The sequence below is a fragment of the Lissotriton helveticus genome, chromosome 6, assembly GCF_964261635.1.
Source record: "Lissotriton helveticus chromosome 6, aLisHel1.1, whole genome shotgun sequence".
Lineage (NCBI taxonomy): Eukaryota > Metazoa > Chordata > Amphibia > Caudata > Salamandridae > Lissotriton > Lissotriton helveticus.
Window position 1 is genome coordinate 1308069286 of NC_136067.1, and position 72089 is coordinate 1308141374.

Here is a 72089-nt window from a genome sequence, read left to right on the forward strand (position 1 = left end):
TGCCTCGCAGTGCCCGGCCCGGCCTGGCTCTGCCTTCCAGTCTGACAAGAGTATGTTATGATTCTAGTTATCAGTCCAGCTCTCCTTCTCTGCATTCCTAAGCTACTGAATCGCATCAATAGTTTCCGTCATGGTCTAGCCTTTATGTCTCCATGTAAGAGAAATACTGTATTAATATTCATAGAATATTCCCTGCACCCGCACTACATGTAGAAATATGTATGCACCAGTCTTAGTGTCTGTTAGCCTTTGCCCTGATAACTTTTGGATTCTATCAACATGTTCTCTAAACACTAGATACTAGATAGGCTTTAGGTACATGTCGCCCTGACACTCCAGACTTTTCGTCTCCTCTTCTAGCGCAGAAGTCATAGCCCCCAGTCCTCCTGGTAACACGTCATTGCCAGTTTGCGCGCACCACTAGGTTAGAGGTCCCAGCTGCTCAGGTAGCCCCCTCCATGTTTCCGCCCCTTTTATGACATATTCTGTTACGTTTGCATCACATGTCTATGTATCCGCCTTGTACACACCTCTTGTTACACCCACTTTATGCCTTATCTTTCGCGACTGCTACAAACTCCGCCTACTGCTACGCCTATTGTATTGAATGCCATGAAATGTTTTAACTATATATACTTGTGCACTGTTATTAAAAGTTACCATTCCTTTGTCCCTGCCCCAGGCAGCTGCCATCCCATCCCCGTACAGGCTGTCCTGTTCCAGTCCTTTATGCTTAATTAAAGCCTGTCAACTCTAGCTACCTCGTATCTTGACTCTTATTTATTGAGCTATCTATTTGTATGAGTATCCTGAAAAATAGTACCGGTAATTAATTATTTATTTACCACAATCACTCAAAATGATTATTTTACACTAATATTTTCCACTATTTTTCACCAAAGTACGCTCCCCGGTACGCTCCCCGGTGCGCGTAGCTGGCGCTCCCCCCGCGAAAATCAAAAAAAAATTAATTATTTTTTTTGACCCGCGGGACCCTTCTATGGCCCCCACATCAAACCTAGGGGGTCAGGGGGAGTCTACCCTGCCCCCTTTTGGTTATTTCCCCCTTTGTCTTTACCACCTCTTGAGTCTCGATCCTACCGAGACACAAGATGGCGGCCGCTCTGGACAGTTTCGAATGTTTACAGACACCCGAAAGCCAATCAGCTTTCCGTGCGCAAGTCGCGTGGCGCGCCCGGAGCGCTCCCCGGTGCGCGTACCGGGGCGCTGCCATAGATATATACATTTTTTTTAACCTAAATTACTCAAAATCCTCTGGAGCACATATCTTGAGACATAGCAAAGGCACATCGGGCTACCAGTCCCTACAATTTTGCCAAGTTTGGTGAAAATCCATTCAGCCGTTCAAGCTAAAAGTGCGACAGACCGCCCTATGGAAATTAACATGGAGAAAACATATATATATATAAATGTAAATGTATATATATATATATCACCTACTGGCGGTCGCCAGTAGGTATATATAGTTAGGATCGATTTCCATAGGGAAATTGCAACATTCTATTTAGAATAACTTTGGCGCCGGTTGAGCAATCAGGCTGAATTTTTCAGCAACTTTGCCTCTCGGCTCTCCACTCCTTCCCTGAAAGTTTGGGGGGGATTCGTCAAGCGGGGGCTGAGATAAAAGGGGGTCCCAAAACGTGTTTTCCCCATGTTAATTTCCATAGGGCGGAATGTCGCAGTTTTAGCTTGAACGACTGAATGGATTTTCACCAAACTTAGCAAAATTGTAGGGACTGGTAGCCCAATGTGCCTTTGCTATGTCTCAAGATATGTGCTCCAAAGGATTTTGAGTAATTTAGGTTTAAAAAAATGTATATATCTGTAAGCGCTTCCCGGTACGCGTACCGGGGAGCGCTCCAGGCGTGCAACGCGACTTTCGCATGGCAAGCTGATTGGTTCTCGGGTGTCTGTAAACATTCGAAACAGTCAGCAGCGGCCGCCATCTTGTGTCTCGGTAGGATCGAGACACAAGAGGTGGCAAAAACACAAAGGGGTAAATGACCAAAAGGGGGCAGGGTACACCCCCCCTGACCCCCTAGGTTTGATGTGGGGGCCATAAAAGGTCCCGTGGGACAATTTTTTTTTTTTTTTCGATTTTCGCGGGGGGCGCACCCGGTACGCGCACCGGGGAGCGTACCAGAGAGCGTAATTAGGTGAAAAATAGTGAAAATAATAGTGTAAAATAATCATTTTGAGTGATTTAGGTAGGGTAGCTCTGAAAAGATCTTTTGGGTTCTGTGGCTGTTTTAGGTACCTACAAGTGTGTCCCACACACACCCACACGCACACAACGCCACACCCACACACCCACACACTCCCCACACACACTTCACACACGCACACCTCCACCCACACTCAAACACACACCTCACCCCTCTTTCACCATACACACACACATATGCACACACACACAGATATCTCACAGACACACCCCACACATCTCACACACACATATCTCCCCCCCCACACACACAGAGACAACTTACAGGCACATCCACACATCCCACACATACATACACATCCTACACACATACCTTCCACACCCACACACACCAACACATTCTCCAAGTAACTCTTGTTTATTATTCTTCTACACTCTTTTTTCCTTCATTTCCTTTTCTGTTTTCTTTTTCTCAATTTTTTCCTCTTATAACTTTTCTTTGTATAATTATCTATTATACAGTATCTCTGTGTTACTCCCTCTAGCTGTCTTTCTTTTAACATTATTCTCTCTGTCACCTTCCCTTATTTTCATTTTTTTTTGGTTCGCTTCCGGTTCGCGTACCGGCGCGCGAACCAGGAAGCGAATAAAAAAATAAAGAAATTGCAAGAGTGCTAAACATTTTAACAATTTTTTATAAATGGGAGGTAGTTCTGAAAAGAACTTTTTTTTATTGTTTTTGTTGTTTTATATTTTTTTTATTATTTTTCCGAACATTTTATTTTTTTTTGAATTTTTTGAACAATTTTAATTTTTTTTTGTTTTTTTTGAGGGGGAACAACGAAAAACAGGCATTAGAAACGGCTCAACAGGAGCAAAAAAAAATCACTTTTTGGGGCGTTTTGAGCACTTGCGATTTTCATATGGTCAGTTCATTAAAATCAAACTCATCTCCCCGTAGCAAAGTAGTCCCCCACAATATCTACACACTAGCTTGATGTGTTGAAAATTGCTCTGGATATTGGGGACCGTCTCCCTCGCCTCTGGTCCCGAAAGACTTTCCTGTGTTGAGGTGGTGGCTACAGGAGTTCGTGGGTTTTCACGGAGGTCACGCAGCTCAGCCACACTGTAATTTATTGGATGCCACCTTTCCATGTGGCGATGCATAGTGTAGTTCCCATAACTATATTTTTTATCTGTGCCTCGGGACAGAACTCTTTTGCAGATCAGGCATGTCACATGACGGGCATTTACTTTTTTTGGCCTTCAGGGAATGTAAAAAATTGCCAAATGAAATTGTCCTTGTGGTGGGATTTCCGGGGCTGTTCAGGCAAGAATACTCTCTCATGTACCTCCTCTTCCTCTTATTCCTCCTCTTCCTCAGGGTTGGGAAGGAACTGGGTAGGTGGTCCTTCCTTCCATGGAGGTGGTGGTGGTGGTGGAGGTGCACCAGCTGCAGCTACTATTGAAGCCATCTCCTAATAATGAAAATAGGTCTTCCTCTCACAAAGTTGAAAGTCAGAGTGAGAAAAAAGGTGGGGGCTTTCATCATTTGGGAAAAAAAAATGTTCTAAACCAATGAAAAGTGTTACTTTTAGGTCACATGACCTAGCCTTACATCATTAGGAAACCAAAAGTGAAATGAACCAATAAAAAGTTTTATTAACAAGTCACATGACTTGTTATGCTTACGTTACGCGTCCCGATACGCACCCGGAGCGCTTTCGGAGTGCTGCGCTTCACGGCTCGGTTCGCGCTCCGGAGCACTTCCGGGTGCGCTAACGCGGCGCGTCACAAGACGCATTACCCGGCAACGCGATACGTCGCGCTTACGCGACGCGTCACGATGTTGTTTTCTAACGCGGCAGTTGCGCTAACGGAACGTTTACCGGTTCGCAGACCAGGTCGCGGCACCAAATTGAGCTAACGGGAAGCTACCCGGTGCGCGGACCGGTAGCAAAACAGAAAAAATAATAAAAAAAAAAAAATATACATAAAAAAACTTATACTAAAAACATATAAAATATATTTTTCCTTTAAAAGAAGAATACATTTTACAGCTTTTGATATTTGCTATTAAAAAACCATTGAAATTCACTGAAAAACCCATAGGTTATAGACCATATATAGTTAGGAATTAGCATTTACAAAACCTTGAAAATTCACTGAAAAAACCATAGGTTATAGACCATATATAGTTAGGAATTAGCATTTATAAAACCTTATTTTACTCACACAAAACCATTGAAATTCGCATATATAGTTAGTTGCACTAACTATATATTTCGCGCACCCGCAATCCACTGCTGATGATGTCACATATTACATCATTCATGACATGGTCAGTGACATCACTGATGACATCACTGATGACATCTCAAATGACATCACTGATGACATCATCCAGTGACTGTGTGTTTCTGTAAAGTTTAAATATGTTTTACATATTGAAGAATGAGTAGATGTATAAGTGTCTGGATGAAGGATTTAGTAAGTGCGTGACTGACTGTATGAGTGAGTGAGTGATTAAATGTGTCTTACTGAATGCATGGGTTAGTGAATAAACTGTCTGAATGTGTGCATCAGTATGTCTGCTGTTGTGTAAGATGCTGTATGTGTTGATCAGTAGCTATATGAGTGACTATATGGGTCATTGATTGGTTGCCCAAGTATTTGTATATGAGACTGTGTCTGTGTGTGGGTGACTGGGAGGTGTGGAAACAGCTGTATGGGCGGTTTACTGTGTGCATTGGTGTGTTGGTGAGTGAATGTATATCTCAGTGCTACATGTCCAAGTAAGTACATATGTAAAACACAGTGCATGTGAGAGTTGGTAAATATAAATGCCTATACATGAGAGCCAGTGATTATGCAAGTCGCTGTATGGATCAATGTATACTTGTATCAGTGATTGTTTAAGAGAGTAAGTATGTGTTAGTATATGTTTGAATAAGTAAGGTGCTGTGTGTATAACTGTATAGATGAGGAAATGGGAGTGTGATTGATTCTTTGCATGACTGACTAGGTGTGTGAGAAACAGTGAAAGTGTGTGAGTGTCTCTATAGGTGTATAAGTGCATATGATAGGATTGTATTGATGAGTGACTGTATGTATGAGTGATTGTATGGGTGAATGAGTGGATGTGTGTGTAGACCTAGGTTATATTAAGGTTATATTAGTGTGAGGAGGTGCATCGTATTATCACATCAATGATATCATCAGTGATATGATCAGTGATGTCAAATGAGATGTCATCAGTGATGTCATTTGAGATGTCATCAGTGATGTCATCAGTGATGTCACTGACCATGTCATGAATGATGTAATATGTGACATCATCAGCAGTGGATTGCGGGTGCGCGAAATATATAGTTAGTGCAACTAACTATATATGCGAATTTCAATGGTTTTGTGTGAGTAAAAACAGGTTTTATAAATGCTAATTCCTAACTATATATGGTCTATAACCTATGGTTTTTTCAGTGAATATATATATATATATATGTATATTACCTACTGGCGGTCGCCAGTAGGTATATATAGTTAGGATTTTTTCTCTATGGGATTTTTGAAAATTCTATGTCTAATAACTTTGGCGTTTGTGGACGGAATTGGCTGAAATTTTCAGGAAAATGGAACATTTTGTTTCTGAGCAGCCCCTGAAAATTTGGGGGGGGTCGTCAAGGGGGGGCCGAGAAAAAAGGGGGGTCCCAAAACGTGTTTTTAACATTGAGTTTTCCATAGGGCGGTTGGCCTCACTTTTAGCCCGAACGGCTGAATGGATTTGCACGAAACTTGGCAAAATTGTAGGGACTGGTAGCCCGATGTGCCTTTTGTAGGTCTCAATATATGTGCTCCAGTGGATTTTGAGAAATTAACGTTAAAAAAAGATATATATCTGTAACAGCGGACCGGGCAGCGCTCCAGTTCGCGTACTTTTCGCGTTACGGAGCTTTGTGAAGCGAAGCTGTTTGGTTCTCCGGCGTCTGTCAACATTCTAAACAGTCCGTAGCGGCCGCCATCTTGTCTCTCGGTAGGATCGAGAGACAAGAGGAGGCCAAAGTGAAGGGGCAAATGACCATAAGGGGGCATAGTAGATCCTCCCTGACCCCCTAGGTTTGATGTGGAGGTTTTAAAAGGGCCCCGCGGGGCAAAAAAAATAAAAATAATAATAATCGAACGGCTGAATGGATTTGCACGAAACTTGGGAAAATTGTAGGTACTGGTAGCCCGATGTGCCTTTGCTAGGTCTCAATATATGTGCTCCAGTGGATTTTGAGAAATTAACGTTCAAAAAAAGATATATATCTGTAACAGTGCTCCGCTTCGCGTACTTTTTGCGTTACGGAGCTTTGCGAAGCTGATTGGTTCTTCGGCGTCTGTAAACATTCCAAACAGTCCGTAGCGGCCGCCATCTTGTCTCTCGGTAGGATCGAGAGAGAAGAGGAGGCCAAAGCGAAGGGGCAAATGACCATAAGGGGGCATAGTAGATCCTCCCTGACCCCCTAGGTTTGATGTGGAGGCTTTAAAAGGGCCTCGCAGGGCAAAAAAAAATAAATCATTTTTTTAGTTCTTTTGCGTGGAGTGCGCCCGGTTCGCAAACCGGGAAGCGTTCTGGGGAGCGTACTTTCTTGAAAATTAGTGAAAAAAGTTAGAGTAAAATAATAATTGTGAGTGATCAGATGTAGGGTAGCTCTGAGAAGAGCTTTTGGGTTTATGGTACATTTAGGTACTTATAAGTAGGTACCAATGCACAGTCTTAAATTCAGAATGAAAATTCTGTTGCCCTCATCTGAGAAGTGAACTCCATCTCGTCTGTAGATATCTTGCATGTAGTAACGCAAGTTATTGTTGTACAGGGAGCCCATTCCATGGTCTCTCATGTAAGCTGAAACAGATTTGTTTACATGCTTCCTCGACTTCTCAATTTGTGGACAAAATTGGTTCGACCACCTCCATTTCTGTCTTTGGCATATATTTGAATATACCAAGGCAGTCTGAGGAAAAAGTGCCATCAATTGCTCAAAGGTGTCCTTTAAAAGCATTTCCAGACCTACCCCAGTCAAAGTGCCCAAGTCATTACCTCCACAGTGCACAATTAACAGGTCAGGTTTTGGCAAATGCATAAAGGTTTTCACCAATGGTATCAATTGGTGACATTTTAATCCTCTGTGGCCAAACCACTTAATTTCCACATCTTGTAAATTGAGGTTAGGTAAATTCCTGTTTTCAGCATACCTCTGAGCCCAATAGATGTAACTATGTCCAACAATCCAGACAGAAAACATGGTGAGAGAAGGTTCTCCTGCAGTCAGATGAAGTGTGGCAATGAAATGGCAGTTGAAAAAATAAGAGTTTAAAATGAAAAAAACTGTGGAGTTTCTGTGTTAATGAAGCAGTAACAGTGATTGGTGGATTTTGATTGCTGAAAACAGAAAGTTAGGGTGCATGGATGAGTTCGTTGAAAGATGTATTTTGAGTGGCGAAGAAAAAATCATTAAACGGAAGAATGCACTGGATATGCAGGTGCACTGAGAGTTCAGAGTTCAATTGCAACATTGTTGTGTGAACTTGCAAACACCAGAGGTCTTGCAAGAGGTGGTTGCTATGCAAAAAAGCAGAGAGGGCAGAGGGGGGAAGGGTTTTGATTTGAAAAAAAGTGAGGGAAGAGTTTTGATTGGGTGACATGAGAGATATGTGTGAAGAATTACAGCATTTCTGTGCTTTTGATAGCTGCAGACTCTGGAGTGCATACCTTTTGCTCTGCTGAAGACAAATTGGTGTGTTTCTGAGACTGTTTTGAAACTCAAAGTATTTGCTAAGGTGAGAAAAGATTTCTTTAATTTAGATAGAAAATAGTGTGCTTTAAGGAGAAAATTATGAAGAAAGTTGTGTTTTTCAAATGTTGCTTTGTCTCAAGTGTTTTACAAATAGATTTTGTTTCTTTGAGAAATTGTAATTGGAGAAAATGTGAAGTATTAGTACTGACAGGGTTTTTATGTGCATAGGAGCTGTGGAGTGTTTTCAAATTATGACTTGTAAATCGTTTTTGAGGAAAAGGAATGGTTTTAATATTTATGACAAGGACATAATGGTGTATGCTTCTTTATAAGGCAATTGAGTGTCTCTGATGTTATTTTTCCCATTTTAATGTAAGACGTTTCCCTGTGGAGCAAATTGCTTGTAAATATGCTCCCACCTGTGCATGGCAAATTTAGATTTTGAATGTTTGCGTTACATAGGCATGTTAAAGGTGACCGAAACATGCTGCAAAGGCAATCAAAAAACGCTTTCATGTGTCTTAAGGACATTTTAAGTCATTTCCCCATGTGGAGTGTTTTTAAATTATGACTTGAAAATCGTTTTTGGGGAAAATGAATGCTTTTAAAATTTATGACAAGGACATAATGGTGTATGCTTCTTTATAAGGCATTTCAGTGTCTCTGATGTTATTTTTCCAATATTAAATTAAAAGACCTTTCTCCGTGGAGCAAATTCCTTGTAAATATGCTCCCACCTGTGCATGGTAAATTTAGATTTTGACTGTTTGAGTTACATAGCCATGTTAAAAGTGACCCAAAAAAGTTGCAAAGGCTTTAAAAAAAACACTTTCATGTGTCTTGAGGACATTTTAAGTCATTTCCCCGTGGGCAGTGTTTTCAAATTATGAGTTGAAAATCGTTTTTGAGGTAAAGAAATGTTTTCAAAATTTATGTGCGCCATATGCCCCCAAATTTCTTTTTCAGGAGTGCAGCAGGGTGTTCTTGAGACACCCGTGCACCCTCGGAAAAATTCGTAATTTGCGATGAGCTAATTGCTAATGGCAAATTGCACGTTCATTCCTATGGGCCTCCTGCTCCATGGAAATGAATGGGTAATTTGTAATTAGCAAATAGCTCATCGCAAACTAGGTAGAATGGTAAAGAATCGCTATTTATTCCTTAAAGTTCGCTATTTAGGAAATGTAAAAAACTTTGATGATACATATGGCGGTTCATCTCTAACAAGATAAGAAGCTTAGGGATAGATTTATGATGACTGGCGTATCATCAGGGATGTGCCAGTCATCCAGCCGCGGGCCGTGGAGGGAGTTACGGTGGGGCAGGGAGGCGGGGAGGGGCAGGGTGGAGGGACCTAAAAACTGGCATATGGATAATTGCAGGTAAGTACACAATTTAATTATTCAAACGAATTTCGTAGCGCGCACAGCATCGCATTTTGCGATGCAGTGCGCGCTACGAAATTCGTTTGAATAATTAAATTGTGTACTTACCTGCAATTATCCATATGCCAGTTTTTAGGTCCCTCCACCCTGCCCCTGCCCCTTCCCGCCTCCCTGCCCCACCGTAACTTCCTCCACGGCCCACGGCTGCAGTCATCCTGGGCCGCTGTTCCGCCACCCATGGTGTGCTGCATTTACAATGCGGCGCATCATGGGGCAAAAACAGCATAGATGCGTGACGCATCTGTGCCGTAAAGGTGGCGCATTGCTGGAGTTGTATCGCAAGTGTGATGAAGATCCAGCAAGGGTCAGGGGTGCCCCTGTCGCAGGGTTTCTGTTCTCACACAGAACTGTGCACAGAGGATTGGAACCTCGGCGAATTAGGGTGCCCCAAAACTCACCTTAGTACCCAAAAACCCTTTAGCAAGCTAGCTACAGTGTCACATTGGATATAACAAACTCTCAATGTTTAGACAATCCAGAATATGAACTTACAGTACCTCAGGATACGTGGAACTCATGAACACTCGGTCGTTATATATTCATTACAAACCAGAACATGGAGTTAAGAAGAACACATGTGTATTTGAAATGTTTATTTACTAATGCCGTCTTCTCAGGCGTAGTATCTTAGATAATACAAGTACACATCTTCGTCGCCATTGTAATAATGTGAGAACGTACGTCTTTAAATGCTTTTTAGTTATCTTTATTCCGGAGCGCCGGGGCTAAGCTGTTGCTCAACGGTCGGCGCCAAGCAAACAATATGGCCGCCTTCCGCTTTCTGTTTCCCCACATCCCGTTCCTGTGCAGGAACACTAGAACGCTACCACAATTATCAGTAGCAAAATTACCAGCATAGTTACTAGTACATAAAAAGCGAATGGTGACAGTATGTTAACATGCTGTAAATGAATAAGAGTTAGCAACACTTATATCTCACCCTCCCTAATACACATATTATATTATTTGCTAAGAAGGTCTCTTTGGGTTAGTTTAGGGCGTGCCTATACTTTAGTGTCCTAGATTTGAAGGAATCACATCAGCATACACCAGCTCTCTCTTCATGTGAACCGCATCAAGTGTTGTGTATGTGTGTGTTCGGCAAAGCAATATAAAACCCGCCTCATGCCCAGAATTGGCAGAAGCTGCACTTATGTTATGACTATGAAGTCGTGGAGATCAGACCTCATAACAATTCTGTATCGTGTTGTTCTTGAAACTTCAGCACTCGCTGTACAGATATAGTTTAACAAGCAAAGCAGATAGTAGAGCAATAACATATTATTCTCATGTAAACCATGATGAACTACTAGGTTGAAAGCTAAAGCAACAACTAAGTGTCGTGTGCAGAAGTTGCAAAAAAGGAAAAATGGCGTTTAAACCGGTAATGAGCCCATGCTAACTTAACACGGTGTAAAGATATCCAGGATCTACATGACACCCCTCCATGATCCGGAAACAAACAAAATAAGGTAATAGAAGTGCCATCTCATGAGAGCAGATTGCAACTTTATATGTGCACGGTCCGCAAGGTAAAACATTAAAAACTAGCAAAATTTAATGCTAAGAAAAAATAAAACAGTCAACTAGTTTATCGAGGCTTAAGCCAATAGGCAAGCTAAATAATAAAAACTTGACAAATAAGTCAATGAATTGTCAATGAAATTCTAGTACTCAGCATATCAAACATGAAAAAGGTCTATGACATAATTGTGTATGCAAAATAAGCTGCAACAGCCTCCAATAGGAAGTCACCGTCTTCATCCGAAAAGAGTTCAGTCATCCAATTTAAAAGCGGAAAAGAACATACGTGCTCTCCCAGCACCGGATCCTCTATCACCATCAGAGGACAGCTCGGTGGGTTTTCAAGAAAGCTCTGTTCCAAGAAAGACTGTGTTGCCGCCAGTAAATTCCAGGGACCAATTAGTCCATGCATCAATGCCACAGCCATAATCCTTTCGCCAGGACAAACCAACTCGTGAGTAATGATAGGACTCATCAGCTGATTAAAGTCGACGTCAGGAGAAACCGGTCCGCAGAGACACAAATCAATGGCCCAATCGAAATCACAGGTCAGGCAGTGAAATACAGGCTGGACACAGGTGAAGTAGGAGAATCGAAAAGATAATCCAATATACCGTGCTTAATATCGCCAACGGCATTGTGCCATAATATTCAAGCATGCGATTGCGGAACAGCGTCAGCAGCTGCAGGGCGGGACCTTGCACAGGAGGGAGATCCATATTTAAAAATGTAAAAAAGCACAAGAGCGTCCGGTGCTAATGCAAGTAAAATTGGGAATCCACCAAACAAAGTGGAAAAAATAGAATGAAAGAAAGCAGGGATGACTCCAAAGATTTTCTCAAATGAAGTCACGAGACCACTGCTAACAACTTTTAAAAAATGCGCCAGGCCCTTTATGGAGGACGCGTTAAAGATAGTCCGAACCATCTCGCTGAAATGCAAAGGCGAATCAGTATTTAAAAGGGTCTGCACCTCTGTACGGGTGTTCGCTATGTGAAGCACGAAAGTTTCACGGGCCGAACTCAAGGCCACCTCTCTCTGAGACAAAAGAGCCCTTATTCTTGCCATGCCGTTGAAATCTGCTCCCAAGGTTGGTATTTGTGGCCAGATTGAAAACTCCCTATGTTCATGTGTGGGACGAAATAGAACATTTCTGCAGCAAATAACCCGTTCACTTACTGTTACGATAAAAGGAATACTTTTAATTAACCCAGAACAATCTTCATTATTGAGCATCAAATAACTACCATTTTCCAACAACTTGAACGTGGGGATGATAGCAGGAACTGGCGTGCCTTGCAACACGCAAGCCATATTTGGTCGGTCTTTGTTGCATGAACCGTGTAACTGTATGTGCCTACACATTAGTGAATGATCTGGCGTCTCAGTGCATTCCTCTCCATTCAGATAAACTTCTTGATCATCTTTGAAACATCTGTATGTGTATGGAAGCGACCAGACCTCATGAAGAAAACCACTACCTAAAGGTTCATAACGACCTATTGGTATATATTTCATACAATTTGAAAACTTATATAAAGCAAAAGGCAGCGTTATTAAACCGTGGATAAGGCACGTTGCCAAAGCAGCCAACCTTTTGGATTTATACTGGAAATGTTAAAGGAAGAATTACGGAGTAGGGCCTGTAAATCACTAATGGACAACCGAGTAAAATGACTCCAATCATCATATTCCTCTAACTCCGGGATAGTAGGGGTGTTTAGTTTTTTAGAAGTAGCCAATCCAAAGCATTTGGTCTGGGAAATTGTTTCATTCACAAACAACATATGATTTGGGATGAGACATGCACGGTGCAAAGCCTCAGTGCCTTGTACCTGCCAGGTTCGTGAACCCCAAACTGATGTAGATCCTGGATATCTTTACACTGTGTTAAGTTAGCATGGGCTCATTACCGGTTTAAACGCCATTTTTCCTTTTTTGCAACTTCTGCACACGACACTTAGTTGTTGCTTTAGCTTTCAGCCTACCTGCGTCAAGATCTATGCCTGCTTCAAGCAGGCGCAGGGTTTTGACGCAGCTTTGTCCTATCTGATTGTAAATGCGGCACACCATGGGTGGCAGAGCAGCGGTGCACGTTAACTGGTGCACCCCGGGGGATGTGCTAGTTAACATAAATCTGCCCCTTTACATTTAATTATGTGCAGGGGACACAGAGTCGGTGAGGTTTATCCAAGGTTAAGAAGAGATGAGTCCTGTTCACTGAAAAATTGGACATAGGGTTCACCTCCTCACAGCCGCGGGCCGTGGAGGGAGTTACGGTGGGGCAGGGAGGCGGGGAGGGGGAGGGGCAGGGTGGAGGGACCTAAAAAATGGCATATGGATAATTGCAGGTAAGTACACAATTTAATTATTCAAACGAAATTCGTAGCGCGCACAGCATCGCATTTTGCGATGCAGTGCGCGCTACGAAATTCGTTTGAATAATTAAATTGTGTACTTACCTGCAATTATCCATATGCCAGTTTTTAGGTCCCTCCACCCTGCCCCTCCCCCTTCCCGCCTCTCTGCCCCACCGTAACTTCCTCCACGGCCCGCGGCTGCCTCCTCAGCATCGCTGGACATGGTTAAATAATAGCTGCAAAATGTTACTCTTGTTAAACAATTTTACTATTATAATCTCAGAGATTTGTCTCTTACTCTGCAACATCTCATTGTTGTTATCTTTCTTTAAAGATAAAGACAACATCAACATGAGCGACAATCAGCAATCAGTTGATTTCGACCTCATCATTGAACTCGTAATTGAAACATCAGTGGATGTTGATCCTTTGGATGATTTAAATCCTGAGGATGAAGAAGAACGTGATGAGGATGCAGATTTGTCAGAATTGTATGACATAGGATGGGAAGCTGACGTGCTTGAGCCTATGGAACTATAAACATTTATTTTATAAATTTATAATAAATAAAAAGTAAAAATGTAAACCGTTTAATTTAAAAATAAAGACACCTTCAAAAACAGGTTATGTGTAGTGTCTTCAATAAAATATTAAAATATGCTCATAAAATTAGATCAGATTCACATATAAAACAGCACAGGTAAAATGAATATAAATTCCATTTCTTTTCTGCTATTTCTGTATTCTAAATTTGCCATGCACAAAAAAATCTTCTATGTAAAAATGTTAAGTAGTGTGTTAAGTTTTTGATGACTGTTATTGATTTACTATTGGGTAATAGTGGTTAATAACATTTTTTATTATATTTTACCACAGATTCAACTGCAGATCATTTCAAGATTTCAGCATGCCAACCAAAGAAAGAGTGAGAAAGGCTGCAAAACGTCAAAGACAGCAGGTGAATGAAAAAAAGCAGCAGTCCTCTAACAAAAAGATTTGTCAAGTCACCAAGAAAGCACCGGGTAAAAGTACAAAAACATTCATAAGAAATATCTGTAGTAAAAAAAATATTACTACAGAAAATGTTTCAGTCCAGAAAAGGAGAAGCAATTCAAACGGAAAGGAAAGGCCAATGAAAAATGTTACTGCTAGAGTAAGAGATAACTCTATGCATGAAAGTAGAAGGAAACAACAGTTTAGGGACATTCGTAAACGAATGTTCCGCAACAGGATAATTGGCAATTTGTTAAAAAATATTAAGAAAGGTCAACAGAAAGTGGTTTTTTATAAGAGAAAAAAAATAGTTGAGAAAGTTATTGATCAGGCATTTGAAATTAAACGTAAGTTATTTATTTTGACAATCAATAGAATTAGGAAGCTAAACAAGGCAATTTATGATTTCAAAAGAAATAGTAGATGGAAGAGAATAGTTAATCGTAGTAATTTTTGTGAAGTTTTTTCTGGAGAATGGATGCATAGTTCAAGCTCTGAGGCATTTTTTAATGAGGAGAGTTATTTCCAGGATAATGATTTGGTGCATGCAGTTGACACCAGTGGTCGAGCTTATGAAGTGAAAGATGGTTGTCCAGTTGAAAAAGAAAAACTTGGTGTTAGGTAATGAGGTTTTAGGGAGACGTCCTAAGGGTCCTGTGTACACCTGGAAGTGTAGTAGTATTTGCAGTGTACGACAGGATTCCATCAATTTGCTGTGTGATTTTATACGGTCATTTAATAAGAAAAGTTTGAAGCAGAAAATGAAGTTGTTGCAAGAATTAGATCCTTGCAGAGTGAGAGAAGTGATAGGTTTGCATGGTCATTCACTGGCTTGTCTTTCCAGGAGAGTATGCCAGAGTGTTTTTCATCATTTCAGGATGCTAGCAGTGCATCATAATAAAGTGAGGAAATTAGTTAGAATGTTGTATTATGCTAAGAGTCCAGCAATTATGCTTAAACAATTATGCGCTGCTCTTTTGCATGGTTCTGAAATAGATGTGAAGAATATATGTGAAGAAATTGAGTTTTGTTACTTTGGAAGTAAAGAGGAGAATGTTGAAATTGACCAAGAAGAAGAGAGTAATGTGGAAGATAGTGTACAGGTTTCCAGTACAGATAATTTCCAGAGGGAAATTGCGACGTTTGAGGTGAAATCAAGTGAGAGGCCAAATTTCACTTGTGTGTGTTGTCGACGCACTTATTATAAGAATCAGACTAAGTTAGTGGATTTATATGCAAAAAGTGAAAGGGAAAATAATAGTGAATGGAAGGATTTTACAACATACTTGATGGTAGAAAATTGTTTTGATTTGGGATTGGATCAACGTGTGTGTACTTATTGTTGTAACAAATTAAATCAAAACCAGATGCCTGCTAGAGCAGTTCATAATAATCTGGAATTGGTTGAGATTCCTTCTGAATTGAAGGATTTAAATACTTATGAATCTATTTTGATTCAAAGTATCCATCCCTTTCAGGCTATTGTAAGAATGGAGCCAAAGACAGGGAAATTGCCTCCATCAGATTTACAGAGAGGATTAAAGGGAAGAGTTGTTTATTTGCCTCTAGATTTCAAGAAAAACATTAACACAATTGGAGTAGAAAAAGTGAAAGAGGAACCTCTGGTTATCTTAGTTAATGGGGTTCCGACAAAGAATAAGAAAATATGGCAAGATTTAGTAGATGTTAGGAAAGTCAAAAGGGCAACATTGTATTTGAAAAAAAATAATAAATACTATAAAAATGTATATGTTGCAGAAGAGGAGTAAGTGAGGAAGAGGATAGTGATTTGTGTGCTGGTCAAATTGAGAAAGTAGAACCCTGTACTAGTGAAGAAATATATGAACATTATAGTGTTCATCCTTTGCATTCCAAGGAAGTCATGGGGAATGCTATTGAGTTGTTTCAAATGAAACAAGCCAAAGGGAGTCCCATTAGTGTTTGGGAGGAAAGTTTGGAAGCTCGGTGTTTCCCACAGCTTTTTCCAACAGGTCAGGGAGGAAGATATGATGAGCGACCTCATCAAATTCCTGCTTCTGAATACCGGACTTTGCGATTGTATGCAGGAGATGCTAGGTTTCGACAATGCATTCCTTATTTGTTTCATCTCCTGTTTGAAAGCGATCTGTCTGGACTGTCATATGCAGTGAACCACATCTTGAAAAGTGGTATACACATGCAAAACATCTCGGCAAGTGACTTTATGGATAAAGTCAATGTCCAAGACAGTATTTTGGATTCTCACCTGATTAATCTCATGGCGTGTCAGCGTGGTACTAATGAGTACTGGTACCGTCGTCATGGTGATTTAAAATGTATGCTGAGGAACTTAGGAACTCCCACATGGTTCCTCACTTTGAGCTGTGCTGAGTATGGCTGGGAAGACTTACTTGAATTTCTACGAGAGGCAAATGCTAACGCAGAAAACATCGAATTCAAGACACCCGGAGAACTGTGCTCTTTGGATCCAGTCAATGTATGTAGGTACTTCAATCATAGATTTGAAGGTATGATGTCTTTCATCATGAATAAGAAGAATCCACCTCTTGGAGAGGTGTTGGATTTCTTCTGGAGAAAGGAGTACCAAGCAAGAGGTGCTCCTCATATACATATGTTGCTGTGGATCAAGGATGCACCTAAATTTGGAACGGATCCAGAAGACTCAGTGATGAGTTTCATAGAACAGTATTCTACGTGTGCTGTTCCAAACGCAAAGGAGAAAAAAAGCCTAAGAGAAAAAGTTCTACGTTTCCAAAGCCATCGATGTGGAAAGTACTGTCGTCGTAAATTCCGAAACAAAGACAAGTTCTACACCAAATGTCGTTTCGGCTTTCCACGACCGGTGATTTCTAAAGGAAGAGTGAACAGTTTGATGTCTTCGCTGCGACATAATGTGATGAAGAAATCTCCTAAAAACACATACAATTTGAAGAGGAACGAAGAGTCTAAGTACATCAACGACTACAACCCGGTGATTTTTTCCATGTGGCATGCTAACATGGATATACAGTTTGTGGCTGATAACTGTATGGCTGTGGCTCGGTATGTGACATCTTACATCACCAAAAAAGAGAAGACAGAATTGAAGGATATGTGGGAGGACATTTCCCATGAAAAGAGCCTCAGCAAGAAGTTGTACAGTTTCAGTCTGAAGATGTTGTCGCATCGAGAAATCGGAGCTTACGAATGTTCTGACCGGTTGTCTTCAGCAAGTCTCTATGCCAAGTCCAGGAGTATCGTTTGGGCGAGTCTTGGTCTTGCTGAAACGCGTAATCGAGTTCTCAAACCTGTGCGGGAAATTGAGTATTTGGCGGAAAAGGAGCCAAACAGTACCGACATTTTGAAGACCAACATGTTGGATACATATTATCCAAATCGAAGCAGTCACCTCGAGAATGATTGTCTGTATGAGGTTCTGCAAAATTAAATATTCAAGAGGAACATCAAAGAAGATACTGAGAAAGGAGTGTATGCTGTAATAGGAAGTGAGGGATATCTGGTCAAGCAAAGAAAATGCCACTTGATAAACCATCGAAAATTGAGTGGCGAATCTCCTGAAAAAAAGGAGTTTTTCTATTTAGCACTTTTGCAACTTTTTAAGCCTTGGCGTGCAGAAGAGGAACTGCTTGGAGATTTCCTCTGTTATGAAGACTCTTTCAATGCTGCCAAGGAGACCATAGAATGTCCTGCTTTTCCCAAATATGTAGAAATGTTGAATGTGGAAATTGAGCAGAAAGCAACGATTGCAGCGGAGATTGCCAGAGACATTTCTCAGGACAGTCAGAGTTCTGCTTCATTGAGTCAGGATCCACTAGGAGGACCAGTTATCGAAAATGAAGCTGGCACTGCTATGAATGAAGTGGAAAGAGCCAAGGCACATGCTCAGGAGGATGCGGTTAACTTAGAAGAGTTGGAAAGACAACTCAACGTTGAGCAGAGGAAAATATATGACGAAGTTACCATGCAAATTGATCATGGATTAAGTCATGACAAGAAAGAGTGCTCATGTACGTCGTTGAAGCCTGTTCAACTGTACGTGAGTGGAGAAGCGGGAACTGGAAAAAGTTTCCTTATTAAAGCAATTTCATGCTATTTGCAGGAAAGGACAGAGTCATCGCTGTCTTGTGTTGTCACCGCTCCAACTGGACTGGCAGCACATAACATTAAAGGGATTACTTTACATCGTTTACTGATGCTGCCAGTGGAGCATGACAACAAATTACAATATCACAAGCTATCGGGAGACGCTTGTTTTGAAGTTTCAAGAGTCTTGAGGAAAATGAAACTTCTTATCATTGAGTAAGTAAGCATGGTTTCCAATGTCATGCTTGCCTTTGTGCATTTGAGAATGCAAGAAGTTCTCAAAACAGAGTATGATGTGTTATTTGGTGGCAAACACATCATTGTTTTCGGAGATCTTCTGCAGCTGACACCAGTGAAAGGGCAACCTGTGTTCAAAATGCTCACGCATGAAGATACCAGGAAGTGCCTAGGGAGCATTGGCAACGTCAATATATGGTTAAACTTCAATTATGCTGAACTGCATGAAAATATGCGTCAGGCGAAGGATGAAGTTTACAAGACTATTCTACAAGATGTTAGAATTGGAAAAGTGACCGAGCATGGGAAAGAAGCTTTACATGCACGATTACTGACAAATTTATATCCAGACCAAGATGTTGTGCCTGAGAATATTTTTCAGAAAATTACTGAGAAGAAATCTGGAATATGTTTGATGCCAACTCTTGCAGAATGTGCCAAATTCAACAACAAAATGTTGCATTTAGAAAAGCAAGAGATTGTGAAACTGGAAGCTATTGACAGAGTAGAGCATATGGGATCAACAATTATTTTGTCTGAGAATCTGAAAACAAAATTGGATTCATTAGAGAAGAGTATATCTAAAACTGCAGGTTTTGAAAAGACTCTGAATGTGTGCTTGAACTGCCGTATAATTTTAAGAAGGAATTTACATGTTGAAAGAGGTCTGGTAAATGGATCAATGGGTAATGTTGTTGATTTTGTGAAATACAGAAATAGAGATGGAATTGAATTTTTAAAAATTAAATTTGATGGCATTGAGGAAGTACAGCTAATTGGTCGTTGTTCTGCTAGATTTTTGCTTGTAAAAGACTTATATGTTCGTCGTAAGCAGTTTCCTGTTCGCTTGGCATATGCGGTGACAATCCATAAATCGCAAGGTTTAAGTGTAGACAGTGCATTGGTGAATATTGGCAGTTCTGTGTTCAAGGAGGGTATGGCATATGTGGCATTGTCACGAGTTAGAACTTTATCGGGATTGTACTTGATTGAGTGTGATGTCACAAACATTTGTGCGGATCTAGATTGTGTTAAGGAATACAATAGGTTAAGAAGAGAGTATGCGCCACATTTGCCTCAGTATCCTTTGTTTGAGAAACGTGTGGTAGGCCGGAAACGAAGAAATGTGACCAATATTGGGGAGGTTGTAGCAAAAAGACGAAAAGTCGATGAACCTGAAATTATAAGCAGAAACAAAAAGGATTCTGTTGAAGATGTTGTTGGTTTTCAATTTGAAAACAGTTCTGGTGTCAACTGCTATGCTAATGTAGTGGTTAATGTTTTGTTTTCTCTAGAAAATGTAAAAGAAGAGATTGTGGTCAATTCTGATCAAAGATTTTGCAGTTTGTTAAATTCTGTGTTAGAGAAATGTAGCACTGATAGAACAAACATAGAAAGTGTGTCTGAAATTCGAAATCTGTTAGACAGATGTTCAGGCCAAACACAATTCTCTCAAAATAGTCAGCAAGATTGTCAGGAGTTTTTAATGTATATGCTTGATGTATTGCATGATGAAGGTGTAGATGTAGATCACCTGTTTGGGCTTTCTTATCAATGGCAGCATGACTGCGAGAACTGTAGGGTATCAAGTACTACTAGTGTAGACTCAGAAAGATTTATATATTTAACTTTGCCAGACAGTAAATCAGTCTCTTTTAATAAGCTAGTAAAAGGAGCTGATCACAACATGGAGTGTAGCCAATGTAAATCTGAAATGATGTCCACATTATTTATACGAACATATGGCCAGTATGTCATTTTAATGTTCCAACGATGTAGGCCTGATGGAACAAAATTGACAACTTTAATTAAAAATTTTGTGGCTTCACAGTTGTCAATATCAGGAAGGACTTTTGTAACTGTAGCAATTATATATCATGACGGTCCTTCAATAACATCAGGACATTACACAGCTTATTTAAAGTCTAGAAATGGCTGGTCATTCTGCAATGATTCTGTTTTAATTTTCAAAAAACAATTGCCGTATGACCTTAAAAACTCTTACCTGGTGTTTTTAAAACCAAAATTTTAGGGAAAGAATCTCGGGATGTGCTCTGAGGAATTTCAAGAAGTTCTAATGGCTCCTACACGATTTGGCCTTGAGGATAAGTGTAGTACAGAGACATAACTTCTTACCATAACACTGGACGTCATGGAGAAATACGTGCACTTTGAATGAGTTCAGAAAAACTGTTTCTTTTTATAAGCTAATTGAAGCAGCCAATCAAAACATGGAGTAGAGGGAATGTAAGTCTGCAATGCTGTCTACTGATTTTACATTGCTTTGTGATTAAAAGTGATGTAGAGAATTAAATAATTGTAGTAGTCATAAAGGTAGTGTAAGTCTGCTTCATAGTAAGCAGTATCAGTGTCATAGGAAATGTAGAACATGATTGAGCAAGAAGGGGAAGATATTACTAGTCCAGGATTGTGAAAATGATCTTCAACATTTTAATTGTGAAAGTTGCGGAAATACAACATGACGGGATTGGCTTACAAGAATTCTAAGAGTTATAAATGGCTCAGACACGATTTGGCCTTGTGGAAACCTGTGGTAGAGAGCGAGAAGTCATTTATTGTATGTAACATGTTTTTGAAAACAATGGAGGTTTTCTTTCAGAAAGTGGCGGGTTGAAAGTAATAACAGCACAACGGAGTGTAAGCTGTTCATAGGATATCCTTCGCCGTCATGAAAAGTAAGTTAACTTTAAGGAGTTCTGAATTCTGATTTGTTATGTTGTATGGGTTTTTTAAACACAATCATTTTGATTGTTTTTTTTTTCCCCGCTGTTATATGATGAATACCTTCAAGTCACTGTTTTTAGTGAAATTTGATACATTCTGAGAACAGCAAAAATAAACCATTTAACATGTATAATTAATTCTGTTCTGTTTGCATTTATGATGTACATGTAGAACTGTGTAGGAGGCATGGAGAAGGTGAGGATTCTGTAAGTGTCAAAGTTGTTGCATACAGTGCTCATATTCTACGTAGTCTTTCATATGATAGACTACATTTCCACAATGAGATACCTAAGGAAAGGAAACACAGGTGATATGATTGTGGAATGAGGAAAAAAAATTGCACGTTTTTCAATTATATTACCTGTGTTTCTTAACATTACACATCACATTGTGTAGATGAGGTTTAGGCCTGTTCCTGGAGACAGAGGAGGTCTAACATTTGTCCAAGAGTGCAGTCGACATGACACACTTGGTTGGTAGGCCTGCACATGTATTTTCTTCTCTGTATTCTTCAACAAACCTAAATTTCATCTGCAACTCAGAGTAGGACTTACCTGAATCAAATCTGTGAATAGGTTACACCTTATCGGCATCTTGAAACAATGATTTAAAATGTTAGGCTGAGATTTATGATGACTGTGCGCCTCATTTGCTCCGCTGTGGGTCACTTTTGTGTAAAACATGCACTATGTTGCAAGATAGGTTTCAGTTCATCTCCAGCAAGATACCATCACTTTGAAATGTATATAATTAGCACTGTGTAGGGGACATGCAGAAGCTGAAGGTTTTCTAAGTGTGAAAATTGTTGTATACACTGCTCAACTTCTGTGTACTGTTTGATATGCTAGACTCCATCTGCACTATGAGATACCTAAGCAAAGGCAACACAGGTGATGTGATTGTGAAATGAGGAAAATAAACTCCACATTTTTCAATTACATCACCTAAGTTTACGAATGACATTGTGCAGATGAAGTTTAGGTCTGTCCACGGACACAGAAGAGGTCTAGCCTTTGTTCAAGAGTGAAGTGGACATGACTTAATTCATTAGTAGGCGTTCACATGTATTATCTCCTCTGTATTCTTCAATAAGTGTAAATTTGATCTGCAACCCTGAGTAGGCCTCACCTTAAACAAACCTCTGGATAGGCCACACCTTATTGTCATCCTGAATCAATTATTTAACATGTTAGGGACAGATTTATGATAGGTGTATGCCTCTTTTGCGCCACTGTGCGTCACTTTTGTGACGCAGTCGCGGTTGAAAAGATTTGGTATGAGGCGACAAAATTATAAAATGATGAATCTAGGCAGATGTGTCATGCTGTAAAAAAACAATGCCACATGAAACCGATGCAGCAGTCATGCAAAAGATGCACAATGTTGCAAGATAGGACTCACTTCATCTGCATCAAGATACTATTAGTTTAAAATGTATATTTTTAGGACTGTGTAGGGGCATGGAGAAGCAGAGGCTTCTGTAAGTGTCAAAGTTCTTGAAAAACTATTTGTCCTTCAATCTTTTCCCTTGTTTTTTCTAATTTATTAAAAACATGTTTTAATATTTTTCAAATGTTTGTTCTCTCTTTCACAGATTTTTTAATATAAAAAGAACAAATGACTAACTTAACGACAATTATAAGGTAAATGTTTTGTACTCTTTTTGTTATATTTCTATCACATTTAACTTCTATTAGTTCCACTGCTTTATTTCTTTAAGAATCACTTTCCTGCCTTTGCTACTTCCCTCATTCCTTTGTCTATTACTTAATTACTCTACTCCTTCACTATTTTTCTTAGTCCCTCTCTTCTCATACTTCTTCACTCTTGGTCACTCACTCTGTCTCTATTACTTTCACTGTTTCTGACTGATCTAAATTTTTTTTTTTTAAAAGAACAGTAAGTATAAGGGAAGGAAACAGACAGTTATGTTAAAAGAAAGACAGCTATAGGGAGTAAACTAGGGATACTGTTACCCGCAATCCTCTGCTGATGATGTCACTGACCATGTCATGAATGATGTAATATGTGACATCATCAGCAGTGGATTACGGGTAATAGTATCTCTAGTTTACTCCCCTATAGCTGTGTTTCTTTTAACATAACTGTCTGTTTCCTTCCCTTATACTTGCTGTTCTTTTTAAAAAAAAAAAAAATTTGGGTTCGCTCCCGGTTCGCGTACCGGCGAGCGAACTGGGAAGCGAACTAAGAGAAATAGAGGTTGGCAGAGTTCCAAATATTCTACCAATTTTTTAATAACGGGGAGGTAGTTCTGAAAAGAACTTTTTTTTAAATTGTTTTTGTTGTTTTATATATTTTTTATTTTTTTATGAAAATTTTTTTTACTTTTTTTGAATTTTTCTGAACGGTTTTATATTTTTTTTGTTTTTTTGGGGGGGGGAAACGAAAACGATTCATTGTAAAGGGCTCAACAGGAGCAACAAAAAAAAAAGAATGTATTGTTTGCGGCGTTTCGGACAAATTGGAAGATGATTGTCAATAGCTCTGTTGATCAGAGTGATGCTACTTTCTCTGTAGCAAATGAATCCATTGCAAAGTACGCAGACTTGTTTTACTTCCCCAAATCTCAGTTGTATATTTGGCACCATCTCCCTGCCCTCTGGTCCCGTCACTTCCGGTACAACAGATCTTCTGGCCATAATAGGGGGATTATCTAGTTCGTTACGAAACTGTGCAGCACTGTAGTTTTTAGGATGCCACCTAGTCATATGGCGATGCATTGTGTAGTTTCCGTAACTGTATTTCTTCTCGGTCCCTCTGGACAGTCTATCTTGACATATAAGGCAAGTTACGTATCTTGCATTTACTATTTTCTGGCCTTTGGGAAATTTTAAAAATTGGCAAATGAAGTTTTCTTTCCGGTGAGACCTCCTGGGCTCCTCAGGCAAAAACTGCCTCTCTTCCTGCTCTTCCTCCTCTTCCTCTTCTTCCTCTTCTTGCTGAATTATAACTTCAGCAGGTGGTCCTCTCTTCCTTGGATGTGGTGGAGGTGGTGGGGAAGCACCAGCTGAAGCTACTAAAGAAGCCATTGCTCACTGGTAACAAAGGGTCTTTCTCTCACAAAGATGAAAGTCAGAGTGAGGAAAGAAGGAGGGGTTTTCATCATTTGGGAAAAACAATAGTTCTCAACCAATGAAAAGTGTTAATTTTAGATTACATGACCTAGTGTTACATCATTAGGAAACCAAAAGTGAAATGAACCAATGAAAAGTGTTATTACCAAGTCACATGACCTGCTGTGTTTACGTTACGCGCTTTGCGCCGCCTCCCGGTTTGCTTCAGGGAACCTGCGCTTCGCGCCTCGCTTCGCGTACCAGTTCGCTAACGTAGCATGTCATATGACGTATCACGCGACAACGTGAAACGTCATGCGGACGCGAGGCGTCACGATGTTTTCTAACGCGGCAGTTGCGTTAAAGGAACGTTTACCGGTTCGTGGACTATTTCGCGGCATCAAGGTCAACTAACGGGAAGCTTCCCGATTCGCGAAGCGGGAGGGAAGAAAAAAAAATATTTAAAAAAAAAATTATTAATAAACATATAAAATATATTTTTGGATTTAAAGAAGAATACATTTTACAGCTACAGATATTAGCTTTTAAAAAACCAATGAAATTCACTGAAAAAACTATAGGTTATAGACCATATATAGTTAGGAATTAGCATTTACAAAACCTTGAAAATTCACTGAAAAAACCATAGGTTATAGACCATATATAGTTAGGAATTAGCATTTAAAAAACCTTATTTTACTCACACAAAACCATTGAAATTCCATATATAGTTAGTTGCACTAACTATATATCGCGCACCCGCAATCCACTGCTGATGATGTCACATATTACATCATTCATGACATGGTCAGTGACATCACTGATGACATCACTGATGACATCTCAAATGACATCACTGATGACATCACTGATGACATCTCATTTGACATCATTCTTGTGCTAAAACGATAAACCTCTTCAGACTCTAATATAACCTTAGATACACTCAGTGTATACAGATACTCACACACTGTCACTCATCCATGGAGTTACTCACACACCTAGTCAGTCATGCAAAGAATCAATCACACCTCCATTTCCTCAACTATACAGTTATACACACCTTACTTATTCAAACACATACTAACACATATTTACTCTCTTATACAATCCCTGATACAAGTTCACAATGATCCATACAGCCACTCACACATTCAGTGGCTCTCATGCACAGGTATTTATATATGCCAACTCTCACATGTACTGTGTTTTACATATGTACTTACTATGACATGTAGCATTGAGATATCCATTCACTCATCAATACACTCATGCACACAGTCAACCGCCCATGTAGCTGTTTCCACATGCACTCTTGAACTCATACACCTAGTGAATCAACTGCTCACACATCTATGCACAGAGTCACACACCTCCCAGCCACCCCCACACACACTCAATCTCCCATACAAATACTTGGGCAACCAATCAATAACATATATAGCCTCTCGTATAGCTAATGATCCACACATGCAGCAGTTTACATCACAACAGACATACTGAAGCACACATTCAGACAGTTTAGTCACTAACCCATGCATTTAGTACGACACATTTATTCACTCACTCATACAGTCAGTCACGCACCTACTAAATCCTTCATCCAGACACTTATACATCCACTCATTCTTCAATATATCAAACATATTTAAACTTTACAGAAACACACAGTCACTGGATGATGTCATCAGTGATGTCATCAGTGATGTCATTTGAGATGTCATCAGTGATGTCATCAGTGATGTCATTTGAGATGTCATCAGTGATGTCATCAGTGATGTCACTGACCATGTCATGAATGATGTAATATGTGACATCATCAGCAGTGGATTGCGGGTGCGCGATATACAGTTAGTGCAACTAACTATATATGGAATTTCAATGGTTTTGTGTGAGTAAAATAAGGTTTTTTAAATGCTAATTCCTAACTATATATGGTCTATAACCTATGGTGTTTTCAGTGAATATATATATATATATATATATATATATATATAAATACAGCCAAGCAGGATTCTCATTTGAAGAACTAGCCATACGAAGTATAGTTGAAACTCACTTCAATTGGCCCAACAGCCAGCAGGAACCGTAACAGAGTTAATATTCACAGTACATCAAGCCAGACGCGTTTCAGGTGTGACCCTTTCTTCAGTGCCTTCTCGTACAAAATGACGGAAGAAGCTGCTGGGAGTACACATGTAACTTCCAAAACCTGCCCCTGCGGGCCTGGCCATCCTCATGGCCTTGTGGGTGATGTAGTGTACTCACTCGTGCCTCCAAGTGGATGCCGTGTCATAGTCATTAAAAAATCCCCAAAAATAATAATTACTGCCAAGCTCCGAGGCAGGCCTTTGCAGGGAGGAACCAGCTCTAAAAACTCCGGTCAACAACCATAATACAGGGCAGGTCCCTCCTGCATTTCTGAAAATAGGTATCAAGGTGTCGTTTCCTGTGCCAGGATTGAAAGTGCTGCCTAAATGCATATATAATATATATATATATTTTTTTTTTAAATAAGTGAACAAAATCAACATCACCACTTTCACAGCAACAAGTGGCCGCTGATTCCAAGTTCACATACAGAACAATGCTGTTTTTCTTACTTTTTTTTTAAACAAATGTTATTCATTTTCCACATCAAAACAAATAACACAGTTCTTCAGCATGTTCAGACAAAGTGTCATTTAGTTGAAACATTATGACAATATTCATCATAGTTTGAATGTCAGTATTACTATAGCCCATCCAACCCATTAGGTATTTCTGTTTGTCTTTTGCTGCAGCCTTTGTTATTGTCCCTGCTTAATTAGTAGCAAGAGTACGTTGTGGGAAATACGTTTTCTTTATACCAAAAGAGAAACTTCAAATCTAACCCCCCACCCCCTTCGCTGACGTGACCTGCATTTAACACAGTGAAACAAAATACAAAATTGCTTTAAGGACTATAAGATGTCTCTGCCATACAGTGGAATATGTCTTACAGCCACATCACAGTTTTGAAATGTACTTTGCTAGGTACCTCCTAAAAAGACCTTAGAAACAGTACCCCTTTCCCCTGTATTTTAAATAATTAAATGTTTATAGGGTTTGTATTAATGTGTGTATGAAACTTAGGCATTTTAGGGCAACATAGAGGGAATCTGGATTGCAATAGACGAGAACAACAAATGCAAAAACTGTTAAAAAGTTATATTATCTTTAATTAAACATACATGTAAAAAAAAATTACGATTTATATTCAACAAAAACCAATAATACACAATTAATTACATAAAATCATATCCAACTTATCAGAATAATCAAATTAAAATCAGACATTGGCATTCATTAATGTCTACGCGCGTTTTGGCGTTGGAAAAAATAGTAGATGCTGTTTTCAATTACCAATATTCGATATTGTTATAACGATGGCCTGATTTTGTAAATCGATACAAGGCAGCCTTGTCATAGATATTCCAGTCTGCACCAATTAGGACTTGTCAGTCATTGTATCTTTAAAAATGCTTTACTGGAACGAATCAACAGCGGTTTGCTGATGTATTTTCATCGAGATGTTGTCTTTGTCTCCTACTACTGTTATATCTCCTTACTTATTACGGTTGTCCTCACGATGGTTTATTTCTTTTTATATATTCCGTTAATTAAAATCTTGTGCACTCGTAGGATAGTCGGTAACACTTGTTTCGTATGGCTCAAACGATTCTCCTTGATATGAGATATCATGAGGGGTTACATTATAGTCCCCAGGGTGACCGTAATGAGATTTGATTACTTCGTATAGATCAAACAACGATGTATACTGGAGCGTGACTTCCTATTTTGTAGTTGGCCGCTGTTGCGCAGGCTCGAATTACGCGAGTCGAGGTACGACCATTACCGAGCCCGGACAGAAGATGGCTGACAGCGTCCTCTTGGCGGCTAGAATCGGCAACCGAATATGTCTTACAGCCACATCACAGTTTTGAAATGTACCTTGCTAGGTACCTCCTAAACAGACCTTAGAAACAGTACCCCTTTCCCCTGTATTTTAAATAATTAGATGTTTATAGGGTTTGTATTATACATCACCAAGATAGGGATATCAGCTACCTTGAACGACTACAAGATGGCGTCCCAGCTCAAGGTTATTGGATTTTTACGTAGACCCCTCTTTTCCTCCGCACGGAGGGCAAGGCGTTCCACCAGATCCCATTTGATTATCTCTTCCCTCCAAGTCAAAAAAATAGGTACTTTTGGAGACTTCCACCTCCCTGTTATACCTCGTTTAGCCAACAGCATTGCCAGAACATACAGAACAATGCTCTAAGTTTCCTTTAATTTGGTATCAGAAAAAATGCCCTGAAGACACAGGTAAGAATCTATCACCTGCTACATATATACAGATGACTTTGTAGTGTTTTGTAAATAAACAAATACTGGAACTCTTTTGGTTCCAACTGTACACCGTAGACCTGTGACGGAAGCGTTGGAGAGATGAGTTGAAGTTGGGCTTAGAATATTGAGTTCTGACTTACATGCAACTGAATACAGATGTGCACAACTACTCTCTGTAGGTGAGGTGGTTATTGGTGAGTACCAGAGCTGGCAGGACACTACAATTAGAGACGAAATAGGGGATATGGGGTCACGAAGCCTGTATATGGAAAGTGATCTACCTTAGAGTTTCATGAGGTCCAGAAAACTGTTTGTACAATGTCACGTGTTTTGCAATCGAAGTGCAGAATCAACGCTGGTACCTGTGGAATTTTAGCACAAGGCCAGTCTGCATAAAACACTTAAAGAAAAGAAAACAACATTGAAAGTAAGTATGGGCGGAAAATTAGTTCCGCTCGCGGAATTTGGGAATTTTTGGCATTTTTCCGATCCGCGAATTGCGCGAAATTGCCCATAAATCCGCCATTCACGAGTTGGCGTATTTTTTTTTGCTTGTTCGCTCTTCAAAAATACAATCTTGCACGCCGCGTTGACTTACCATGATTCTGAGTTTGCCGAGTTGTTTTCCTCCCGGTTTGCGTGCGCTGTGCCATTTTGGATGTGGCTACGTGATCGCGCAAGACTTTTCGACCGGGAGTATGTCATTGAGTCCCACCATCTTGCACTGCGAGAGTTTGAGAACGCGAATACGTCATAAGGGCCCGCGCCCACATATCGCGAGTAAACAATAGCGCATACGTAGATGCGATGCGCAGCTGACATCTGGCGGGAGATTTGAACAGCTCGCTTTCCCGAAGTCACAAAAATTGCAATTCTGCACAAGAAATCTATTGCTTGCAGCATAAACCTTCTGAAAATGATGATTTGGATCAGAATAACTCCTCAGATTGACATTTGGCTGCACTTTATAGTGCAAGGAGTCCATTTTTGGGGGTAGGAGGAAGGAAGGAAGTGCCCCAGAGGCTCCAACTTCCTGTTACTGTCCAGTAGGCTCCTCCCAGTGCTTTGTCCATGTCCTGGTCATTTTTCATTTGGATCTGGAGCTGGAAGGACTACTCTTTGTGGCTGCTGCTGGATATTTGTATTTGAGGACTTTTTGTTTGGATCACTTTTGGATTTGTGATTTTACAAGTAAGTTGGTGTTGTTTGTTTGGGGCATTGCAGTTGCTGCAACTACAATTTATAAACTTTTTCACAACTTTAAAAAAAATATATTGTGGGTAGACACAGTATCTATTAGGCCCACGGTTAGTCATGGGTGCATGATACAACTGTTTCTGTGAGTTTTGTTGAACTTAAATATCATTTACAGGCCGGCGTGGATGGCATGGAATTGAATAGCTCATTGATATATGTGGAAGTTTTTTTAATTTGGGGGTGCGTGTTAAAGCCACACTAGCCAGTAGGCCCAGGGGTAGTCAGTGGTGCATGGACCAAGTCTTTCTGTGGGGTCTCTTGAATTTAAACATCCTTTAGGGCATGGATGGCATTGGATTGACGTGATTTTTGTGTGTATTTCGATTTTTGGGGTGTTGCTGGGCCTGGTCCAGGGCCTGGCCATGTGGGTGGGGCCATTTTTTGGCCTGGTCCAGGGCCTGGCCATGTGGGTGGGGGTCTAGGGGCCATTTTGAAGCCAGGCAGTGTGCGTTGTGCAATAGGCCTGCACCCAGTCTACCTTGCTTTCATCCATTACGCCCAGGGTAGTCAGTGGTGCATGGCCCAAGTTTTTCTGTGGGGTCTCTTGAATTTAAACATCATTTAGGGCATGGATGGCATTGGATTGAGGTGTCTTGTGTGTGTATTTTGATTTTTGAGGTGTTGTTGGGGCCTGGTTCAGGGCCTGGCCATGTGGGTGGGGGGCATATTGAGGCCAGGCAGTTTTTGCCATAGGCCGGCAGGCTTGCGGGCCAGTAAGCCTAGGGTTACGAATGGGTGCATGAAACAACTCTGTATGTGTGGTCACTCTTCTATTAATTTAAACATTCATTTTTTATTAGAATTGCAATTTTTATTTTGGGTCTTTCCCTTTTTGGGTGTGGTGTGTTGTGTTAATAATAATAAATGCCTAGTTGCAATAGTATTAATTAAAGCCCAACATATGCAACATTTATTTAACTGATGTTCCTCTGCCTTCTTAGCTTTTAGGTGCACAAAGACTGAGAAGCAGGAATCATCCTCATCATCATCACTTGTTGTAGTGCCAGGAAGAAGTCCTGCTGCGGTTTGTGCACAACGTCACATGACGTCACATGTGGCCACAGACAACTCTGCAACTCGTGCCACTGCGTCCTGCTGTTTTGACATCTGAAGAAGATGGGCCCAAAGAAAGGTAGCCGTAGCTCCTCTACCAAGAAAGTTGTCAGTGCCACTGCCAGTAAGAAGTAGAAGAAGAACCAAGTAGCATCACTTACCAAGGAGACTGGTGTGCCGACCGCCACTTTTTTGGGGAAAAAAACCTACACCTGCAGCAGTGGTGTCCACCGGGGACCAAGCTAGGAGCAGCACCTCCGCTTCATTGGTCTCAGTGCCACCACACCAAGTTAGGCCCAAGCCCATGAGTGCCGCAGAGGCAGCCACTTTAATTGCTTTTTCACCATCGACCAGTGATGTTGGCGTTGACTCATCACAAACTAGCATCCAATCAATGCAAGATGTAACTCAACTGACGAGTGTTCAACCACAGCCGCAACGACAACCACAGGTGCAACAAGGAGCGGGGCAAGGAGAGGCGCAAGGAGAGGCGCAAGGAGAGGCACAATGAGAGGTGCAAGGAGAGGCGCAAGTAGAGGCACAAGGAGAGGCGCAAGGAGAGGCGCAAGGAGAGGCGCAAGGAGAGGCACAAGGAGAGGCACAACTGCCCACAATACTTGTTCCTCCAGAAGTAGCGGCACATCAGGAAATCAAGATTAATGCAGAGGTATCAGCCGAGCAAGCCACTCCTGATGATCCATTGTCTTCCAGATCCCCAGCAAGGAAAAGGTCAAGGAGGGCTAGTACAGCTTCTTCTTTAAGCCCCCTTCCTTCTGATGATCTAGATCTTGATTGGCACCCACCAATTCAGTCTGAGAGGGAGGCACGCCATGAGCCGTCAAAGCTAGGTAAAAGGAAGGTTCCCGCAAGGCTTTCAGTTATGGCTGATGGCGAAGAAGAAGTAGAAGTGGTGTATTCTGCTGCTGATGAAGAGACTGACGATGACGACCCAGTCATCACAGTCGTCACTCCAGCCCCAGCGGGCATGCAGTGGACAGACATTTTTACCCTATCCCGAAATGCTGCGCGGGATGTGTGCGGCATGGCACTGGTACAACCACCAACACAGGTAACTACTACACCAACACGACCTACAGCTTCCAAATTTTCTCTTCAGAAGGGCCGGCAGGGACCTCCATCCAGCTCGACCTCCATTACCTCCAGTAGTGGTGCTGTAAGTGCACAACAGAGTCAAATTCCGCCACGCCCATCCTCCACTTCATCTGGCATTGAAAGTGGCATCTCCACCACCACCAGAAATCTCAACTATCTGTTCGATTTGTAAACAAGTAGTTAGTCGGGGTAAGCTTGGTACCAACTATGGTACCGGAGGCCAGAGAGGTAATCTCCAAAAACACTACAGCATCCAGTGGGAGGCGCACCTAAGTAACATCCGGAAAGCCAAAAGTACAAATCAAAATGTAGCCAATGATATTGCATCGGATGACGAGGACCTGATGGTGCAGGGGGGAGGTGAAGAAGCGAGAGACATTTTTTCTGGTACACACAGTACTCCTGGCAGCAGCACTGCAGTGGTAGCGCCCACACCCTCTACCCCAGCAACATCTAGGTGGCACAGAAAGAGTCGGGTAGAGACACTAATGGGAAAAAGTACATCAATGAGGCTAACTGGGTTGAAGAAGTCTGGATCATCATCACATATGAAAACGGTCCAGACAACCATTAAAAGCATGTTTTGGTCGGAGGCGCCATTGAAACGCAACCACCCAACTGCACATCTGTATAATGCAATGCTGTCTAAAATGTTAGCGCTGGACCTTCTCCCTTTTTCTTTCGTGGATGGTGTGGGTTTTCTAGAATTTGTGGCAACAGTCTGCCCTAAATGGAAGGTTCCTAGCAGGTCCTATTTTGCCAGAGTTGCGGTTCCAGCAGTACATCAAGATGTGCTGGACGTGAGTGGGATAGCTTTGCATAAGAGTGCTGTTCATACTATCATGTGGACCAGTTGCCAAGCCGTTGATTATATGTGCATCACTGCACACTGGCTCTCTTTTGTGGGGGTTAGAGAGAAGATAACTGCAGGTGCTGACAGTGTCACAATTTTCCAAGCTACTCGGAAACATGCAACAGTAGCCATGTTTGCCATGGAGAAATCTCATACTGCAGTAAACATTTTGGAGGAGTTTAACAGTAAGGTCTTTGAATGGCTGCAGCAAAGAAGGCGCATGATTGGTTATGTTTCCACGGATAGTGGCAGTAATATAGTTAAGGCCATGGCTGATGGGGGCTATTTCAGAGTGCAATGTTTGGCGCACAGCATTAACATTATTATTCAAGATTTATTGAAAAAAGAAAACACAGTCAGCAAGTTACTGACCACGTGCCAAAGAATCTGCACACATTTCAGCCATTCTTTTAAGGCCCGGAAGCAGTTAAGGATCATTCAACGTGATCGTAGAGTGCCAGTCAGAGGACTCATCCAGGAGGTGGTAACACGTTTGAACTCAACCTTCTACATGCTTGAGAGTCTGTTTAAGCAGTACTTGTTAATCAATGAGTATGTCTTTCACTCACGGGGTGCTTCTATGAAAGACATGAGACTAGAGGTGGAGGAATGGGATCTAGTTAAAAGCCTGAGAGACATGCTTCGTCCTTTTGAGGTCTTCATGCGTGAAGTCAGCAGGGAGGACTGTACTTTGGGCAAAGCTATCCCATTGTTGCGCATGCTATAGCACCAACTGAAGGCAGTGTCTTCAACGTTCCGAGTTGATGCTAAAAAACAAGATGCATATCAGTTAGCAGAGAGCTTATTAAACTGCCTAGTTGACAATGCAAGGCTTAAAGCAATACATTCAGTAACAACACTACATTTGTGCCACTATTCTGGATCCACGGTACAAATAGGCACTGGCCAGCAATACATTCATTCCTTTTTCTGAAGCAGATGTTTCCAAGTACAAACATTGGCTAGCTCTGTCAGCCACTCGGTTCGAAAAAGAGCGGCAGGAAATTGAAGGAACCTCCATAAGTACTACTGAAGCAGCAGGCCACTTCTGTGGCCGAAGGCAGTAACTTTCCCTGAGAGCCGTTACCGACAACAGCAACCGTGTCATCACCTGCACCAGGCCCAGCCATAATATTGTCAGAAGCGGATTGGATAACTCATCAAGGGTTTGCTCGTTCCAGTGTTGATGCAAAGGCATCAGTAGGTACGCAAAGTGGAGCACCCCTGGAGGACCTTGAGTGTATGGTGCAGGCCTATCTGGATGACCCATTGGTGTATTGGTATGGGAAAAGGCCTCAATGGCCACCGATCACCAAGCTGGCTATGAATTATTTGGCTTGCCCACTCGCAAGCGTGTCTTCTGAACGTGTTTTCAGTGCTGCTGGTGCCATTGTACTTCAAAAAGGACCCGCCTCTCGCCCAAAAATGTGGAGAGGTTACCAATGATCAAGATGACTCAGCACTTCATACCACCAGATTACAAAATACGTGAATCCACGCAGGAAGAAGAGGACACCGACTTAGGTAACGGAAGTTCTTCTCTGTTAGCTGACCTACTCCAGGTTCAATTCACAGAGTTTGAAGACGAGCTTACTTCACTGACACCTAGGCTTTAAATAATTACTTTTGTTCCCCGTCCTTATTCACTTTTATTTCTGTGTGTCTTACTTTGTTTTGCAACTTTTAGCACAACAAAAACTTTAATCACAACAAATCCATCATCAGCACTATCTTTATCTTATTTCCATATTGAAGGTGCCTCTGTCTGCATTCCTGAAGTTCACAAGTTCACAACTCAGTTATGCTCCTCTATCCTCCTCCTCCAGACTCCCCCTTTCCATTTCCCTCAAGGCAGATGGCCAGATTAAGCAGAATCAAGCAACTGTCGCTTCGTAGACGAGTCCCCTCAAAAGAAGTGGGACTCGAATGACTGACTATGCTGACTGTTACTTCTGAAATGAGAGGCTGCCCTGTGGCCCTTCACTTAAGAATAAGATGCTGACAAAAAGTGAAACAGGTAATGAATGATGAGATGGCATGCAGTGGACAACACTGGCTGTCTGGATCTGATGAAAGCAATTGCTGTTTGTTTGTTGTGCATTAAATGAATCCTATGTGTTCTATTATTATTTAATCTTTTACACACTTTGGCGTCGATTCCGATCTGGAAAAATAATCCGCCGTACGAATCGTATTCGTAGCCGAATCCGTACGAATGGGAAACTACCATCCGACCTGCGAATTCCGATCCATTTCCTTCAATTGCCGTATGAATATCAGCGAACCGTACGAACCACAGTCGAGGACCCGTATGAATAAGCATCGGGAATCCTACCGTACGATTTGTAAACATGCCGTACTAACACACTAGTACGATCCTGTACGAAAAGCCTGTCCGCCATTCGAACGGCCCAAAGTATTCGCGCATGACGAATAATTCGTACGGGATCATTCGCCTCACAGCAAGCGTCATCAACACATACCACACGTGTACCCCTCGATGAAGCCTACGCGAACCCCCCTACCCGCCAACGGCCCTTACAAGTCAATCGCACGCACAAGTACGACATGCACACCCCCCATCAAGCCTACGCGAACCCCCCCCACCCGCCAACGGCCCGTACAAGTCTATCGCACGCACAAGTACGACACGCACACCCCCCATCAAGCCTACGCAAACCCCCCCACCCACCAACGGCCCATACAAGTCAATCGCACGCACAAGTATGACACGCACACCCCCATCAAGCCTACGCGAACCCCCCACCCGCCAATAGCCCGTACAAGTCAATCGCACGCACAAGTACGACACGCACACCCCCCATCAAGCCTACGCGAACCCCGCCACCCGCCAACGGCCCGTACAAGTCAATCGCATACACAAGTACGACACGCACCCCCCCATCAAGCCTACGCAAACCCGCCACCCGCCAACGGCCCGTACAAGTCAATCGCACACACAAGTACGACACGCACACACCCCCATCAAGCATACGCGAACCCCTCCACCCGCCAACGGCCCGTACAAGTCAATCGCACGCACAAGTACGATACGCACCCCCCCATCAAGCCTACTCAAACCCCCCCACCCGCCAACGGCCCGTACAACTCAATCGCACGCACAAGTACGACACGCACACCCCCATCAAGCCTACGCGACCCCCCCACCCACCAACGGCCAGCACAAGTCAATCGCATGCACAAGTATGACACGCACACCCCCCATCCAGCCTACGCGAACCCCCCCACCCGCCAACGGCCCGTACAAGTCAATCGCACGCACAAGTACGACACGCACACCCCCCATCAATCCTACGCGAACCCCCCACCCCCCACACACACCACCAATTCAATTTAAGCCAAACCCACAAATTGACCAATAAAAGGGTCCACACATACAAACCATCATCCTTTGCAACATACACATTCTTGCGAAGACACAGACATCTCACCAACAATTGCAGCCACACACCTTCACACATACACCCTATCTCATCTACACCCACACCACCCCCTTCACAATCAGACCCACACACCCTCATCCATACACACCATCACCCCCTCAATCACATACACCCCACACCATGACCACACCCAAGAATCCAAAGTTCACTAACCCGGAGAATGAGATACTTACAGAAGAAATCATCAGAGTCGAGCCACAGCTGTTTGGCGCATTGGTCAGACAGACCAGCATGGCAGAAAAAACACGCATGTGGGAGAGTAGACCGGGTCAATGCTGTTGCACCCATCATGCGCACCAGGGGGGAATGCCAGTCCAGGTTGTATGATCTGCGGAGGATGGTGAAGAAGAAAATGGACCAGGACTACGCCTCTGCACACCACACTGGAGGTGGTGGTCCCCGCAGACCTCCTGTATACCATCCCTGGGAGGAGAAAGTCATGGCCCTGCTGCCACCGGTGGGAGTACACGGAACTGAAGGAGCCGTTGAGTCTGGTGAGTGTACAAAAAACACATGTTACATGGGTGGACTAACAACAGTGCCCAGCAGCATGGGGTGGGTGGCCATTAGTCCCAGCAGGACACAACAGAATGGGGTTAGTTGCAAGGGGGAGGCACAAAGGGTGGAAGGTGGAGGGTAAGAGGCTGCTCTCCTCCCATATGTCCCAGGGACACACCCAAGCACCATGCCCAATGCACAGGGATAGGGAAATATCACACAAGATAGTAGACCACAGCTTCTAAACAATTTCATGTTGCGGACACACCTTCCGGAGATGCATCATTTTGTGACACAGTAAGGCAGTGTAGCAAGCGAGCGAGCACAAACAACCTGTCTCCATCCCTGTCTCCCTCTCCCTCAGTCTCCCTCCATCCCTCTGACTCCCTCCATCCCTTTCTCCATCCCTCTGTTGCCCTCCTCCCTCTGTCTCCTCCCTCTGTCTCCCTCCCTCTCTCTCCCTCCCTCTGACTCCCTCCATCCCTGTCTCCCTCTCCCTCTGTCTCCCTCCCTCTGTCTCCCTCCCTCTGTCTCCCTCCCTCTGTCTCCCTCCCTCCCTCTGACTCCCTCCATCCCTGTCTCCATCCCTCTGTTGCCCTCCCTCTGTCTCCCTCCCTCCCTCTGTCTCCCTCCCTCTGTCTCCCTCCCTCCCTCTGTGTCCCTTCCTCCCTCTTTCTCCCTCCCTCTGTCTCCCTACCTCCCTCTGACTCCCTCCATCCCTGTCTCCCTCTCCCTCTGTCTCCCTCCCTCTGTCTCCCTCCCTCTGTCTCCCTCCCTCTGTCTCCCTCCCTCCCTCTGACTCCCTCCATCCCTGCCTCCATCCCTCTGTGTCCCTTCCTCCCTCTGTCTCCCTCCCTCTGTCTCCCTCCTCCCTATGACTCCCTCCATCCCTGTCTCCATCCCTCTGTTGCCCTCCTCCCTCTGTCTCCCTCCCTCTGTCTCCCTCCCTCCCTCTGTGTCCCTTCCTCCCTCTGTCTCCCTCCCTCTGTCTCCCTCCCTCCCTCTGACTCCCTCCATCCCTGTCTCCCTCTCCCTCTGTCTCCCTCCCTCTGTCTCCCTCCCTCTGTCTCCCTCCCTCCCTCTGTGTCCCTTCCTCCCTCTGTATCCATCTCAGTGTTCGTCCCTCTGACACCTCACCCCAGCTCCCTGGGCACACACACAGTTGCACCTGAGCACTGCAAAGGCCTTATAAAGACCATAGAGCAGAGTCTTTAGGGATGTCTCCTAATTACCAGCAGTCATGTAGTAAGTGCCTGCGACACACCCACCATTTGCAGGCGACACTGTACTGTGTCAGGACACACAGTTTGGAAAGCTCTGTAGTACACAATGGGCACAGGTGTAGGCAGCACAAGCCCCTCCTGTGATCATTGCAAACACAAACACCAGGACAAGGTCACACATCCTGTGCAGGAACCCACAACCACGATTATGCCAGCATGCTACATGAGGGGACAGACAAATCATGAAGGATGGACGCTTACAAATCACACGCAAACTACTAGCATGGCCTGTCATACACCCCCCTTACAGAAACTCATCCCCTGGGGACAGGCAATGGAGTGCAACACTGTCACAATTGCCATGTACCACAACTAAACACTCACATATATGAATACGCATACAACTTTTACATGCACATTGCAGATGCTCCAGTCCATTGTGCCTCTCACACAATGCATGTGCCCCATCTCATGAACCTTGTGGATGCACTTAAGTACCAACATGGACATGGGTATTGACAAAGTGATGCGTCTTGGAGAAGTGCCACGTTCTAAAGCCATGATCTAGAAGTGGGTGTACAGGTCCAGGGGTGTTGGCATTGGTTGGCCATCACGGAACAGCAACACCTATCCAAAGTAGAAGAATGTATCAAAAGAAATTATGCCCTGTCTCTTACATGGACATGCTGCATCTAAACTCTGTGCATGCTTGACTCAGACATAAGGATTTACACCGTATCCTGGATGTTGCGTGAACCCGAGCACTGCTGTATATGTGTTGTGCCGGCAAGACAAGACACAGCAATGGCTGTGTCAGTCATTGTCAAGAGAATGGAAGAAGGAAAATACCCCAGAGTACATGTCAATTTACTACCACTACATACACAACTGAACAATGACAACAATGTAAAGCTTGTGGAACTGTGATGGTGATAATGGCTAAATAATTAAGATGTCAATTGCTAGTGCATTAACAGTGTCTGTCTCTCCCACACACAGGGCAACGTGTGGAGCCCCCCCAACCAGGGGGGAGAAGGATCCCAGTCCCAGGCTCAGCAGGACCCTGACCCCACTGACAGCGACACCACTCAACGCACTGTGGATAACCCCAACCAACCTGGCTCCTCTGGATCCCAAACCCCTGCAGCAACTGTACCAGTGACATCTGTGCCAACCACCGGAACCATTCCCACCACATCCCAGCAGACAGGTCAGAGCCCTGCCCATGATCCACCAGAGAGCCTGTCTGAAAATGAGGGACACCCTTTGTCGGGCGCCCCTGAGGTGGCAGACAACCTCCACCCTGCCAGCACTCGGGGGGCCAGTCGATCGGATGTGCCCACAAGTGCAGGCTATGCTCATGTGGGTCTGGGTGGTGGGAGTGGCGCAAGGCGGAGGCGAGATTCTGGCCAGTCAGCTGCAGGGCCCGGTATGCCTGAACTGACTAACATCCTGGAGGCATACCGGCGGGACACCAGGGAGGTAAGCCAGCTAGCGGAGGCCCTCAACCAGGTGAAAGAACAGCAGGGAGAGAAAATAGCCAGGCAAGACCAACATTATGGACGGGTGGAGGCAAGTCTGGCTCAGCTCTTGACGGTGCATCGGGAAATGAGCCAATCGCTACGTCAGATTGCTGCCAACATGCAGCACCCTCCCCGTGTCACCAGGCCAGCTACATCAAGGCAAAGTGCAACACCAGCCACAGGGAGGGAGGAGGAGGAGGAGGAACTGTCTGATGTAGCGTCCCATGCATCGTCCATGCCTGCACGTGAGGGTCCCCCAAGGAAGGTGGGTCATCCACGGCTAAGACGTTGAGAGGCAGTGGGCCATGCACAACTCCCAGGACACCTGACCTGGCATATTGCCCTTGGGTGCAACAGCATCACCTATGAGACTCTCCCACATGGACTTGCTGGACACAGTCTGCCCAATGATGCCAACCACTGTGGCCTGGACTCTGTTGACTCAAACTGTAAGGCATCTCGTCTCCAGCAGTGAACTTTGGATTCCCCCCTTTCTGTACAGCACCTCATCACGTTTCCTGCACAAGATCACCCAATAAATATTCTAAACAGCATACGCATTTGGTGAGTTATCTTGTACCCACAGTTTAAAATGATATGTGTCTGCAAATGTATGAAATACAAGGGTATTCAACAAACTGCAGCCATCCACACACTTGGATCTGAGTCCGGGTGAGGACACACATTGGTCACAAATTCCTAACAACTAGATACATGGATTGAAAGACACACCTGTGAGGGATAGTAAATGCTGGAGGGGGGTTTGGTTCACAAAACTGCAATAACAGCCAGGCCCAGGAGAGTCACTTTGAGGTGTATAGATCAGTGTGACAAAACTAGTTGTCCACATAGGGAGTACCTACATCTGTGTCCTCAGGTATGTGAACTATCATCAGCATGATGCTGTACTGTTGATGTGATGAATGGCGCACAGGACAAGGGTGGCAGGACAGACTGTGGGCAATGGGCTGTAGCACTCTACCCAAGCTCACCTGAATAGGTGACCTCCCCCTATGGAGCTACAAGTACTATACTCCTGTGATGGGTGCAACGCATCCAGAACAACTACCCACGTCTGACAATTATCTACACCAGAATGTCCAAATCACACCACACCCAAGAGACGTGGTCATGGTGTGTGTCCCCTGTGGCTACTTGACTGACTGTGACGGCTATGTTGAAGTGGTGTGACCGGGTCGTGTACTGCCACGTGACTGTAAGGAAGCACATTTTTTCTGCTTTGGTGTTGACAAGGTAACACTGTACAATATTGTGCCTATGGAAGGTGTGTGTGTGCTGTACAAGGCACATGACCTGGTGGTACATAGACACAATGTCATGTCGCTCAGCATAGTCTTGCCAGTATGTGTTGCACACACAGGCATAGTAGCTGTAATGGCTGAGTTTGAGGCATCGTGATACCAGGAGGATGATTGTCGGGTGTTCTCTGTGTGTAGGGTGGCTGGAGCATGCTCTACAAATGGATGGAAGGAGGGGTATCCTGTAGGCGTGTGTAGTCCTGGATAGTGTGTGCTGCATTGTGGCTGTGTATGCAGCAGCAGGAATGTGTGAAGACATGACGGCAGGAGGGGTGTGACAACTAGCAAAACAAGCACATACCACAAGGGCATTGGCAAGCCACAAAGTGACATGTGCATGTGAATGCAGGAGTGTCTGCTTCACTCAGGGTCAGAGCAAATAAAATGGCACAGTAATCACCAAAGATCACGGTCACAGGATCAAGCCCCTTAGGGACAAGTGGGGCACAGGACACACAGCGTCAGCAGGTGTAGACTACAGCTAGTGTTTTCCAAGCTAACCAGAAGCTACACAGCCATCTACCTCACACACAATATAGTATTTTAGCCTTAACCAACACCATGCATATAGTCACTGTACACGTAAACACATAACAAGCATGATCTTACTTCATGCCATATAGTATACATGCACATAAGTAGGACATGTGCGTTGACATCAAGGAGGCACAATATTCAGTCGAAATCACACGTCATGCACAACATGATGATTTACCTTGTGAGCCCATGAAGCATTATCAAACCTACATGGTCATTGGCATTGGCAAGAAGACGAAAACAGTCTATGAATGATGTCACCTGTAATGCAGCAGAACGATTTGCTACAAGCCTGCCAGGGACTGGCCGTACCTTTCTTCCTCAGAGTGGTGTGATGCTCAAAGGGTTCCACCTCCAAATAGCCCCTTGGTCTGTGTACAAATGACAGACACAAAAGGGTGATCAGGCGAGGGAAGGAGAGGATGGGAAATGCAGGGAGGGAGACCTGAAACAGAGGCAAATGACCATTAGGAGTAGTTTCTCATGTCACTGACACTACAAATACCTCATGCGATACACTGTACCAGTCACCCCTGTGAAGTGTAACGACTGTAGCCAATTAGAGATCACTCATCATGCTATCACATGAGATCCGATGCTGTAACACGGACACATAAAAAGTAGGACAGTCTGTCATCTATTTGATCTTGTGTAACGCTCACAAGTCAGCTACCATGCAATGAGATCTATGTGGCCAAAAACTAATTCACTGTCTCTGATGATGTGGACCATACAAACAAATTAAAACATATGGCAATGCTACTTACGCAAAGTGTAATATCTGTATTTGATCATGTGTACCTGTAAGGGCCATGTAGGCAAACTTGACATCACCCACAACAGCTGTAAGAATCACATATGATGAGGAAGCTAATGACCTACATGCAATGAAGGCACTCTGTAGTCAGTCTTTTGCTCTATCAACTTTGCATTACTATGCTAAACATGACAAGCAGGTTGAAAATAACTCTACAGCAAGTGATGTTGATCCAAGCCACAAAATGATACACTACCATCGCACGGGACAAGAGAATCATGTGAATGACCGCACTCCACTGGTGCAACACAATAATTCACATATGCATCATCCAAACATTGTCATGTCTAATGCTAAACATACATGGCATCATGTGAATCAAAACAGAACTGCTACTCACTGTGAAGGCTGGCGTAGCAGTATTCGCAACCTGCACTGAGGTAACGACATGACAGTAACATGACATACTGCAACAAGGGGCAATGCATCCATGCAAACAGAATCACAGGACAGTTGTCTTAACATGTGGAACATACACTAGGCCACACCTACACGACATGGTTTAGTGGTAACCAAACTGGACTGGCCCACAAGGTGGAGGTGAGGAACCAGACACATTCTAATGCACACAGTGAGGCTGCAATCCCCCACAGAGTCTGTGGTTGTGACCTCTAACACAATGTCAAACCATGGTATATGCAATGTTGAAGTGTCAATGTCTACACACATTGATGCATTCACCCGAGTCTAAAACTACAACAGATGACTGTCAGATGGGGTGACTATCCTGTCATTGGAGTGGGCATACATGTAATAAGTATCATTATGTTGTTGCATGTATGCATGGTCTCACTACATGCACATGAACATGTACCGCACATTTGAAACCATACCAACGCTAAACAGCCTCATATGAGTCCTTACCCAAATTGACTTCTCCACATGTCCATGCATGCTCCGTTGATCCGGCTGACGTTGCAATCATAATGAGCAATAGCAGGCTGACCACGATGACCCCAACGGACAACAGGCAGGGTGACCTAGGGATGAGAGGCACACAAGGGGTCAAGTTCAGTATAATGTCATTCTGACATTGTCCTGTTGAATAGCCTGATGTTTTAGTACACCTGCACATTCCAAGTACAGGCATAGCACGTATGTGTGTTGCATTACATCTGCACCTGTGTGACACTGCACAACAAACATCCAAGTGACATTGCATACAGTCTGTTGCATACACAGCATGCTACCCATGCAACTCTATAGTACGTTTTACAAAAAAGCACCTATGACTCATCATTATGAAAAGAAGTTGTGGATGAGGTGACTCCGGATATCATCTTCATCCTCCTCGTCACTGGCATCCTGGACAAGGCCTTCATCCTCAACGGGCGGATGTTCCAGCTCATCAGGATCAAGGTAGAGTGGCACGGCCTTCTCCACTGCCATGTTGTGTAGCATGCAGCACACAGTGAAGATGTCACACACCTTGCGTGGGGTGTATTGGAGGGCTCCGCCTGTCTTGTCCAGGCACCTGAACCAGCTCTTCAGGAGTCCAAATGTTCGCTCGATCACCCTACTGGTCTTCCCATGAGCATTGTTGTACCGCTGGTCTGCAGCTGTCCTGGGGTTGCGTAGCGGAGTCATTAGCCACGGCATGTTTGGATATCCAGCGTCTCCTGCAAATTGACATCATGGAAATGAGTGTGTAATATGATGCAGTCCATTAAGTTTTGACATACTGACATACATAGCTGACAGAGTTTACCCACCAACAAGACATTCCCGGTGGTTGTGCAGCTGCAGCATCATCTGTGGTACCCTGCTACGCCTCATGATGAAAGCATCGTGGCACGATCCTGGAAAACGTGCAGAAACATGTGAGATAATCATGTTGGCAAGACACACCACCAGGGCATTTATCGAGTGGTAGTGTTTCCTGTTGCGGTACGCTTGCTCCTGAGCCTGTGGTGGCACCAGAGTAACATGTGTACCATCAATTGCACCAATTACATGTGGTATGCGTCCCAGGGCATAGAATTCCCCCTTGACATGTGTCAACTGTTCTGGAGTAGGGAATGTAATGAATTCATCAAGGTGCAGCAACATAGCTGCCAATACATCGGTCAATACACTGCTGAACATTGTCTGAGACATCCCTCCCACATCAGCTATGGTAAATTGGAACGTACCTGTGGCAAAGAAATGTAGGGCTGCCATCACCTTTTTCTGGGTGTCAGCGCAGTTGGATACCTGTGTCGTGGTTGCAGGTGATCTTCCAGCCTGTCGTCAGGTCCTTGATCAACTGTCTGGTGAAGCGGTAACGCCGTATGCAATTACGTTACCTCATGGCTTCCAAGTCTGGCAACGGCCTTTCCAGAGGGGGTGCCCTGCAAAACAAATTTAGTAGAAAATGTGTACAACTGTCAGACAAAGACAATAACAATGTACATGGCACAAGCAACACTGCTTCAACAAATGTTGACAATTTTGAGTGTGGCGTGGGATACACACTGAGGAAACATGTGCCAGCTGCCAGCCACTCCTCCGTGAAAAGTAAAAGACCTGTGGTCTGTGGAATGGATATGACATGCATACAAAGTATCTGATGGGAAGGTCTGAGTGAGCATGACAATGTATCATGTCAGTGGCACACGTCACGTGAATTGCATTAGGAGGTTGTCTGCACATCCAGACAGCTGACAGCAATACACACACCCACATCACATGTGCAATCATTTTCACAGATCTGACATATTCCTATTGCAGTGTGAAAATTCCCAAACTATTACATGGACATCATCATACAGCATAAATGTTTGATTTGTGACAAATGGTCTGTGATGCCATCACACATATGAGCGGTTCTTTTGCACAAGTGGCATGGTGTGCGTACATTAGAAACCCTGTCATCACGGTAAGGACCCAACATAGATGCTCCTACAGCAGATATACTGAACAGTATGAACTAGTTACTTACCTTTTGTAACGAAATATGGGTAAGGAACAGTAGTTAGTAGCATATTCCTAACTTGGAATACATACCAGGCTTTGCAACAAATTGCCTCCGTGGATGCCATCGCTCTGCCCAGTGAGTCGGTGCTATCCAGCCCACACCGGATAAAATACCGTGTCGCTCATCGGCATTCTACAAGAGCTTGGCCAAGTATTGCCCGTACCTACAACGCGCACTCTGGCAGCAGTTCCACAACTGTGTCCCACAGAGAGTGTGTGTAGCGGACGAAGAGGCATGTGATGTTGGAAGACCTCAGTCCCAGCATCAGGGAGGATGATACCATCTTTATGTACTGCTCATACCTCTTGGATACCCTGTCCAGCAGGGCAAACGGGAATGTGGTCTGTGATTTGGAAGCCTGGATGCCCATGCTCTCTGGGGTGGGGTGGGAGGACAGGTAGAATGGTTCATCCGGGGAGGGGTGTGGGCGTCTGGCAACGTGCCTATCTACAGCCAAACCTGCCGCGGGCCTGGACATGGTGGCCAATATAGAATCAGTCAATTCCTCATGAAACGGCTGTAGAGGTTCAGCGGAGCTTGACTGCAGTTTAAGGACCTCAGTGAGGAGGTTGGTCCTCACGGCCGCAACGGGGAGATGAATAGGCAAGGCTTCGGCCGCCCACGTAAACACAACACTGTACGTTGCCCGCTCATCCAAAGACACGTTTGGAGTAGAGACATTACCAGTGTCTGGCGAGGTGTCCAGACCACTCGCATCCCCCAGTCCACCTGTCCTGTCATCTTGGGACTGACACTCACGTGTCAGTGGGTCTTCAGAACCCTGCAAATACTCCTTATCACCCATTCCCTGATAATCAGGGTTGTCATAAGCTGTGCCCGGCTCGTTGAAGTTTAACTCCCCATTAAAAGTGGTGTTCTGCCGCGCAGTTCCCACGCCGGAGCCGTATAGTGTGTGGTATCGGGGACAGCACCACCCGAGGACGGCGCCAAGGGTGACATCTGGGGGACTGTTGCCGGTGAGGTTGTGAGGTGAACCAGCGAGGACCAGGATCACCAATCGGATCCTGTCTGTCCCAGCGGGGCCGGGACGAAGGCGCCGCCTGCGTCAGAGCCAAAGCGAGTGACGGCGTCGGGGGCAAAGCACCCAACCCACTAGTGCCCCCAGATGGGTCCACTGGGCCCTAAGCCGCCGCGTAGGCCGTCGGTGGAGTGAGGGACATCATGGCCATGAGGAAGCGCACTTAGCCCTCCTGCGTCGCATGCTGGGCAGGGACCGGAGGTCGTGGTGCAGGCTACGACGGCTCCAAATCTGACGGAGGCGCGTGGGCGGTGTCACCCGAATCCCATGCAGCATTGCACGTGCATTGTGGTGATTTAGAAGTGCAATGACGTCTCTTTGACTTTTTTGGGTTACCTGACGACTTAGCCCTGGAGGACTGATGTCAAATCCCGGGGCTCTGATGTCTCAACACCCACGCCCAGGCACTCGACCAACTTCCAGACCATGAGCTATTGCGGTGCAGGGCCAACTGCTGGAGTCCGAGCGGCTTGTGGGACCACTCACACCTAGCTTTATATGTCTGGTCCCGGCAGTCGGAGCAGCTCTTGTTGTCGTGCTTGACGTCAAAACAGTGGAGACACCGACGGTGAGGGTCAGTCACCGACATGAGTCGGTCGCAATCCTCACAGGCTTGGAAACGGCCATCCCTATTGGCACCGTCCTGAGTCGGACAATCCAAGTTAAATGGTCAGAAGTGATCGTACTATGATTTGAAAAAGAAAAATGAGTAAGGTTACACTTATACGGGAACAGTGCTGGTGGTGTGAAAAAAGAGGACCTGACGTGAGCACGCAGAGGCGACGTATGAGTACTCAGACAACGTCATCACGGCTCACACAACGCCAACGACACACGCGGAGCCGCAGGAGATGCCTACCGACAAACAAGTGTACTGCTAAGCGGAAATTACCATATCCAGGATGACACTTGGGGATATTCTAAGGTGAGGAATATAATACTGACCTGTTCATTTCATATGCAAACAGCATGCACAATGTCGCACATGGCACACACATGACGTGGTCACACAGGGTCATGCTGTGCGTCAATTCGACCTCTGTGACAGTGCTCATGTTGCTGTCATCATGTGACAGTTCCCTGTACTGAATGGTGTGCCATTCCAGTGTTGATGTGCATCACAATATGTTGCAGACGTTACTCAGGTGCGAAGTGTTGAATGTATGTGATATACATGTGCAAAATGATTAATGACATGTCTCAACAGCTCTTCACACATCAACTGAGCCACAAGGTCACAGTCCCTGTGCTTCTTCAATGTCTGCCACACCTGGGGCATGCTGATGTAAGGATGCCATGCTGATGTATGCATCCACATCGTCAACATGAGTGTAGACTACATCCATGCAATGTGATTTCCTGGAGTCACTCTCCCAATGGTGACATGAAGGAGGTCAGGAACGCAGCCTACACAAGCGTTCACTTGAGCATGTCTGACGCACTGTACCCCAATGGTACGTGCGTGTGTACGCCTCATTTCCCAATTGCATTTTAGCCATACGCGAGCACAGCGTACCCCAATGGTACATGCGTGTGTACGCCTTGTTTCCCAATAGCATTTTAGCCATACTCGAGCACAGCGTACCCCAATGGTACGTGCGTGTGTACACCTCGTTTCCCTATTGCATGTTAGCCATACGCGAGCACAGCGTACCCCAATGGTACGTGCGTGTGTACGCCTCGTTTCCCAATAGCATTTTAGCCATACGCGAGCACAGGGTACCCCAATGGTACGTGTGTGTGTACGCCTTGTTTCCCAATTGCATTTTAGCCATACGTGAGCACAGTGTACCCCAATGGTACGTGCGTGTGTACGCCTTGTTTCCCAATAGCATTTTAGCCATACGCGAGCACAGCGTACCCCATTGGTACGTGCGTGTGTACGCCTCGTTTCCCTACTGCATTTTAGCCATACGCGAGCACAGCGTATCCCAATGGTGCGTGCGTGTGTACGCCTCGTTTCCCTATTGCATTTTAGCCATACGCGAGCACAGTGTACCCCAATGGTACGTGCGTGTGTACGCCTCGCTTCCCTATTGCACTTTAGCCATACGCGAGCACAGAGTACCCCAATGGTACGTGCGTGTGTACGCCTCGTTTCCCTATTGCATTTTAGCCATACGCGAGCACAGCGTACCCCAATGGTACGTGCGTGTGTACGCCTAGTTTCCCTATTGCATTTTAGCCATACGCGAGGACAGCGTACCCCAATGGTACGTGCGTGTGTACGCTTCGTTACACCATTGAATGGGTTATTATTATTATTATTATTATTGGGACATTTATTGAGCGCTGCGCTTACGCACACCGGCGTGTCCGCGCGCTGAAAGTGGGAGTAGGCAGAAGACAGGGAACACAAAACAGCACGGGCCATTATTTGCTATAAAGATAAGTTTTTATTTTTTTCCGGAATCTGGCCTCATCTAGTTCCAGACGCAGGTCCGTTGGCAGTTTGTTCCAGTTAGTTGCCGCCAAGTGTCTGAAAGACCTGCCTCCCATGCGGGCCTTCTTAATTCTTGGGGTCCTCAGTAGGCCACCCCCTGTTGATCTAAGCGCCCGTGTTGGTATGTACGCTTTGATCAAATTCGTCAGGGGGGCGGGTGCCCTGCCATTCAAAATACGATGACAGGTACAGAGGGCTTTATACTCCACTCTTCTCCTTACGGGGACCCAGTGTAGCTGCTGGAGGGCCGCCTTAGAAGGCGCCCTTTTAGGCAGTCTGAGTATCAGACGTGCTGCCGCATTCTGGAGCACTTGCAGCCGGGCCATGCTTTTTTCTGGCGCCCCCAGGTACAACAGGTTCCCGTAGTCCGCCCTAGCTGTTACCAGGGCATGAACCAGGGTTTGACGTGCTTCCAGCGGGAGTAAGTCCAGGACCTTTCTCAGCCGCTTCAGAATCCCGAAGCAGACTCCCACCACCCGATTGATCTGGGGGCCAAAAGTGAGCCCTACGTCAAACCACACCCCCAAATTGCGCGCCTCTAGGCACGGGGTAGGGGTGGGGCCAAGGCAGGAGGGCCACCATGCCGGCGACCAGGCAGACTGGGCTCTCCCTACCACCAGCACCTCTGTCTTGCTGCCGTTCAGCTTCAAGCAATTGTTGGCCATCCATTCGGCAAGATCTTTCATACACGAACGGAAGCCATCGGCAGCAAGACAGGGCGCCTGCGACAGGGAGATCACCAGCTGCGTGTCGTCGGCATAGGAGACTAGTTGGAGGCCATGACTCTCCACGATCGATGCAACAGGCGCGACATACAAATTGAAGAGGGTAGGGCTCAAGGACGAGCCTTGCGGCACGCCTTGGCCCAGAGGCACCCTCCTAGAATAGCAGTCTCCCTGCCTGACTTGAAAACTTCTCTCATTGAGGAAGTCTTGGATCCATCTCAGCGCGGTGCCAGAGATGCCACCTCTGTTCAGACACTGTAGCAAGATGTTGTGTGCTACAGTGTCGAACGCCGCGCTGAGGTCCAGCAAGATCAGAGCCATAGTTTGGCCTGCATCCACGCCCTCTCTCAGATGTTCCGTCGCCATGAGGAGGGCGGACTCGGTGGAATGACGTGGCCTGAAACCAAACTGCGTCGCATGGAGCAATCCCCTTTCCTCTACGTGCTTCATAATTTGGGTATTAACCACCTTTTCCGCCACTTTTGACAGAAAAGGCAGGAGGGAGATGGGCCTCAGATTTTCTAATACCTCGAAGCCTAAATGGGGTTTCTTCCTGAGCGGGAGCACCACCGCCTGTTTCCATCCGACCGGCAGCTTCCCTGACCCGAAAGATACGTCGAGGATATGCCTTATATAAGGCTCCAAGACTACCAGACTATCTGCCAAGCGTTTTGGCGACACCGGATCCCACGGGGACCCTGTTTTTACAGAGCGGCATACCACTAATAGTTCCTCAGGAGGAGGGGTGCAGTAGCGTATAATATGCCCTGCCGTCTCTATGTGTCCCATTTCTTCCTCTAGGTCCAGCCCTATAGGCCGAATAGGGAAGGTTGAATAAATCTTCTCTACTTTGGCGGAGAAGTAGTCTGCAATTCGGTCACAAGACTCCGTAGAGCAGCTCTCTGGCTCTGTAGATGCATTCACCGACGTCAGGGATTTATAAATGCAAAAAAGTTCCTTGGCAGAATTTTCCGCCCCCTGAATTTGTTCAGCAAAGTGGGCTGCCTTAGACTTTTTTATCAGCCTATGGTGAATGCGCCTTTTTTCCAGAAATAGCTCCCTGGCCTGGTTGTCATAGGACAACCTCCAGACTTTTTCTGCCCGCCTACAGTCTGCCTTTGTCAGTCTCAGCTCAGCACTGAACCAAGGAGCTGAACGATCTTTCCGAGCGCCTGTAGTAGTAGCGCGGCAGAGTGGGGCTGTCTGGTCAAGCGCTGCCGTGATGCGCTGATTCAGATTGAGGACAGCTGTTTCAATGTCCTCGCCTCCTGGCAAACCATCCCTCGTTAAGGCTTGGTTAAAAGCTGCCACCGAGAATTTAGCCCACTTCCTCCTAAGATAGTTAGAGGGTACCTGGCTAGTTTTGTTGGAGTTTCTACTCTGTATGGAGAATGCCACCAGGAAGTGGTCGGTCCAGGGAACGGGTTCAACACCTGACACTTCCACACCTTCCCAATTAGCATAGACCGGGTCCAGGAGGTGTCCCAGTCGATGCGTAGGCGACTTAAGTTTCAGGTCCAGTTGCAGGGCAAGCATGTCCCGACCAAAGTCCTCAACCCCTATGGCCTCAGGGCAATTGAGGTGCAGGTTAAGATCTCCTAAAAGGAGAAATTTGTCCCTGCGCAGGGTCGCCTCCATGAGGCTTTCTAACAGGCTCTCCCTAAACTTGGTGCAGGCCCCAGGGGGCCGATATACCAAGCAGCCATTGAGAGTCATGGCCCCATTAATTTTAATCGAGAAGAGGCCCGCCTCACTCTCCATGATCGGCGTGCGTTCCAAGCAGCAACCCAAAGTGTCCTTAAAAATAATCGCAATCCCCCCTCCCACCCCCTCAGGCCTATCCTGCCTAACCCAGGAGTAATTCTCCGGTGTGGCTTCAATGATGTCAGAGTCGGAAAACTGATCTAACCACGTTTCAGTTAGAAACAGTAGGTCAAGTCTTTTTTCCGTAATCAGCTCGAACACATCGAGCCTGTGTTTACGTAACGACCTTACGTTCAGGAGACCGCAGGACAATGCCTGCTCCGTGGTAACCCGCGACATAGTAGTCGTCATACGAAAGCTACAGTGAGGGCATACCCTATCGCTGCTCACCATCCCGTGCATACAAGAGGAGGCAGTGTGGGGGCGGAAACCAAGAAGTTGTTCCCTAGTCCAGTAGATCTTACGACCAGGGGTAGTAGCCCTAGCCCGCAGTCGGCCGCGGACGGGCGCAGACGGGCTCGACTTTGGCGACACTTCGGCGCGCCTTCGACGCGCCCGCTGCGCACGTCCGCTGCGCTCCCGGTATGACATCCTCCTTTTAAACCCTCAGCCCGTCTGTCTCACCGCGACTAGACCGCTAACCGGTCACTCGCAGGCGGAAACGGAAGTGCCTGTCTCTCACCTCCACGCCCTCCGCTCAACGGTGCTAGCCACCCTGTCGGACCGAGGCGTGAAGGAAGAAAGACAAGACAGGCACCCCAAAGCGTCTGGTGAGTCAGGGAGTCCGGGGGGGTACTAGAAGCCTAAGTCCGCTAAAGATTTGGCTTTAACTATAGCTGAGACACTGCTCGGAGTGCATCCAATCACCGTGCAGAAATAAAATATTTTTAAAAGTGAAGATATGCTGTGCAGCACAGTCTATAAAAGCGCTACGTGAGCACGATTAAAACACAGTCCACAATATCAGCGCGCAAAGCAGCTGCGAGCCCTGCCACTGCTCACTCACCGCCACTCGTTCCACGTTCCTGGATGCCTTTTAAACCCTCAGCCCGTCTGTCTCACCGCGACTAGACCGCTAACCGGTCACTCGCAGGCGGAAACGGAAGTGCCTGTCTCTCACCTCCACGCCCTCCGCTCAACGGTGCTAGCCACCCTGTCGGACCGAGGCGTGAAGGAAGAAAGACAAGACAGGCACCCCAAAGCGTCTGGTGAGTCAGGGAGTCCGGGGGGGTACTAGAAGCCTAAGTCCGCTAAAGATTTGGCTTTAACTATAGCTGAGACACTGCTCGGAGTGCATCCAATCACCGTGCAGAAATAAAATATTTTTAAAAGTGAAGATATGCTGTGCAGCACAGTCTATAAAAGCGCTACGTGAGCACGATTAAAACACAGTCCACAATATCAGCGCGCAAAGCAGCTGCGAGCCCTGCCACTGCTCACTCACCGCCACTCGTTCCACGTTCCTGGATGCCTTTTAAACCCTCAGCCCGTCTGTCTCACCGCGACTAGACCGCTAACCGGTCACTCGCAGGCGGAAACGGAAGTGCCTGTCTCTCACCTCCACGCCCTCCGCTCAACGGTGCTAGCCACCCTGTCGGACCGAGGCGTGAAGGAAGAAAGACAAGACAGGCACCCCAAAGCGTCTGGTGAGTCAGGGAGTCCGGGGGGGTACTAGAAGCCTAAGTCCGCTAAAGATTTGGCTTTAACTATAGCTGAGACACTGCTCGGAGTGCATCCAATCACCGTGCAGAAATAAAATATTTTTAAAAGTGAAGATATGCTGTGCAGCACAGTCTATAAAAGCGCTACGTGAGCACGATTAAAACACAGTCCACAATATCAGCGCGCAAAGCAGCTGCGAGCCCTGCCACTGCTCACTCACCGCCACTCGTTCCACGTTCCTGGATGCCTTTTAAACCCTCAGCCCGTCTGTCTCACCGCGACTAGACCGCTAACCGGTCACTCGCAGGCGGAAACGGAAGTGCCTGTCTCTCACCTCCACGCCCTCCGCTCAACGGTGCTAGCCACCCTGTCGGACCGAGGCGTGAAGGAAGAAAGACAAGACAGGCACCCCAAAGCGTCTGGTGAGTCAGGGAGTCCGGGGGGGTACTAGAAGCCTAAGTCCGCTAAAGATTTGGCTTTAACTATAGCTGAGACACTGCTCGGAGTGCATCCAATCACCGTGCAGAAATAAAATATTTTTAAAAGTGAAGATATGCTGTGCAGCACAGTCTATAAAAGCGCTACGTGAGCACGATTAAAACACAGTCCACAATATCAGCGCGCAAAGCAGCTGCGAGCCCTGCCACTGCTCACTCACCGCCACTCGTTCCACGTTCCTGGATGCCTTTTAAACCCTCAGCCCGTCTGTCTCACCGCGACTAGACCGCTAACCGGTCACTCGCAGGCGGAAACGGAAGTGCCTGTCTCTCACCTCCACGCCCTCCGCTCAACGGTGCTAGCCACCCTGTCGGACCGAGGCGTGAAGGAAGAAAGACAAGACAGGCACCCCAAAGCGTCTGGTGAGTCAGGGAGTCCGGGGGGGTACTAGAAGCCTAAGTCCGCTAAAGATTTGGCTTTAACTATAGCTGAGACACTGCTCGGAGTGCATCCAATCACCGTGCAGAAATAAAATATTTTTAAAAGTGAAGATATGCTGTGCAGCACAGTCTATAAAAGCGCTACGTGAGCACGATTAAAACACAGTCCACAATATCAGCGCGCAAAGCAGCTGCGAGCCCTGCCACTGCTCACTCACCGCCACTCGTTCCACGTTCCTGGATGCCTTTTTAACCCTCAGCCCGTCTGTCTCACCGCGACTAGACCGCTAACCGGTCACTCGCAGGCGGAAACGGAAGTGCCTGTCTCTCACCTCCACGCCCTCCGCTCAACGGTGCTAGCCACCCTGTCGGACCGAGGCGTGAAGGAAGAAAGACAAGACAGGCACCCCAAAGCGTCTGGTGAGTCAGGGAGTCCGGGGGGGTACTAGAAGCCTAAGTCCGCTAAAGATTTGGCTTTAACTATAGCTGAGACACTGCTCGGAGTGCATCCAATCACCGTGCAGAAATAAAATATTTTTAAAAGTGAAGATATGCTGTGCAGCACAGTCTATAAAAGCGCTACGTGAGCACGATTAAAACACAGTCCACAATATCAGCGCGCAAAGCAGCTGCGAGCCCTGCCACTGCTCACTCACCGCATTCGCAACGGCAATGGCACCGTACTTGTGTGGGTATTCAAATAAATACATAGGGAACATCTAGGGGAACAGTGGAATGATCAGAATGCAACCAGGTTGTCATGGATACAGAGAGTTTTGAGCCTCCTACAGGTGTTCTAGAAAATTCAGTTGGCCAAAAGTATACAACGTTGCAAAAGTTGTTGTTCAGCTCTGGCTCAGTTTTCAAACCATGCATATGTGTGTCATGGCCTTATGTGTGATGTGATTGGATGTAACATAGGATGCTAACTATGGTGGCCAATCACACACTACTCCTTGGACTCACAGACCCTCTGCAGCACAGATATAAGGCAGCATGTGGCTGTGGGAGGGCACTTGCCTGCACAACATTGGAGTGGTAAACACAGCTGCTGTCTCTGTATCCTCTGGACCCTGATTAGCTGACCATGGAGAGGGCACCTGCATTCACTGATGGTGAGAACAAGGCCCTGCTGGATGCCCTCCTGCCTAACTACAGCAAGCTGTATGGGAGACCAGAGGATCAGGTGAGTGATGTGTGCAATACCTTGGAGTGTGCACCTGTTGTGTGTGTGACATTATAGCCACTGTGTATGTATAGTGGATAGATGCAATGTTGTTGAGAGTGAGTGCCAGGGTGTACAGTGTTGTTTCAAGAGAGTTCTTTGTTGTAGTGGGGTGTGTGACAGCATGTCACGTGCTGCAGTGCACCCAGATGTAGCATATATTGCTCAGTGAGTGCCATGCTCAAAGAGTGTTTTGCACCCCTCATGTCATCTGTCGCCTTTCAAAGGCATGTAATGCAGTTGTGTTTGCTCACAGGCCACATACTCCTGGACAATGATGCAAATGTGTGGAGCATACGATGCCCTGTTGTCCTCAAGTATTTTGTGCACGTATGTGTGTCTTTGGATCATGGATCAGGTGTACTGATGGTCTTTTACTTTACATTCGTGACAGGTATCTGCCTATGAGAAGGGTGAAATCTGGCTGGACATCGCCAGGGCTGTCAGGAGTGAGGGGGGGCCTCGCCGGAGGCTCAGAAACATCAAGAGAAGGTGGCAGGACATCCGTTGCTGGACCCGCCGCATCGCCAGAGTACAGCTGAAGCTGGAAGCTCCACGCCGGCATGGCGGCACCCGCCACCTCACCCCCCACATGCTCCGGGTCCTGGAAGTGGTGTTCCCAGACCTCCATAGACAGTTGCAGGAGGGACAGCAGCAAGAAGGGGGTAGGTACATGTCTGTTTGTTGTCATGTGTGTCACATGCTACCTGCAGTGCTCCAAGGCATGGTAACACTCCCATAGTTTGAGTGGTGTGGTCAGACAGGCACTTTATGCATTGGCATTAGAATGTCCCAGTTTCAGCTGCTGCTTCTTTACATGCCTTGCCCTACTCCACATTTGACCTGTGCTTTGGCTAATGATTGTTTTTCACATGTACTCCTACGGTGCAATGTCTCAGTATGCATCTTCCTTTGCACATCATCATGTTGGAGGGGGGTCTGTGACACCTGTTGGTACCTTACATGTAGCACCACATGTGCACTGTGTCTGCCCTTCTTCATATTTTGGCACTGATCTTGAGTCTCAACATGTGTTTTCTGCAAGAGTCAGCCTCAGTGGCCTTTGTCCATGGTACACTTTCTAATTGTCATGTGTTAGCTACAGGTGCACAATGTACATGTGCAATATTTTGGGCTTATGCATACTCACACTGGGCAGTGCGTGTGTGCATATTCTCAAAATATGTTGCATGTTGTTTGGAAATAATATTGATGGTCAGCCACACAATGTGGCTTTGGGTGTAGACAGCTGTGATGCCAGTGTGAGGTGATGGGACACTTGGTTCAGGTCCCAGGATGGCATCACATGTCAGTTCAGGCAGGACTTTTCCAATGTGGCACAAGGTCAAAGCAAATCAAACATGACCAGGTCTGGGATTGGGTGGCAGGGTGGGCAAATGAACTGTGCTGCATCATCAGCTATCCTGTTGTCAGGCAGTGGATCATCATTGTGTCTCTCATACAAGTTTTTGCCTTGCCTGTTGCTTGTATCCTACTATACATTGAGCATTGTGTCTCTCACAATTGCCCAAGACTAGACATAGCATTGTGCAGAGTTCAGTGGCATGTGACTCATGATGCATGCCATGTTTAGAAATGTGCCCAAATGATTTGTAGCTGATATGTCTGATGTGTACAGGTGACTGATATGTTTTTCTTATTCTCCTTGCCAACAGCATCATCATCAGAATCTGGAGGAGACACAGGCGCGGACCAGGCAGAGGGACCCAGCGACAGTGCCACCTGCTTTGAGGAGTCAGAGGGAGGCAGTGGCACGGAGGGTGAGGAGAGTCTGCAGGCCGGACGACATGTGACTGACACATCCTACCATGCGGACAGCTCTGAATCAGACTCTCGGGAGGAGGGGGAATATGCAGCAATGGTCACTTCTTCATCTTTGGCTGGCCTCCCCTCCTCCAGTACCATCTTCACCCTCCCAGTTGTTAGTGTCCCTAGGGTCCGTGCTAGCCCCCGTGTCTCCTTTGTTCCCGGCACCGCAGCCCCTGCCCCTGTGTCCCCTGCTGCCCTCAGTGCTGAGTCTGTGGACCTACTCCGGCAGATTGCAGTAGGTCAGACATCCATGTTGACTGTCCTCCATGGACATACACAACTCATTACACAGTTGGTGTCATTCATGGAGGGCATGTCATCAGCCATGTCTGATCTACGTCGGAGTGTGGCTGCCATGGAGTCAACACTGATGGCAGCTCTGTACATCCAGCAGCATCTGTCCCCCCCATCCACCTCTGCCTCTCCCATACCTACCCAACATACACGCAGACGCCACAGGTCATACACAACACCAGACACACCCAGCACACCCACACGGCAGAAGAAGCTCAAATCTCCACGCACACAATCTCAAGGGGATGTAGGCACACCCACAGGGAGAGGGGACACACCTCACACATGCATCCACAGACCAAGGAGAACAGACTCACAGCCCTCTACCTCCACCCCCAATGTGTCCCCGGGTTCAGGTGGTAGTTTTTCTGAACTGGCTGAAGTGTGCAGCCAAGTTTATCTTGCTACTTTCAGCGATGCACCAGCCAGTGTGGATGAATCCACTACACCTGCACCCACTCCACCTGTCCTTCCCTCTCCTGTCCATGCGGTGCCGGAGATTTCCACAGATGATGTCCCCAAAGTTACCACTGCGGATTGAACTCCATGTGCAGGCAAGTTTGGGTGTGAGCACATCCATGACGGCACAAACTGTTATTCTGACTTTTTTGGACTGGCCATTGGCCTTTTATGAGCAAGTACTCTTATTTGCGTTTTCAATTTTGAACCAGCTGAATAGAGCTATTTATTTCATTTTCTGAACTTTAGTTTGTTTGATAATGTCTGTGACTGCTGTGTGCCTGGGAGCTGGTGTGATGTTCAAATGTGGGTATGTTAACATGCGTCTATCTCCTGATGGTAATGAGGTTAACAGTGGTATGTTTTTGATTTAACGGCTGGGCACTGGTGGGCACTGGTGGGGGTCTGAGCCAAACACACACTCTAATGCTGGGCACTGCTGGGCACTGGTGGGGGTCTTGGCCACACACACACTCGAATGCTGGGCACTGCTAGGCACTGGTGGGCACTGGTGGGGTTCTTAGCCACACACACACTCTAATGCTGGGCACTGCTGGGCACTGGTGGGCACTGGTGAGGGTCTTAGCCACACACACACTCTAATGCTGGGCACTGCTGGGCACTGGTGGGCACTGGTGGGGGTCTTAGCCACACACACACTCTAATGCTGGACACTGCTGGGCACTGGTGGGCACTGGTGGGGGTCTTAGCCACACACACACACTCATGCTGGGCACTGCTGGGCACTGGTGGGGGTCTTAGCCACACACACACTCTAATGCTGGGCACTGGTGGGGGACTTAGCCACACACACACTCTGATGCTGGGCACTGGTGGGCACTGGTGGGGGTCTTAGCCACACACACACTCTAATGCTGGGCACTGGTGGGCACTGGTGGGGGTCTTAGCCACACACACACTCTAATGCTGGGCACTGGTGGGCACTGGTGGGGGTCTTAGCCACACACACACTCTAATGCTGGGCACTGCTGGGCACTGGTGGGCACTGGTGGGGGTCTTAGCCACAAACACACTCTAATGCTGGGCACTGCTGGGCACTGGTGGGGGTCTTAGCCACACACACACTCTAATGCTGGGCACTGCTGGGCACTGGTGGGGGTCTTAGTCACACACACTCTAATGCTGGGCACTGCTGGGTGTGTTTTCTACACACCTCTTACACTTACACCGACATAGCAGACGTATGTCCCACACGTCTGTTACACTGGTGTTGTGCGGTGACGTACCGTACCCCGAGGTTGATGACATAGGTGCGGCACGTCACCGTATTACACTGGTGTTGTGCGGTGAAGTACCGTTCCCCGAGGTCGATGACGTAGGTGCGGCACGTCTCCGTATTACACCGGTGTTGTGCGGTGACGTACCATACCCCGAGGTCGATGACGTAGGTGTAGCACATCTCCGTATTACACTGGTGTTGTGCGGTGACATACCGTACCCCGAGGTCGATGACGTAGGTGCGGCACGTCTCCGTATTACACTGGTGTTGTGCGATGACGTACTGTTCCCCGAGGTCGATGACGTAGGTGCGGCACGTCTCTGTATTACACTGGTGTTGTGCGGTGACATACCGTACCCCGAGGTCGATGACGTAGGTGCGGCACATCTCCGTATTACACTGGTGTGGTGCGGTGACGTACCGTTCCCCGAGGTCGATGACGTAGGTGCGGCACGTCTCCGTATTACACTGGTGTTGTGCGGTGACGTACCGTACCCCGAGGTCTATCACGTAGATGCGGCATGTCTCCGTATTACACTGGTGTTGTGCGGTGACGTACCGTTCCCCGAGGTCGATGACGTAGGTGCGGCACGTCTCCGTATTACACTGGTGTTGTGCGGTGACGTACCGTACCCCGAGGTCGATGACGTAGGTGCGGCACGTCTCCGTATTACACTGGTGTTGTGCGGTGACGTACCGTACCCCGAGGTCGATGACGTAGGTGCGGCACGTCTCTGTATTACACTGGTGTTGTGCGGTGACGTACCGTTCCCCCAGGTCGATGACGTAGGTGCGGCATGTCTCCGTATTACACTGGTGTTGTGCGGTGACGTACCGTACCCCGAGGTTAATGACGTAGGTGCGGCACGTCTCCGTATTACACTGGTGTTGTGCGGTGACGTACCGTACCCCGAGGTCGATGACGTAGGTGCGGCACGTCTCCGTATTACACTGGTGTTGTGCGGTGACGTACCGCACCCCGAGGTCGATGACGTAGGTCCGGCACGTCTCCGTATTACACTGGTGATGTGCGGGTATGTGTGGCGCAACGTACCCAGACATTACAGTCGTGCAATGGAGATGTGCGCGTTTGGCAACACATACAGGTATGTTGGACTTCGTTGTACTCACCTTCTGCGCCGTCGTCAGTTTCTTTGTACGATGTGGTGGCCGTACAGTATTGGGATGATACGGACGATGGCGTTCATGTTCTGCTTGTCGCGTACCGGGGTGCCGTTCGTGCCGGAGTGTGGTTTTACGGTAGTTTTAAGCTCTGGTAGAAAAAGAGCCGTATGGAGTGTGTTCAACACGATTTCTACTTCCTGGTTCGGAAGACGCGGTCTATTTACGTTCGGACGTAGCGTGGAGCGTCAGCCGACTGCAATTCGTATGGACTTTCGATTTGTACAGCATTTTTTACGAGGCGTACGGAGTGACGCTTTAGGTTGGGATTTTACTTGCTGATTCGTACGGGGACGCTTACAGGTACGATTCGTACGGGGAAAAACGCTCCGAACGGCAATTCGGAGCGCTTTTTACCAGATCAGAATTGACCCCTAAATGTAACTCAAGCCCTACTCTGTTTACCTTGTTTAATACAAATTGCACTTCTACTGCCGGGGCCACTACGTTGCATTTATTAATATGGAAAATGTCCTTGGACTCACTGTGTGTATACTGTGACTGCACGAACAACATTGAGTTTGCCAACACCATGATGATAATGATTAGTCATAATAATATTAATAAGGAAGCTTGTAAAGTGCCTGGTTACGCCCACGGCGTGTCCCTGTACTGTAGTAAGTAGGAGAGAATAGAACCCATAGGTCATGGTCATGATGACCAGAGTTACATAATATCTTCACAGTCACTCACTGGGATGGATGGATCATCATCGTTGATTCACTGAAGAACTAGGGCCATTTTGTGAGTGTCAAACAGTTAAACAGGTCAACAACATCCACAGCAAAACTACATGTCTGTCTACTCGTGGTATGTAGTGGTCTAGCCTGTGTAGTGTTAAGCCAGAGTCCAGACAGAGGTTCATGTCAAATTGCGGCTATGTATCTTGCTGTATATAATTAGATCTGCTTTGTCTGTCTGTGTCAAGAGGTATGCTACATGGAAGTTGGTTCACTCAGTGGTGCCTCCCTTGACCGTCTGCATAGCCCTGGCCTGCTGTGTGCTAATTATTATCCTGGAAACAGAGACTCAGAGTAGGCACTTTAGAAATGATGCATGTATGTAATACTGTCGCCTCTGAAAGTGAAAGTGTTATTTTTGCACTACACACCGTACCTTATATTTTTCCTCCGGGGTGTTTTAATATCCCTTTCTGTTTTCACATCAAAAAGTACAGGCCAGCACTTACCGTGTGCAATGGGAAAAACATTAACTCAGGCTTAACATAGCAATCCGCAAATCCGCATCCGCCAGGCAGGCAGTGGACAGTGTGGTCACCAAGATTGATCGACAGAGCGCCCGATGGAATGGAGGAGTACCGCGAATAAAAGGAATGGCTGGATGCATGCAACTTCACAATTTGACCAGGACAACTACAACATACAGTTACAGTATCCACTTCACTTGTCCTTATCTTTTAAATAATGTTATTGTTGTGAACTTCTATGAGTGTGACTCTGTGCGTTTGCTCTCCGCTTCAAATTCATCCCTACAGCTATTTGATAAGTTTCTTTGCTATTTTTAAAACTAATGTAATGTACTACTAAGTGTTTATTCTTTCTGAGGGCAGATAGGCAAGTGAAATTGCGTAATTACTGCAGCCCTGTACTGTCTAATTGTTTAGTACTAGTTAGTAAGTTGTAGTAAGTACTACTTTTCAGTAACCTAACCATCCATTTAGCAAACAACTTCATACATGCACTTCCTTTATGTCCCTTAAAAGATTTATGGATATCTTTGTATCCAAAGATTTGTTTTTCTTCATTTGTTGTTTGTCCATGCTGTGTTTTTTTCTCTCTCCAGAAACCTTTCCCAAAAACCCCCCTTCCCATCCATTTTTCAAACCCTAACCCTCTTCCCCCGGGCTGTGTGGTTTTCATTGAAGTGTGACTAAATTACACCAATAATTCCACGCGCTTGCTGGAGAGGATAAGGTCAAAAGCAACAGAAAATCAATTTCAAGGCAGGTCAAGGAATCTGAGGATATATTCTTATTCTGCTTGACACACACCCATGAGTATTTGCAAATCAATTCAGAATTTCATGTCCCCCATCAAGTGGATTCATCATCAACAAGATCCTCCTACATGTGACTAAAGCTTACGCTGCTGTGTCCTTCAGTACTAGTTCTTATAGTAGCCATAATCCACGCTACTAATAGTGAACTTTTAATGGAATACTTTAGCATTGCTAAGGCTACAAATTATGGCACTGTTCTTGTGTACTGTACTATCGTACTGTTCTAATACTCCTCTCAGGACACTCAATGTCTCATTTCCTCTTTTTTCATATGCTGCTACTGCCAGTGTGTACCTCTACTACTACCACCACAATGATGCCATTTCATCCGTCCAGGATTTCATAGCCAACCTTCATCGCCAATTGCGATGCAGCCAACCCTGTGCCTAGCCCCATTCTCAAACACGAATCACAGGTAAGAAAACATTTTGGGGGAGGAAGAATGATGAAGTAGGAGGAGAGGAGAGACTGATCAGTACTAGTAAGTTAGTGGGACAATTGAACTCCCTAACTCTGTCAGTGGCACTATTGTACACATTTGGGTGATTACTTAGACAATTTGAATCAACCAGCCAGTTAAGTTTCAGGAAAACAAACGTACAGTTAACCCCCCCCCTGCCTCCCCCACAAAACAGTAAACACGCGTATGCTATGTTTAAGTGGAAAATAAATAATTATTTACACCCTAACAAAAATAAACTATCCCACAAGACCCGACCCACCCCCTCCCTAACCCCAACCAATGTCCATGAAATAAATGTCCCCAACGTTGAAAAACCCCAATGCCCAATTCCCACTCCCCCAAAAGTCTTTAAAAAAGGGGCAAGGGACAGTTTCTACTTTGGTCGGCGGTGTCCTGTGGCCAGGTGGTCCTGCAGCTCTCTCTGGAGGGCCTTGAGCAGGACTGTCTGCCTCTCCATCTCCTGCTCAAGGCAGGCCACTCGCAGGGATAGGCGGTGCACACGCGCCTTGCAGGTAATGTCGGGAGCACCTGTTGCTTGCGCTGCTCGGTGGCGGGTGGCTGTCAGGCCACGGCGCCGTACTGCTGGAGGATTGGGCTGGCTGGATGCCCCAGGGGCAGTGGAGGAGGATGCAGATGTTGTTGTACTTGACTCCTCCTCCTCCTGAGCCACCAGCCGCCGATATTCGGCGGCAATTGCCTCCAGGTTCCGGCGCCTGGCCCGGATAGCCAACTCCTTCCTCGATGGTTTAGAAGGAATATCTATATGAAGAAATAAAAAAATACTGTATCCAACACTCTTTAAGATTAACACAAAATAACTCAACAGAAAGTTGTGTCACAGTATCACTAGCAACTTGCAAGCACAGTACATTACATTTATGGCATGTATCTATCTAACCTCCCATTTCATCGGCCTCTGCTCTAACATTAATGGGAGTTTCAGGAATTCTACTAGCACTATGGACTCACCACATTAGACTCAGATAGTACACCAGTCTTCTTCTTCTCCCTTGTTTAGCGAAATTAGTACGTAAACTTGTGGAAGTCGGCATAATACCAGTGCAGTCAGCTTGCACCCAAGAAAAACAGACGCAAGCCATGATGAAGCAGACGCGCGTTACTGTTACCAGTAAATTCAGGTGGGGAAGCTCTTACTTTTCTATTACGGGTGGCACTGGCCATACTCTGTTACAACAAGGGCTACTGCTCAATTAATTTAACTTTCACCCTGCCCTGCCCCTGACTACTACAAAAGGAAAATGAAGAAGATAATATGATCATCTATCCCTTCACATGATATTTGCTTATATAAGGGATGACTTTAGATGCTTTGTTTTTATTGATTGAGTGAACACCGATAGGCCACACATGAATGACAGAGTTGAAAACAAATTATTAACAAAGGTAGTGAGTGGTACCCGTAATCGCCGGAGGAAGGCACTTGTGACTTGACTTGATTATGTGAAATATACAATATAGATACACAAGATATGCTGTGCTTGCAAACTACTGTTAGTCAAGGGAGTATTCTGAAAAATTACAACTTCTACTTTCCTCGGCTTTGCTACTCTGGCACGGACGTGCGGTGTTACATGCTCTTCAAACTAACACTCTTCATCCAGTGACCGTCTACTCTGTCTACTCTACATACACCTATGCTATCTATGAGGAAGATACCATCCAGGCATCCATCCATTCAAAGTAAATGCCAATCATTTTTCTTAGTTTCTCAACTGGACAAACCTTACTTTTTCTCACCAACAAACACCCTTTTTATTTTATTTTGTAAACCACCACCCATGCATCCGTGCTTGACTTGCATTTGAATTTGACCCAAAGGATATATAGCGCACACATACAGTTTCTGTTTCACCTACCCAGGCAGTCCTCTTTTCTTTCTCCTTCCACCCATCCTTGCTTCAACCGGCCATGCATCAGATTTTTACCAGCCAACTCTGCCTGCATTCAAAAACACGTATCATTCTTTGCCAGTCATTAATTTAACATGCTCGTCCTTCCTCCTTCCTCACACCCTTCTCTCCCTTTTCGTTCATCCCATCCATCAAGTTCATCTCATCTGACTTGGCTTCTCGATAAAACTTTCACAGATGAGTTGAAGTCAAATTTAGAGGAGGCCATTGGTTACACATCAACTCCCGCCGCTAATGCAATTGCTAATGCAAAGTCAAGGGTGGCTGTCTTCTACCTGGTTGACAAAAACATAGTTCTAAATTTGTAAGTCTTCCTCACAGTAAAGTGTACTTGTACTGTACAACATACACCCCTGCAGCGAGCCTACTCTGCAATCTCAATAAGTAAGGAATATAATAGCTTACCACTGTCAGCCACTACCGAGGCATCCCCCACAGCAGTTCCTGCTGGCACTGGTGGCACCGCATCCGCCCCTGGAGTGACCACCTCCGTGCTGGCCCCGGCACTGGTGTTTGTCTGTGCCGATGGTGTTCCACCTAGAAAAAACATTTCATATTTTTAGATGCCATATGCACCACTCCCTATTTTGTCTAAGAATGAAAAATTGTTTTACTACATAAACAAATTTAATTATTTGTGACGCTCTAATCTAAACTAAAAATTCCCCTTTCGGAAGGGGAGGGTGTTTTTATTTATGCATAGCCATAACATGCTACACTTTTTGGCACAACTGATGAATGCTTGCTTTTTAACATGCACCATTTTTCTCATAACAGACAGAAGATTCCCTTCTACGAACAAGAGCAATATGTTACTCATCATCATTACCACCGGTACTTTAAGTTCCAACCAGGTGAGGGGTCTCCCACAATTAATGTGTAAATAAGCCACTGTTCAGTTTTCATGAGTTCACAGTTTCTCTTCTATTAAGTTGATTTTAATAAATATTTTTATATATTGCACATTTGAAAATTAATATACAGAGTACACACAGAGCTAGTTTTTTACTTTTAATAAAGCTTTAAAACCTACATAGACTCTGTGGTTTTTGGTCATGAGTGAGTGAGCGAAAAGGGTTTGCAATTTGCAAGCATGATTCCGTGACTCTGAGAGGTCGGGACTCTGACTCCGTAGTCTTATGTTCTGGGTTGTATAATCATTGGGGATCATCGCTGCATTCGGGAGCTAAATAATGACTCTGACACACTAGCTAGTCAGTAAGGAGATTGGGGATTCGACTTCTGTTATGACTGAGGTATGTGGAAAGTCTAACTGCACCTATTATCACCAATGCCCTATTTCTTGTCCATAGTTCTGTATGTGCAGAATAGTTCCTGCAACAGTAGTAGTATGTCCTCCTATCCAATCAAAAAGTAAACTAGTATCTTATTCTTGGTGGCCATTGACATTTTATTGTTGGGAATTGTCAAAGCATAAACATTAAGAAGACTTCAATAGACATTATGGACAACCCAGAGGACTGCACTCAGTGTCTAGAGCTATTGCTGAATAGGAGTTTTGTTTAACACCTTTTGCCAACTGTGCAAGCTTAGCTAGCTACACAGACAGACTAATAATAATAAATAGTAGTAGCACAGAGAGTCATAGTAGAGGCAAGATAAGAATTTATAAACAGGCTACAAGAAGATCAAAGACGATTTGGGAAAAAATAGAATTGTGATGAACGTTTGGAATAAATAGGTGCTGTAAAAGTTAGGGAAGTATAATTATTAATATTAACAGGAAAACTTACTGGGGCCAGCAGAAGAGGCTTCGGTGGACCGATCCTGGCCTTCCTGCTCCACCAGCGCTACCACCTCTGTCCTCTTGCCACTGGGAGGTGCTGATGTACATGATAGAAAGACACAAACATGGATGATTGTTGTCAACGAAATCAAACATTTGAAAAAAACAATAACAAATTATTTCGGGGAAATAAACAACAATTGCACTAAATTTATTGACCTATCTGATGTGGTCTTCTAGGAAATTAGTATTGCTGGATTCGCGGACCGTCTACTTGGAAAGTTATGTAACTCACTAAACCAACTACAAAAAAGTTCTACTAGGACTGGCAGCCCTCAACAGCACGCGAAGTGACAGACACAGTCCATCATGATTGCAGACCATTAAAAAATGTCATACTAAATAACAAGTCATAATATACTCAACCTATCAATCCACCACCACTATCTCTTCTTAGTGGCAGGAGTCAAAGGAAGGACTGGACTTGAGTCTCCAGTCTCTAGCATTACGCAGTTCTGTAAAGTGCACTCATACATAATCACTCAGGTCAAGTGAGCACAAAATTGAAAACAAGTAAGCATAGTAGCATAGCCATTGAGCAGGCGAGCACCTGCAGTCACCAAAGCTTTTGAAACATAATTTACCTGCAATGTAATCATCAGCATTCTTGCTCTTCAGAAAAAACATATATTTGCAATATAACACAGAGCAGAAGAAAACAAAGTAGTTATTAAATAGCTACTAGTACTCACCAAGCCCAGGGATCTTGATGCCAAGCAGGTCAAGCAGGTCTTGTTCCCGGTCCAGTATGTCGGACCACCAGTGCGTCACCTGATTGTAGGTTCGCCAGACCCCTCACTCCCGATAAATGGCCCGGCACACCTTACCCCATAGCTGGCGACGCTCCGATAGGCTGTACCCGGTACCGGGCCTGCCGCCTGCTGCGATGGTCTTGGGGAGGTGGTGCTGCAAAAAGAAGACAAGTGCGGCCACCTCCACCGCGCTGAAGACCTCCGTGGGACTTACAGAGCCCCCCCTTAAACGCCCGCAAGGGAGCCGGCTGCGGGGTGCGGGACTCTTCCCCTTGGACTTGCCGGCTCCCTTTGCCATTGTCCTGGGTTAAAGGAAAAATAAATAGGAAAGAAAAGAATAGGGAAAAAGTAAATAAAAGAAAATTGAGAGTTAAAAAAAGTAAATATTAAGTAACGAAAAGTAGAAAAAAACACAAAATATAGATGTACAAAAATAGAGAGATAGATAATGATAAAAAAACATTAAAAAAAGTTCAAACAAACAAAGGATTACAAAGATTGAAGCAGGAACGAAAAGGCATGCCCAGAACCATAGCAATGAATGAAAACAAGATGGCCACGCCCATTGCAACCGCGTGGGTAAGTTCGCGTGATATTTTCCTTGCGAGCACGCAAAAACGGACGCGAACACGCAACTGTGACCCGGAACAGGAAATGCGCAACGCGAGCATGCAGCTCACAGCCGGAAACAGAAATACGCAACGCGTACAGTGAAAAACAAGATGGCCGCGCCCATATACGACCGCATGGGTAACTTCGCGGTAGCCGCGGTGAAAAAAATCACGCGAACTCGCAAAAATAAAAAAATCCGCAATAGCACGGTTGTGCTAGAGGAGTTATCCTCCAACAAAGCCACTCTCCATCAAGGCTGACAGGCAGGGGCTCAGATCAACTTCCTAGACCACCATCAAGAAAAAAGTTCTGATAGTAATACAGGGTGAGATCCAAGCTCTGAGAGTAGTTAAGGCTGACCGCGATGCCAGCACTTCACAAGGAGCTAGAGCAGAGGTCTTCAATCTGTGGGGCGCGTCCCCCAGGGGGGTCGTGGAGTCCTGGGAAGGGGGTCGCAGATTCTGCCAGAGTGCAGTTCCTGGCGTCGAGCTGATCGAGGGTGCTCAAGGCGGAGGCCGCCTAATTCACACCGAGGTGTGAAAGACATCAAAGCCTCGTTAACAAGTAAAGGTCTTTTAAAGACCTGTGATAGTACTCTGGTGTGCCTTTGTGTGTGTCCAAGCTGTTTCAGCCAGGCTGACATACAGGAGCTGGGGGGGGGGAGGGGGGTGGGGGAGTAGGCTGTAGCCCTTTGAGTTCAATGGACTTAGCTGTGGTTTTATTTTTACTTTTAACGTTTTATATAGAGCTAGTTTAACCCGTAGGTATCAGAGCGCTTTACAAATACACAGTAAACAGCAGAAGGACAGCAGAAGGACATTACAATCATATCATTGGTTCAAGTCCCACGAGCCCTCATACCTGGCGCCTGTGCAGGAGAAATGTGGCTGAGAGTCTGTTCTTCATGGTGAGATGTTTTCACAGCCGGCTCCCCCCCCCCCCCAAGCAGGGAGGCACAGAGATGCCCTCCCATGAGAGAGGAAGACGAAGCAGAGAGATACTGACCCCCCCATGAGAGAGGCACAGACAAGGTGGGTGAATGAATGATGGGTGGATGGATGGATGAAAGGGTGGACGGATGAAGGATGGATGGATGGATGGATGAAAGGGTGGATGGCTGTATGGATGGACGGATGGAAGGATGAAAGGGTGGACGGATGTGTGAAAAGGTGGGTGGATGAATGATGAGTGGATGGATGTAAAGATGAAAGGGTGGATGGATGGATGAAGGATGGATGGATGTGTGAAAAGGTGGGTGGATGGAGGATGGATGGATGAAAGGGTGGATGGAAGGATGAAAGGGTAGATGGATGAGGGATGGATGTATGGATGGATAAAAGGTTGCATGGATGAATGATGGATGGATTTGTGAAAAGGTGGGTGGATGAGTGATGGGTGAATGGATGGATGTAAGGGTGGATGGATGAAGGATGGATGGAAGGATGAAAGTGTGGATGGATGGATGAAGGATGGATGTATGGATGGATAAAAGGTTGCATGGATGAATGATGGATGCATGGATGGATGTGTGAAAAGGTGGGGGATGAATGATGGATGGGTGGGTGGATGGATGGATGAAAGGGTGGGTGGATGAAGGATGGATGTATAGATGAAAGGGTGGATGGATATATGGATGGAATAATGAAAGGGTGGATGGATTAATGAAAGGTTGGATGGATGAAGGATGGATGTATGGATGGAAGGATGAAAGGGTGGATGGATGAAGGATGGATGTATGGATGGATGGATGGATAAAAGGTTGCATGGATGAATGATGGATGGATGTGTGAAAAGGTGGGTGGAAGAATGATGGGTGGATGGATGGACGGGTGGATAGGTAAAGGATGGATGTATGGATGGAAGGATGAAAAGGTGGATGGATGATGGATGTATGGATGGATAAAAGGTTGCGTGGATGAATGATGGATGGATGGATGTGTGAAAAGGTGGGGGATGAATGATGGATGGGTGGATGGATGGATGAAAGGGTGGGTGGATGAAGGATGGATGTATGGATGAAAGGGTGGATGGATATATGGATGGAATAATGAAAGGGTGGATGGATGAAGGATGGATGTATGGATGAAAGGGTGGATGGATGAAGGATGGATATATGGATGGATGGATGGATAAAAGGTTGCATGGATGAATGATGGATGGATGTGTGAAAAGGTGGGTGGAAGAATGATGGGTGGATGGATGGACGGGTGGATAGGTAAAGGATGGATGTATGGATGGAAGGATGAAAGGGTGGATGGATGATGGATGTATGGATGGATAAAAGGTTGCATGGATGAATGATGGATGGATGGATGTGTGAAAAGGTGGGGGATGAATGATGGATGGGTGGATGGATGGATGAAAGGGTGGGTGGATGAAGGATGGATGTATGGATGAAAGGGTGGATGGATATATGGATGGAATAATGAAAGGGAGGATGGATGAAGGATGGATGTATGGATGGAAGGATGAAAGGGTGGATGGATGAAGGATGGATGTATGGGTGGATGGATAAAAGGTTGCATGGATGAATGATGGATGGATGTGTGAAAAGGTGGGTGGAAGAATGATGGATGGATGGACGGGTGGATAGGTAAAGGATGGATGTATGGATGGAAGGATGAAAGGGTGGATGGATGATGGATGTATGGATGGATAAAAGGTTGCATGGATGAATGATGGATGGATGGATGGATGTGTGAAAAGGTGGGTGTGTGGATGGACGGGTGGATAGGTAAAGGATGGATGTATGGATGGAAGGATGAAAGGGTGGATGGATGAAGGATGGATGGATGTGTGGAAGTGTGGGTGGATGAATGATGGATGGATGGATGTGATGAGGTCTAACAGGCGCATTTATGGTTGTCGATAGTTGTTTATGATGAGGAGTACCAGTTTCTAGAATCTTTTGTCGGAAGGGGGTCCTTACGCCTAAAAAGGTTTTACAAGGGGGTCTCGGCATTAAAAAGTTTAAAGACCTCTGAGCTAGAGAGACTCTGTCTGATCCAGTTCCACAAGAAGCGCCTGAGATACCACTACTGCCCACCAATGTATATATGGTTGCTGCATTATTAAAAGTATAATCTGCATTTGATACTGTCAAAAAACAGAATATTGACAATAGACCCACTGCATGGATTCAGACTTTTATAAATTTCTAAATGCAATTCAAGAAAAAGACGATCAAAAGATTATAAAGTATCTGAGAAACATAAAAGAGTGAAAGAATCCAAAAAAGATGCCACATGAAGGTGAAGTGACATACAATCAAATTAACACAACCTTGGATTGCCATTTCCACATGAAGGTAAATGTCCGCTATTGGACAAAGATGCATCGACTGTGGTAAAATTAATAATTTTGTGACGACTTGCAAAGTGAAGAGAAAAGTAAGTGCATCACAGCATAAAGACAAAATGGGTTACCAAACTATACCTCTGTAACATTCAATGTGCTCCCACAAGGCCAAGATCTCACACGAACTGAGAAAAATAGATACCAGACGAGGTCAATCATCATCTAAATCTTCGATAAAGAGTTCCTCAGTATCAGTTTCCTGTGAAAGTGACAATGACAATCGTGCAATATAAATAACTTCAAAAAGATGTGAACTTGTCGAGTGTGAGGAAAAATCCAAAGTGAAGAAATTCAACATCAAAAAGCACCACAAGAAATATCAAACATTTTCCGAAGATCAATCTAAAGAGAAATGGCTGTTTGAAACCATTCATAATGGATAGCGGTGTCGATTAATATCATGCCTGAGTATCGAGTATTATCTCTGCTACTACAACTTACAAAGTCAAAGACTAAAGTATACACATGGGCTGCCTCAATGCGCCTGGAGAGTCACAGTGTGTTTGCAGCCATGATGAAGCATAAGAAAAATGTGGTGCAAGTGCCTATTCATGGACTTCCTGGAACAGCTTCAGGGGCTTGTTTGCTGAGTTTCAACAATGCAGCTGATATGGGACTGATATCAGTAAACTACAATATGAATGCTGATCATGACATTTTAAGACAATTCCCGGCATAATCTCTTGTATTAGGAAAACTCAAAACAATGAAAGTAAATTTACACATTAATGAGGATGTTCTGTTGCTCAAAGACACAGACAAGTTGTATTTCACCTGCAAGAAAAAGGAACTTAATTTATTGCTTAAATATGACATCACTGAACATTCCACTGGTCCAACGCCATGGGTTTTCCCCATTGTAATAATGCCTAACAGAGACTGTTAAGGAGCTCTATGTATTAGCGTTGAAATGGGTCAGACAAATAAGACAATTGAGTGGGAGAGACTTCCTGGTCCACACATTGCTGATATGATAACTCAATATAATAGTAGGAAGTTTTTCTCTCAGCTCAATTTAAATAAAGGATGTAACCAATTGGAGGTTAAAGAAAAA